Raw genomic sequence first — 71285 nt, forward strand, 5'->3', positions numbered from 1 at the left:
CCTGACTTCAGATTGTATGAGTTGTCTCTACAACTTGAAAGCCAGTAAAAGCCCTTGTTCTGTAAATGCATGACTCATGATTTTCCTAGTACCCTTCATTATGTTACATGTAAGCTCAAGTTTAGTTTCCTCTTTGTTCATTCTTTGTAATCATTCTATTCATTACCCCTGGTGTGTTCTATAATACCTTAATGCTTGCAGGCTCCTACTCTCCTTGTTCTTCAGGGAGCCCGAATTCCCACAGGCACTGTTCAGCTGCCCACGGAAATTGCACACCTGCTTCTTAGTGTTCCTTGCCAATGCTATAATGTTTGCTTCCTCTCATCGGTCCTTTCTGGCACAGGATTTCAAACCTCTCTTGAAGTGTCTTAGCTTAGAAATACAGGGAAGTGTTTGTTTTTTTTTTTCCCAGCATGTTTTCCCCATGTGTCCCTACATCACCTGTCCCCCAGAAGACCCTGTAGCATCCTGCAAGGTTGCTAGCAAATCCTATTTGAAACCCCAAACCTTGATTTTTATTTATTACAGGCAGGAAATGGGGTGCTTGCAACCTTTAGGCTTCCTGAAGATAGAAAGGAGCTTATGCTGGTTTTTATACGAAGAATTTGACTTTGGGGAGAAAAAAAAGAAAGCGTGTGTCCCCAGCTCAGGTGCAAAGGAAGGTTAGTCCTCTGGCATCAGTCACCACTGACCTCCAGGTTTTAGACATGGGTTTGTGCAGCACCTGATATCATGAGAGACAAAAACCCATTTTCCCCCATCCCTTTTCATTGACCATTAACTGATGCACACATCTGTAGAATGTAGAATCATTATCTTCTGTGTGTATTTCTACAGCAGCCTGATCAGTTAGAAGTTAGCCTTGGCATTGTTAAGGAAACTAACAAAGACTCTTTTGTTGAAAGTTAACATCTTGATGAGGCCTAATTTATTTCACAGTAGTTGTTATCCTGTTGACCTAAAATGACAGCAGGAGACTTGGAAAGGTGCCCAGTTTATTTAAGAAGCAAGCACAAAATTATCTCTCCCTGCCTACAGAAAGAGTTTAGCAGCATAAGGCACTCCTTGCTCCTGGTCTCAATGCTCCGCCTGGAAGCTCCTGCCCCTAACAGCTCACCATGGCTTTTCTGAAGGCCAGTCGAGACCATGTGGCTTTTGTCTTTTTTTTAACAGCTTTGCACATCTCCTCACAAGTGTTTTCAATGCCGTGAGAGCTGGGAAGTGCTGTATAGCGCACCAGCATGATAATCTGCATCCACTCCAGGAGTGATGTGTTTTGGGAGCAGGATAAGATATGTGGGGGCAGGTAGGTTAAGTACCAAGTCCTGGGGATCCCTGGTGTTTAAGACTTGTGTGGAGTCACAGTCCCAGCTGCAGCATCATCTCTGAGCCCCTGCCCACAGTTGTCTGCTGAAGCACACTCCTCACTGGTCATGGTGTGCCCAGTACATGGGGTTTGCCAATGGAGAATAGCTCCTGGAAAGCACAAATAAGGCACACAAAGGTAGGACAAGGGTCCAGAGTCACAGTCTGCAGCAAAGAGAAGTCCCCCTGGATATAAGGAGAAAAATCACAGTAAGCGAAGAATGGAACAGAAGCTCAGAGAGGTGGTATGATGTCTAGTCCTGAAGATTTTCAAAACCCACCTGGCCAAGGCACTGAGCAACCTCATCAGATTTTGAAGCCTGTCCCGCTTTGAGCAGGGAGTGAGAATAGAGCCCTGCAAATTCCCTCCTGATTGAAGTTACTCTGTGAAAGAAGAGTTAAAGGTGTGTGCCATATACTTCAACTTCCCAGTTGCTTTGGTCCTGTGAAATTATATGGGCTTGTCAACAGAAGCTCCTGGGAGATTAAGTACTTGCTTTTATGAAAGATCGAACTGTTGTCTCATTATCTTAAAGTGTTCAGTTGTGCCAGTTTTATTTGAATTCATCTGCCCGTTGTAACATATACCATTTGTCAAGCTAGATGCTGTACAATTTGTGCAGAAAAAGCTGATGTCACTCTAGCAGAACAAAAACTTCCCATGCTGCTTAGAAGCAGCTTTTAGACACAAGTGAGAGTTGGGAGAGCAATTTGAGATCCACCACAATAAGATGCCCTTTGGGAGCATAAGATGTCATAATGCTGCAATGCTTGCATTACATCAGCAACTTGTTCCCTAAAACCTGTTTAATTCTCTCATCCTCAGTCCTGCTGTGGTCAGTTTCTGGTTTTGTAGCTGCCTTTGAAACTTTCTTCAATCTTCAAGTGATTTGTGCCATTTTCCAATCTCAGAAACATCTAAAAAATCAAACGAAGATGAGAGAGAAATCCAGTGTCAAGAATGCAAAGAAAAGACTTTGGTGTGTAGGACCCTGCCTTAGGGAACAGTGTTGACAAATGCTGTTCACTGTCTTTGCTTGTGTTACCCCTCTCAGAAGACTGTTCCAACCTTTCTGTGCTATGACAGCTGGAGATGTTTCCCTCACTTCCAGCACCAAGAAAATAATGTCATTTACACTGTCGCCCTGTATTTTCCTTGGGTTGTGGCAGAGCTCACGGTCCAGCTGCTACCACTGAACTGTATCAGATCTTGCAAGAACAAATAAACTTGCATGATTATGGGAAACAAAGGAAGGCATGAGGTGCTACATAATTTATGTAGTAGAAACCTGAACCCGGGAACCTCACACACTACTCTGCTATGACCCTGAGCATGAGGTACCAGATCTGTCTTTAGTGAAGCTGCACGTAGCCAGTAGGAACACAGGTCTCTCTTAACAGCCAGTCACATCAGACCAACACAGTATCTCTTGAATGCAGTGCAGGTTATGACTAATATATTTGCTAGATTTGGCCCTAGCCAGACAAATTAGTATGATACAAATTCATTACTGAAGACTAGAGCAAATAATTGTATGCATAGATTAAAACACATGACCACCAAGATACACAGCTTAAGAGTTATGTTTATAAATGTAGAGTCAAAGTGGGTTCTGTTGCATTAAAGCTGCCTTATGCTTTCAGCTTCTGCCGCTTTGTACTTAATACCTTATACTAAGAGAAGAGCAGGAGAAAACCATATTCTAGCTTTAGAAAGCTGTGACTTATGTCAGATCAGTACATTCTGTGCCACTTCTGATGCATATTCCTGGCTGCTTGGCCTCCTTTTTTGTCCTCTCTTTTGTCCACTAATCAATGCTTGTTCAGCAATAAAAAAGCTTGATTAGTAAAAGGTGAAGTATGGCCAGAGGAATAGACTGAATTTGGAATATATTGACTTCAAATTTAGGAGAAACTAGAAATGGACTTTTAGACTCTTCCTTGTTATGGAGTTGGCTGCAACCATGGGGATTATTTGCAAGCTGTCTGGTTGTACCTTGTGTGAATAGCAGGGGATTTAGAAGGAGGAGCTGGGTCTGTGACAGGAGATAATCTGTGTGAGGTGCCCCTTGGAGGGACAAAACCCCATAACTAGCTCCCTTGTGTATGATCACAGGGAGTACCTTGTGGCAGGGGTCATCCTGGGCACTACTCACCTCTCAGGAAATGGGTATAACAGCCTTCTAGGCAGAGGGTTTGTCAGCTGTCAGTGTATGTCATCACACAGACAAGTGTGCTAGGTGTGAGTAGGTGAGAGGGGATCATAATTACAGACAATTCAGTGACTTAAGAAATTCTTTACTCTTAGGGTGGTGAGGCACTGGAATGGGTTGCCCAGGGAGGTTGTGAATGCTCCATCCCTGGTGTTGTTCAAGTCCAGGTCGGATGAAGCCTTGGGTAATATGGTTTAGTGTGAGGTGTCCCTGCCCATGGCAGAGGGGTTGGAACTAGATGATCTTCAGGTCCTTTCCAACCCTAACTATTCTATGATTCTATGACTTTTTCTGTGGAAAAGGCTCAGTAGCTGATGGAACAGTAAAGGCAGTAAGGTTAAAGACATAGTCCATGCATACCAGCTTTGAAGATGATGAAGTACTGTTTGAAAGGGGCAGAATTAAGGACTAACAGTTTCTGAGTTTTGGAAAACAGGACCAAAAAGTTCTGGAATAGCACAATGCTAACCCTCTGGAGATGGATTCTTTTTTTTTTTTTTTTTTTGCAGCCAGTTTCTTCCATGTTTTTATTTTTTAGTAAAATTGATATTTTATTTGCCATTTTTTCTGAGATCTGATATCCTGCTATGTCTCTCAGCTCTTGTCCTAGTTGCCTAGGAGCTCCCTGGAGCCTGTTGAAGAGAGGGAGCAGGAGAAGGGCTCTCACCCATTCATATATCCTGTACTCACCATGGCATAGGGGCCACAGGACATTAGAATAGAAGCTAGAGGCCACTCATTTCAAACATGGTAGTACTGACTTTGTCTGCTGCTTGCATACTCCCAAGATATATGTTTATTTATGATCAAAACACTAAACAGTTGACATGAGTGTTTGGTTGCACTGAACGGACAAATTCTGACATCCCTAAACCCCAAATCCTCCTCCTTTTATCTCCTCCTGTTAGTCCAGAGGACATCATCTTATGCTGGGCTTTCTTTTTTTGCTTCTGGAAAACAAAGGTGGACTGCAAGTGTGAGTCCTTCCCATCTCCGTAGAGGGCTGGCTCTAACCCTTACGTGGCAGTGTGCTATTAGGATCCAAAGGCCTCTCAAGGTGTTTCTTAAGCCAGAAATCTCTTGTCTGCACTGCTTTCCTCCAGATGTGTCCATCCCGACAAACTCATCATGTCCCCCTTGCTTCCTCTCCCTGAGGGGGTCGGGCTAGCCGCTGGGCAGTTGGCTCGGCTGAAGGCACGTTTTCGGTTCCGAGGCCGGCGGCACACATGCGGGTACTGGATGGATGCCGTTGGGATGTGGAAGAAGGTGAAGAGACCCCGCGTCCGGCACGGCAGAGCGCCAGGGACCCGAGCTGTCCTAGCGGTTTGAAAAGCCGCTCGACGGCAACCGGGGATCCCCCGTCTAAATAAAATAAGCAAAATAAAGGCGTCCGGCGGTTGCCCGTTCCGCTGGAGAAAGGAAGGTGGGAAAGCCGGGACGCAGCCGTCCAGCTGCCGGGAAGGGGGGCCAAGGGGCGGTGAGCGGTGGCCCCGCCCCACCCCGGCGCTTTCTGTCCCCTCCGCCGCACCGTACGGCCGGGCTCTCCGTCTCCATCCGCTGCCAACTTTGTACCGCGGGGCGCGGGCGGTAGTGCCGCGGTTCTGCCCTCACCTCACCCGGGAGGCGAGGGACCACCCCCACAATGGCCGGGATCGGCATCGACCACTCCAAGCTGCCCGGAGTCAAAGAAGGTAGGGGTAACCCGCGGGGAGGGAGCGCAAAGCCGGGCCCCGGGGGGCTGGACGGGACGGGGCGGTTCTGGGGGAAAGAACGGGATAAACTATGTTGAAACAAAGCCTTATTTTACATTTACCGCCTGCTCCCCTTGGAGCCGGGTCAGCGGGGTAGAAACGGGGTGACACGGTTGCGGGGGCCCTTCGGGATTTGCGGGACCCGTCCCGCTTTCCCGTGAGTTGTCCTCAGCGGCTGTGCGTGTCGGAGGGCGGGCGGGGAAGGAGCAGCGTTAGGCTGATGGCGAGCCGCTGCCGTCCTGCGGGCCCGGCTCCCGTCCTCGGGCAGGGAAGGGCCGCGTCTCCTCAGGAGAAGGCGAAGGGCGGCGGGGGGAGGGGGCCAGCCCTTTGTCTGCGCCGAGGCTGCCGCCGGCGCTTCGCCTCCGTTCCCCGCGCCGCGCCCGGGAGTCGGGCCGGGCTAGGAGCGGGGCCCGGAGCTCTCCCACGGGAGATGAGCCGTGCTGTGAAATAGCCGGGAGACCCTGCGGGTGCTGACACGCAGACGTGTAACTGACAGTTACTGCTCTGCTGGGCGCGGGGGTTCCGCGTGGGGCTTTGAAACTGGGAGCAGAACTGCGAATCTCCACGAATTAGGTGATTTGAGGAGGGCTGGGGTTGTGGAGGACACGGTTAAAAATACTTTATCCCGCGGGGGTTTGTGAAGGCAATGCCCCAAGCACTAGGCTTTGGAGTACCAAGCAGCTTCCTCCACCCTGCAAGAACCCCTGTGCGCCCCAAGAGCGCAGGGGAAGGTTGGGCTGCAAGTAGCCCTGCTGCTCACCTTCTGGGTGTCCAGCCACAGTGGCTGACTTTTTAACCTGGGCTCAGATCCACCTTCAGTCGGGCCAAATGGGCCTCAGCTTCCCTATTAGCAGTGTGTCTGTTTCATATGCGTGCTTTTAAGATTAATTAAAAGTGCCCTGGAGCTGCTTTAGGTTTAGAAAGCTTTGTATGAGGTACAGTCTGTTTTTTCTGACACTGGTGTAAATCTGCAGAAGCTCTGTCAAAATCAGGTTAGTTTAGATTTACGCTGTAGTGGTAGTGGAAAATAGTGTGTGCCTGTCGAAATACAACTAAAACGCCTTAATTTGTTTTTCTTGCCGCTGGCCATTTGTTTTCCTCTTTGTAAATTTCGGTTTGTAAAGAATAACAAATGTGAATTTCGTGATTCAGCCAGTTAAAAGGCATATGTCTGTACTGGAAGCTGGAAGTCCCTTTTGACCTCTTGTCATCCTTTAATGCTTCACTTCTTATTGCTACTGAAAGAAAAGCGATATTGGTCTTCTGAAGTTTTAGAAGTTAGTGTTGGTCCTATTAAGTCATTAGCATGTCCCATTAAGTCATTCAGAATTTAAGTAGCCTTGATTTGATTTCTCTTGATTCATTTTTGACATGGACAGAGTTAAGAGGTCACTCATGTGCTGAATGAAAGTATGTTTACAGGGTTGCAATGTAGCTCAACCAGCCCTTGATAAGTTTGCACCCATGGTTAGTATGGATTAAGTTTCAAGAATGTCCTGGAATGACAATCTGTTGTTACTCAATAGCAGTTGAATGAAAGTAACATCCCAGAGCAGCTCCAGCATGCAAGGCTGATGAGGCCTGAGCCACGTTCTGCAAAGCCTCAGGCATGTTTCACACTTTTAGTTCAGTGACATCATTTGTTTTTATTGTGGAAAGTGTTGAAACCAAGGTATGCTTTGGATTAGATCTTTTCATGCCCAGAGTTAATGCCAACCAAGAAAAGAAATGTATCACCTCACACACCTAGGGAAATATTTACTATTCCTGTTAGAGAAATCACTGTTGATCCTTTGGAAAAAAACGTTCCCTTTATTCATTTCGAGTAAAGGTCAGCTTAGTCATTCATTAACAATGAAGAACTTTGTTTTGTTTTGAGTACTTTGTTCTTTACCAGCCCTCCTTTGGATGGGAAGATGGTGTATCTGGGTTCTTTCTCCCTGGCTCTAGGTAGTGAGACAGGCTCATCCTCCTCTTCTGGTGTGGTCTCAAAAACTCTTCTACAAGTGCAGTCATTTCTGTGTAACAATAACAGTGAAAATCTGGTAACTGTAGCTAGGTGTTGCAAGAAGCCTTGCTTCTTTTATTTACTTTCTTTTTTTTTTATCTTTAAAAGCATTTATGTTAGCCAAAGGCCTGATACAGATGGCATTTTGCCTTTGAAAACTGCTTCAGCTGGTGCAGTTTATTTTGTGGGCAGGGGTTTACTGATGTAAAATACACCCTCAAAACACTTTTTCTAGTATAAACTAAACCTTGGGGCTGCAGCCTAGTGTTACAGAGCCATTTTTCGATGAGCAGTAAAGTGGATGTTCTGACCACTGTGGTCAGTAAAGCTCTTGTAAGTTATTTGCTGAAGGTTTTAGTGTTAGTTGCAATCTGTGGGCTGAGTTTCTCTGCCTGTATTTCTATGTGACTCTCAAGTGTCTGTGACATTTTCTCTTCACAAAGCATCATTTGCTCTGTGCTCTTTTGATCCCCCCGCCAGGGGATTGTTCAGCTCTGTGTGTGTAGATCAGTTTTACTAGAGGTCTCATGTGTAAGCTTTTTGTGGGCAAAAGCATCCTGGAAATATTTCAGTTAGTTACTTATAAAGCAAATAAAAGAAACTAGCTTGGATTCTGCTTAACCTCTAACTGTATCTCATCTCTTGGGATTTGATGCATTACTAGCAGCTAAAACTGCAAAGGGCTACACCTCTCCTTGGCTGCCTGTTTTAAATGAACTCTTCAGTGCAGCTGCCCATGCCATGTCAGTGCTGTGTATTGCGTCTTGGACCTGGGAGGCATCTCTTCCTGCTGGATGTACCTGTGGTCCCATCTGTTGTTCCTGTCTTTGCCAAACAGCTGAGGTCTGTTGTGAAGGGGATCCTGTCTGCTAAGACTGATGCTTAGTCCCTCATCCCATGCAGTCTCTAAGAGCCATCCGTTGTTAGCAGTGGCAGGTAAAACCCAGGTAAGGGGCTCCTAGCCAGGGCTCCTGATTTCCCTCCTGGTTTGAATCCTTTGTGAGGAGACAGAAGGGAGGAGTGTGGGGAGGAGAGACCCTGAGCGATACCCCAGCAGTACATGGTTCTTTGAAGTGTGGAAAAACTAGTGGCTTAAGTGATTTTATTTGATTCTATTTTTAATAGTGCTATAAAGTCATTACATCTGTGCCAGTCATTAGTGCCAACCATGCTGCGCTGCTGTCTCTTGAGTTCCAGCCTTGACAGAAGCTGCTTGTGCCACCCATGCTCGGAGAGACAGGGCAGTAATGCTTACGCTACAGTTTCAGCTCTTCATTAAACAGCAGAGTTGACTTTCTGAAGCTCCAGAGCTGTATGTTTAATGATGCTAGTTGTAGTCTGCTGCCAGAGAGACCAATTCTGCAAATGTGGTGGTAAAAGATATACCTTTGACTGCAGTCTTAGGGAAATAGGAAGGGCTTGAATCTTTATTTTCTGTCTTGACAAGGCGCTTTCTGGGGCAGACAGCCTGGCTGGCTCTTTTTTGCCTTAGCATAAATTGAATAAAATTTTGCTGTAAGCATCAGTCTTCCTTTTCCTCCCAACAACAGCACCTTCCCTCTGACCTCTGCAGCTTAACATAAACTTTGCTGAGACTCCTGCAATCGAAACCTGGCTGCTGACTTTCCAAGTGACTGGGAAGGGGAGTGGCAGCTCTGAGGTGCAGTGTCTCAGGCTCCCATGGAACAGACTGATGTTATTGGCTTACATTGGGACTTCTGGTGCCTGTGTATGCTCAGTGACACAACAGTGGACAAGAGAAACTTGATGTCTGCCAGAAGTGGAAGTGGGTTCAGAAAGTGTTGATGGCTGGCATGGTGTCTGCTGAGGAGGGATTCTGCTTTGGGATTTCTCGGGGGCTGATGTTGAGGGATGAGGTGTCAGCTATACTCCTGTGGAGGAAGGGCTGGCCTTTAGCTGGATTAGTATAATCATGGTAACAATTTTGAAAGCAGTTGAGAGTCAGCCCAATCACTGTGAAGCCATCTGCCCTGTGCCCTTTGGCTTCAGCTGAGGTTTTTGCTTGCAGCATGTTTTGCATATCATGATTTTCTGCTTTATGACTTCCTCAGAGAAGGGCTCTGAAAAATTCAGGCAAGCTGAATGGCTCAAGGGCAACAATGAGGTGGAGAGTAATGGGACGTAGACACAGGTCCCTGGTTCACATCCAGCTCTTCTGAGTAACAGGAGGTCTGCTTTTCCAGCATGCATGAATTCAGTAGCTGAGGCTGTGATACTCATTTCACTTCTAGTTAAAGCTGGGTGAAAGTTTTATTATACATTCAGTTGTACTGGGTCTGCAGTGCTTGGCAGAGGAGATGGGCAGGTTTAGCATATTTCATACTCTTGGCTCCAAAATGTAACTGAGCAAGCAGGTCTCCCTCCTTCCTCTTTCAATCCTTAGCACTTGTCCTCTACAAACTGCCATGGAGGTTGTATTGAGGCAGAAAGATCGCCCAGAAAAGCAGACTTTGGCAGAGAGAAGCTTCCAGACTCGTGTTGATGCCTTCTGCAGAGACATTTCCTTAGTTACTGACAAGTTTTTGGACTGGGATGAGGGGGGGCACAGTCTGTTTTGCCCTGATTCCTGGGGATGCAGGGAAGGGGGCTTCCCCCATCTGTGATATGAGGACATTGGCCATCACCCATTGCTGCTGTCCAGGTAATGATTCCAGCTGAGTGGTGTGTTGCGGATGGCATTGTGTTTGCTGTGCCCACTGGCCTCTGATTAATCTTTCTTTTCTGGTGATCATGAATGATGTGGGAGGGTGCGTACGTGCCAGGCAGGAGTTGGAGTTGGCTCTGCGAGGAGCTGAGGATGCCAGTTGTGCATTCACTTCTAATAGGGCTGGGAAGAGAGCAGAATGCAGCATCACACTGCATGTGTAAGAGATGCAAGGCAGAGCTGTTGTGAGCCTTGCATTGAGCAATGGAGACCAGTTAGGCCTGGGTGCTCATAAGATCTATCCTGTAACCCCGGGCACCTTGTGAATTAAGTTGAGCAGAGGTATTGCTTTCCCTGGGGAGAAAGGTGTGGATGAAAGCCTGCTGAGAAGCCTGACACAGCCCTTCTGCCTCTGCCCAAGGATTTTGTGTCAGGCTTCTGAAGCCCAACTGATGATTATTTTAATTGCATGCTAGCCATGGTGCCACCACAGTGCTCTGTCAGCCAAATAAAAATAGTGAGAGTTTTTTGACTCAGGCTTGGGTTGGAGGTAGTTTGGTGTGTGCACTCTTGACAGTGTTGCCTGTGGTGAGTGCTCTTCAGGACAGAAAGTCGAAGTGGGTTTGCAACTGAGTCAGTCATCTTCACTTCTCTTTCCAAAGGAGGTATAAAAAGCTGTGTGCAGTAAAACTTTGAGTTCTTGTGTGCATATGGGTATAGTTTGTTCTTTTCCCAGCCCTTCTGCTGAAACAGGACTCAGTGGCTGGGGGAATTGACTTAAGAGGAAATGTTACATGGGCTCAATATGTGGTGTTCAGTAAGTGATGGCAAGGGGAAAGAGGACACAAATGAGAAAATATTTGAAGGCACTGGGAGACAGGCATATATTAAGGACAATGCTGACCCGAGAAGTAATGGGACAAAAGGGAGGAAGGAAGTTTATGCAAACTGCAGTATTTCCTGGCAGGGAGAGATGTTGGGTTTCTTTCTTTCTTTCTGCAGAAACCTCTGCAAAAGACGTGGTGAGTACAGCTTTGGCCTTTTACAGTCAGACAGGAAAAGAGGCTAGAGTGTGCCCTGTCAGGGAATGTTCCTTGCAGAAGTACTGTCATCACTGACCAGGTATGTAGGCTGGGGGAGTGCTAGCCTGGATTGGGCATCCCCAGCATTGGTGGAAAGTCTCTCCCTCCCTGCACAGTGGAACAGCTTTGCATTGCAGAAGCACCTAATCTTATCTCTCATATGTCTTGTTATGGATATGGCAAACGTTACTTGTGGGATCTTGGTGGGAAGATTTTTTTTCTCCCTCTGTTCTGAAGTTAGCTATATTTATTGGGGTGCTGGCTGGTGGGATGTGAGGGTATTAATGTTCTGAATTCACCAGTGCCTCCTGGAGCCTTTGGCAGGGCTGCGGGAAGTGGTGGAAGAGAGCAGGGAAAGACCTGGGAATTTTCCAAGCCGTCAGGGTGTTGCCTGTTTTTGTGGCATGCAGAGAGCACTGCTTTTTCACAGGACTGTGCTCTCCTGCAGGCGATTCGGTCGGCACGCCAGGTTTCCGAAGGAAGCTGGTGCTGAGAAGAGGCAGGGCTCTCCTGATCTTATTTGTAGTGCTGGAGGGACTGGGTCCTTGGCTAGGGCTGCACAGCCCTGCCTGCATTCCTCACATCCCTGATCCAAGGTGGAAAAGGCAGGTTTGCCTGGAGCTCTGCAATGCTGAGTTACGTGGTACCCCAGGCTGTTGGCATTGCCCAGAGCATCATTTTTTGGCCATGTAACAGGTGAACATGTTAGGTAAACTTTGTTTGTTTGTCGTTTATTTTAAGAAACTGTGAGAATATAATGCCACCTGAAGGTGATTTACCTCCCAAAGCAAAAATCTTACTTCTGACTGACTTGGGCCTCATTTTGTGATCTCAGAAAGGAGATTTTTAAAAGGCTGCCAGCCTGCTGCATCTTCCTTGTGCTTTGAAATGCACATGTGCTGTGGGCACCCACGTCACAAAATGGTTTGCTCCAGGTTGATGCTGGGATCTCTGCCTCCTTACCCATGTGGCCGTAGAGGCCAGAGACTTAGTTTTACTGTCTCATGCCCCTGTTTTAAATTTGTAGTTGCTCTGAGGGCAGAGTGCCAATGCAAGGCTGTGACAGGAAAGGGGACATGTATTGTTACTTCTGGAACTTTACTGATTTGTGACTCTTGTAGATGGATGTGAAGGTTTGTCTGATCTGGGGCCAGCTTTGGTACTTTGTGTTCTCCAGAGCTGACCAATAAACCTGGAGAACTTAAATGGAGGAAATGTGGGGTGGGGAAAAGAAGAGAGTACCCCTGAGGAGCTGGCAGAACAAATTAAAAGGGGTTTTGAAATGAAGCAGAGCATCCTCGGTTGATTAGGTAGAGGAAGGTTGTTCTCACAGAGGAGATTTGCAGTGCTGGCAGAGCTGAACAGGTGGCAGACAGGAGTCCTAGAAGCTGCCTTTCTAGGAAAAAGGAAGCTGATGGAATCTGCAAGAATCAGAGCTCGTTGCAGGATCTGTGCAGACATCCCCAGCTTCAAATGCAGCAGCTGGCTGCATTTCCAGCAAGCTTGGAAGGCTGCTCTGAGGCCCATCCTATTGGAGCTTTGCTTCTCCTGGTATCTCATCTAGAGGAATCAAACCTAATTTGTTCATGTGTACACTGATGTTGTGATCCGTCTTTCCAGCTGCAGCTCTGGTTTAGCTACTAGGCTTGTTTTTTCACCTGAAGGCTGAAAAGAAAGCAGCACCTCTGAGGGAGTCTTTCTTTGGCTTGTTCTCTCGAGAGGATTGTTCCTCCATAAGACTCTGGGTCTCTGTGGTGTAAAACTATACTGTGAGGTTGTGAGAGGAGCTGGAACCTTTTTTTTTTTTTGGAGCTTGGCGCCTTCTGCATGGACATGAGGCTTCCACCATTCAGCCTTTCTTAAACAGTCATCAGACTGAGTCAGTGTGTGAACTTGTATCAGAGGGGCATTGAGAGCTCCCTTTCTGAATCCCTTGTATTTTGCTACATTATCTTTTAGGATTAAGCTGGAGGAGAAGCCTGGGAGAGCTGACACTTTGAATTATCTCTGTTCCCAGCTGCCAGCCTGCCTCTTTGGAGCTGCTGTGTGAGCTTATTCACCACAGCCTCAAACTGAGGCTTTAGAAATGCTAGTGAACCATCCAGGGTGCCATGGCTCCTTAAAGCCACCCTGAACCACAAATTGGACCTGCTAGCTCTCTGCAGAGAAACTACTGAGGTGAACAAGGGATTTAGGTTTGTATTTAGCAGAGAACAGAAGTTTTGGGAAATTCAGCATGGCCTTCTAAGAGTTGTGTAGTGTAAAATTACCTAAAATGCTGAAATAAAAGTTGAAATCAACAGATCAAAGCAGAACATGGTAATCATCATCGAGATGGGTGTGGGAGAAGGGAGCCTGTATAGTGCAAATCCCTTGAGGTGTAAACTCCATGCTTGAGCAGTTCTCTGAGTGGGTGGCTGTTTTGAGTTGTGCAAGAAAGGAAACTGTTTTTCTTTCCCCCTCATTTACACCAGTTTAAATGTGTGGTGTTGGGCCTAAAACTAAAACTGTCGTGACATCCTGTCTGCAAAAGAAACAAAGTCCTCCACAAGAGGACAGTGTCATGTCTATGGGATGCTGCTGAAGGCATGGTTTACAGCTGCAGTAGTGCTCATGGGGACACCTGTGAGACAGGGATTTTAGTTTCTCCTGGTGAAGGTCTCTTCCTCTCTCCAGTGCCTTTTTTTTGTGGTGCTTTACCTTCAGGCAAAGTGAGGGTAAGCCAAACATGTTGGAGATACTGGTGTTTATTTTTCTGTGATCCATGGCTGGGAGGCAGTGGTAAAAGTTGACTGCTAGAAAAACTCCCTGTCTTTATTTTTGGTTGCTCATTTTGCACATTTGGTGTTAGCTGAGTCAGTTGAAGCTGTGTCAGATGCTGGAAAGGATGAACTACACAAGCAACTTTCTTTTTAATTGATTATTAAGATTAACTTCCTCTACACACAAACTCAGTTATGTATCAGATAACTGTGAGTGAAATATGTGCTTGGCTGCCTGTGGTCTGGCAGCCAAGTCAACAACGACTCCTACACCTGGGTTGGAGCTATCCCATGCACAGCTACAGGTCAGGCAGAGAAGAGATTCAGAGCAGCCCTGTGGAGAAGGACTTGAGGGTGTTGGTTGATGAGAAAATGAACATGAGGCAGCTGCCTCACAGCCCAGAAAGCCAACCGTATCCTGGGCTGCATCAAGAGGAGTGTGACCAGCAGGTCGAAGGAGGTGATCCTGCCCCTCTGCTCTGCTCTCGTGACACCTCACCTGGAGTATTGTGTGCAGTTCTGGTGTTCTCAGCGTAAAAAGGACACAGAACTGTTGGAACAAGTCCAGAGGAGGGCCATGAGGATGATCAGGGGACTGGAGCACCTCCTGTGTGAAGATAGGCTGAGAAAGTTGGGGCTGTTCAGCCTGGAGAAGGCTGCGTGGAGACCTCAGAGCAGCCTTCCAGTATCTGAAGGGGGGCTATAGGGTTGGTGGGGAGGGACTCTTCATTAGGGACTGTAGTGACAGGACAAGGGGTAATGGGTTAAAACTTAAACAGGAGAAGTTTAGACTGGATATAAGGAGGAAGTTCTTTACTGTAAGGGTGGTGAGGTGCTGGAATGGGTTGCCCAGGGAGAGTTGTGAATGCTCCATTCAAGGCCAGATTGGACAGAGCCTTGGGTGACATGGTTTAGTGTGAGGAGGCCATGCCCATGGCAGGGGGGTTGGAACTAGATGATCTTAAGATCCTTTGCAACCCTAACTGTTCTATAATTCTATGACTGCTGGTTGTCTAACTAGCCAAGCCATATCTGACCAATATATACTACCTTAAGGTTTTTATACCTGTCTACATGGATGTTGCTGATGGGTACACAGTGCAGTGGCTGAGTTCACCAGTGACTGTTTGGGTCTAGGCAGTCCTGTACAGGCTGATGGACACAGGGTCTACTCAAGAAAGCTACAGAGATGCTAGTATTATGAGCCTGACAGGTATGGCTTATACACATTAGCATATTGTGGCTTCTACACCTACTCTCTGATTTAAAGTGGGAAAATACTGTATATATTCAACTCCTCAATGCACAGGCATTTCTGGAATAGGAGGCAGCAGCTGTATCAGCAGTGCTGGCTATAAGACTGGGGTTTTGGAAAGTTCTTGTGGCTCAAGAGTACTTCACATCTGGGGACTCAGCTGGACCTGGCTGTAAAGGCTGAATTTTCAAAGCATGGGTGCCAATACTCAATGCCATTTTCAAGTATGTATGTTCAAGCTCAATCAAAGTCTTGGGGAAGGGTGATGTCAACTCAGCGTTTTCTTCTGGAAGTCAAAGACATGGTCTTTAACATTCTTGGTCTATTGGTTGTGTCTTAACCTTGAGAGATAAGAAGAGTTGCTCTTACTTAGATTGCAGATGAAGTGATGCAGGATGCACTAATCCAATGATGAAAAAGATGGAAGCCTTCTGTAATATAGGCAGAATGATAAATTTTATCAATTTCTGTGGCTGGGGTATGCTGAAAGATGACCTTTTGCAGTCCCTTGTGGTACTCTTTTTTATGTGATCTTGGGCATCTCCAGCTTCCTGTTTATCCTGTGCAAGCACATCACCTTCTGCACTGAGGTATTCAGCAGATGTGCTCTCAGCTGGAGGACTGCTCTATGGTACTGTTTGCAGGCTTGTTTACTGAAGTAAGTATGTCAAACTAGTAGCTTCAGAAAGAGCATTCTGTGAATGCTGCCAATTTCTATTTCAAGATGGGCTAAAAAATAGACGTATGTTCTAAGTATTTGGTTCCAAAATATATATAGTCTTCCTTTGTAAAGCATTGTTAGGCATGTGAGAGCTTATTGTTGGAGAATGGTGCAGATAGAGCCCAAACCTCTCATGGCCTTGACCTCAAGGCATTAGCTTAGAGCAGAGGATAACTGCCTTCCCAAATCCCAAGCTGTTCTTAGTTTCCAAGCCAAGACTGCCATTAAACCCCCCATGGTTCTTCAACAATTTTTTAAATGATTTTTTTTTTTTATTTTGCAGGTTTACACTGTTGTGAATTAGGCTGAGACCACTCAGTTTAGCCCTCATGGGGCTGCCCAGTTTCTTTATCCTGTCTCATAGCTCCCAGCTATGTGAGATACTCTGGTGCTGTGTCCGAGGCAGAAACTGTTCCCTTCCCCAGGCAGCCCTGCCCTCCTCCTGGGAGTCACCTTCTCCCTGTGCGAGTTTCCTGATGTCCTTGGCACGGATGGTGCCTGGTGAACAAGGTCGTCGGAATGCTGTGTGTGTAACTGCAGCTGCAGCAGCTGAGGCATGTCCTGGCCAGCCCAGCATCCCTGTGTGGTAGCAGGAGTTTAGTAATCTCCTGATGTGATGGGAGAGGCAGGACAGAAATGAGACATTCTGAGATCAGGCGATGTATCTCACAGAGCAGTGTTGCTGGGGGTGAGAAGAAATGTCCAATTTTGCATGTTTCCTCTGGAAGCTGCCCTCAGGGCATCCTCTCACCTCCAGCTGGTGGCTGCTTGATCATGTTGACTTCATTTCAAGGAAACAATTGGCAAATTTTGGAGAGTTTACCTGGCTTGGAGTGGCCTGGCCGGTCCCTGCTGGTAAGTCTCCATGAGGTGCCTCCTTGTTTTCTAACCTGCAGGGATCTTCATAGCTCAACATCTTGAAATTGCTGACTTGTAACGGGCTGCAGTTGCTGCTTGCCACTTAATTTATCAGCTCTGTAGGCCATGAAAAGTGACTTTTAGCTGATGAAGCTTTTTTTTTTCCTATGTCACTTTTATCTTTCTTCTCCCTCCTGTCCTTCAGTTCAGGATTCAAAAACTGCAGATGCTCTAAATTAAGCATGACTCACACTTTCTAGTTTATTTTGTGAATTATCCTGCATGTGATGCTGACGGGAAAATGTTGGGGATGATGGAAGTGGGAAGCAAGAGATGTTTTTTAAGACCCAAAAGGAAATGCACACATGCATGTGTGGTTCCTGGGTCATTTAAGTAGATGATGTCCCAGAGCAAGGCATATGGGCCACATGAACCAAGGGGGCCTTTGGGGCCTTCAGTGGATGTCAAAACAGTCTACTACTTCAGGCAGAAGTAGGGAGTGTATTTTGCTGTAAGCCAGTGGGCTTTGACCTCTTATAGAGACAGTACACATTCATACCACCTATTCCTCGATGTTACGTGCCTCTCTTTCACACACCTAAGCATCGCTAGCAGCATCTAAGGCTCCTGTGTTGTGGTTACCTCACTTTCTTTGAAGCAGTTTGGTGTTAGAAATGCTGAGCCAGGGAGCTGGAGAAAGCTAGTGAAGCAGATGACAGAATATGAAAACAAAAGGTCACTTAGTGATTTTTTTTCCAATTTGTTGTACTTAGAGACATTCTTATCTTGACAATAGAGGCCAGGTTTGCAACTGTGCTTGCAAGAGCCTCAGATGCACTGACGCTTAGAGAGACGTATTTTCAGGGTGAATTCCTCCCAGTGGAGAAGACGTGTACTTGAAGCTTGCAGAGAGGCTCTTTAGGATCCCCCTTTCATGTCACTGCATGAATTTTGCAGCCCACCACTGCTGCAAAGGCTGATACTTCCAGCTGTGCTTCTGCTCTCATCCTCCCCTGCTGGCACCTCTGCTGTCTGTGTCAGTGGCTGGGATTCCTGGGCTGGCATTTCTTTTATTGACAGCTGTGCCAGAAGTGCATATTCCTGGCCTGCTCCCTGCTGTGCCAAGGCAGATTGGCTTAATCAGACTATAGTAAACCTGTTGTTATGTTTCACACTTCACTGGACTTGCCAGTTGTAGCTGCTTGGATTGCACCCCTGCTGCTTGTTTGACTCTCAGCCAGAGCCCAGGAATGGGAAGTCAAGTTAACTCACAGCAGTGAATGGAACATTAATCTTACCTTTCACTTTTTAGGTATACACTTAGGAAATAAGAGATAGATTTCTTTTCCCTTAAAGATGAAACTTCTTGGAGAGGAGGAATTGTGAGTCTCTGAGTTGTCATTGAGCCATCCTATTTCTCAGCACAAACCCAGTGCACATAATGAGTGTGCTGGGGCCACACTGAGACTGGGCAGGGTTTGAAGACCAGCACTGACGAAGCTTTGTTTCAGACCATGCTTGGCTGGTCCACATCTCAAATTATGTCATCATTGCCTCATTGTTGGATACATATGTTCAAGGATGGAGGGTTGGTTTCTTTGGCCTTACTTGCAGCTACGATCATGCTTGACTCATCTGGGTGAATTTTTGAGGGAATGCTCTGTGCTTGCCATTACCCCAAACTTGGTAGGGAGTTGCAGGTGTCCCCATCTCTTGCCACCTGGCTAGCTGACAGTGTTTTGTTGTATTTGTAATGGGATGTTCTCATCTTCCTTTGAACGTTGTTCTCAAGCTGATGAGACTAGGGAATAATGTGCTCTGATGGGCTGGAGGCAGCCAGCCCAGGCAAGTTCCTGACAGTGACAAAAGGTCTTCTTGTGCTGTCTGCCCTGCCAGCAGCTTCAGCAGCACAAAGCAAGGGCTGTGTGCTTGAGCCATCCATTTGTGGGTCTGTAAGAGCAGCTTAATGGGAGTGCATATGCAGTCAGTTGGCTTCTTTAGCAGTGCATGCATGAATCCAAACGTGTGAACAAACCCTGGGCTTGCTGCTGCCCCACCAGTCTGCTCCATGCTGTGTCCTCTGTGAGATGGGGGAGACCATGGAAGCCCAGACACTTGGGAGCATCCAGCATCCATGTTGTTAATAACCATCCTGCTTCCTTCTCTCTATACTGGATCTTGATGGGATAATTATCACTGTTTTAAGACCAAGTTCTGGTATTCATGTCTAGGCTCTTCAACTTGGTAGCTCACCCTGGGTCATTGTCTCCACTTGCTTTTGTCCCTCTGTGCAGAGACAGGGTGAGTGGTGGTTTGGTGCAGCCTCAGGCCTAGGTGCTGCTTGGTTGTGTTAAGAGTGGTGCTGAATCTGAGCTAGGCTATTCTGGGTCCTGAGCTCGGAAGCACATGTGATGGTACCCTGTGCTGTACCTGCTTCCTGGCCCATGCAGTGTGCTCCAGGTGGCACACACCGGTCCTGAAGAGCCAAAAAAAACTCAGACATGGTCCCTGCTTTATGTCTCGGGCATCCAGCAGCTTTTGGCTGTGGCCTGTAGCAAGAGAGGACCAGAAGAATTTTTTTACTTTTGCTTGTTTAACTGTGGAGCCCCATGAGCTGCTTCAAACAGATCTCTGGAGGAGCAGCTAGAACAACACAGAAGTATATGCACTTGGCCTTTTGAGTCCATGCTTTCTTTAGAAAGTTTTTAGTGCCCTGTAAGTCCAAAAGGGTTAAGCAATCATTGCTATATTGTAGGACATAATCACTGGATATGAGACTTTTGAGGAGTTGGTACAAGACTGTCAAGAGCAGCAGTGTTCTACTACGGCCTTCCCACTTTTTTTGCCTGTATGCCAAGCATGTTTCTGTCAACATGTTATTTCACAAACAAATAGAGAAGTGTGTCTGGGTGTGGGTTGAATGGAGTAAAAAACCCCACAGTCCTCCTCTGCGCCTGTGTTTCTCTGGGGAGGATGTAGGAAAGGTCTGCCAGAACATCGGCAGTGAGCAACAGGGCAGGGTTCTTGAATACCATAGGGCACAGAGCAGTGTATGAGCCTGTGCGGAGAGCAGTTGGGAAGGGCAGATGCAATTCCATAAGCATTTCTTACAGTAGCAATTTTTATGCAAAAACAGTGCAGCTCTGAAAAGCTCCCCCTTGTTCCTGTGCTGCCTGCTTTGTCTTACTAGTACAGCTGTTCAGGCAGCTGTGGGGTGGACTTGTTCAGAGACCTATTGCAGTTAAAAATAACACTTCCCCCCCTTTTTTGTTTTTTTTTTAACTGCCAGGAGCAAGTGCTGCTTCTTGAATATGTGGTGGGAAAAGCTCAGCCCTAGATTTAGACAGACTGTGGCTTTGTACTGAGGTGTTTTTCCTTAGCTCTGAACTGATAGCAGGACTCAAACCTTCAAGTTGTTTGTCCCCTTCCAGGAGGCCAGATGATGCCTGTTGTAAGCAAAAGGTGCTTGTTCCACAATTGTACTAAGTAGCTGAAGTAGTATTAGGGACCACAGAAATAAAGTCTCTATAGGCAAGATCCCCTTGCCCTATCCCATAAAAATATGTGTTCATGACCACCCAGCACCCTTGGTATGTCACCTGTGAAAGTAGCATTGCTGCCTGCAACTCAGCTGTGGCTTTGCCAGATCTGTGGCTGAAGACAGCATTTGTTTGTTTATATACATATGCCCATTGGAAGTGTTTCAGTGCTATTTAGTGGTTTTTATCCTCTTTCCTTTTTTAAAAAGAGTTGCAATAAAAAAACCCCAAACAAACAAAACGTAACAAAACCTTAATTGCACCATCCAGAATTGTAATTGCTAAAAGTGACTCAGGTTGTCTTTGTCCTCATCTCCACCTTGCTGCTTCTCATTCTTCTTCTCTGAAGCACTGCTCTTGCTGTTTGGAGCTTTTGTCATCTCTAAAATACCCTTAAATGCAGAAAGACTCAACCAAAAATTCTGTTGAAAATGCTTTATTTTGTATCACATATCTGATCTCTTAGTGTACACAATTAGAAACTCTTCTAGGTATTTTGTGAAGATACCTGGGTGCAGAGGAACATCTCAGTGCTTCTTCAGCAGAGCATTTGCATCAGTTCAAGTAGAGGGAAGGCTTGTTGGACTGTGGCTTGGGAAGATACGGCTGCTGCCTTTTTTCCTTGTATTTTCCACCCTTTGCAGTGATGGAAATGTTTTATTTTCTCTGAACCCTTTTCATAAATGGATTCCTCATAAATTCTCCATGTAGTTTTGGTACATTCTGATGTGTTTGGGGTTATTTTCACATTCTCTTCTAGGCTGCCACTGTGTTCTGTTAAAGAGAAACTGTAGGCCTTCCTGGGGGTTTTTCCAATGGAGCACAGTGGCAGCATGCAGGACCTTGTAGTTCTTTGCTTTGTGCCTTTGTTCCAGATGGGACATACTTCCCTCTCAGGTCCTGTTGAGATGCTTAGCTTGTCACATTGAGGGAAACACAAGTGGCAGACCTCTCCAGTGTAAATTTTTCAGTGCATCTGCTTTAAACTCCCCTTGAAGCAGACAGGAGCCCTGTGTATGGCAGATGTGTGGAGCAGGGCCCCATCCTGCAGTCTGGGGGACACAGGGCATAGCTTTTTTTTTGTTCACTGAGAAGTTAACGTGCACCTACCACCGAAAGGCTGAACTAGGTGCTGTGTGTGTCCTTCTGTCCCAGTGTGTATGACTTGTGTTTTGTTGACCTGCTGCCTATCATAACAAGTTAAAAATAAGTACTGGTGTTTTTCTACAGTGTGGGTAGATCATTCCTTTGAAAGTTCAAATGTGAAAGTGATAGGCATTGGCAAAAATCTGCTGCTTTCAGCCTGATGCCAAAGGGAGGTCGTCACCTTCGCGTTCAACTTGTTTCTGGGTTGTTTTCAGCATCTTTTAAGAAGCTGTGCTTATCCCTGCTATTAATACTGTGGCTGATCCCTTATTTGGGTTCTAGGTACAAATCCAATATCTGTACTTAAAATAAAGATCAATGAAGCTTACAAAAGACAACTGTAAACTGATGCCTGACCTGATAGAAATGCCTTGTGGTGAGAAACTTGGAGGTCAGTCTGCTCCGCTCCAGACAGGTGACGGTGCGCATGTGCGTCTGTGCAGAGAAAATACTGTTCTCAGACTCTTAATATGGCAAAGAAAATAATAGTAAGCACAAACCCTTGTTCTTGGTTTAAGTTGAACATAGTCAGTGTGGGTGTCAGTATAAATCTGTGTGGAACACAGGGGTTTTTAATCCAGTGGCAATTCTGGTCTTCAACCAAAGAAGCAGAAATGGAGGGGAGAGTGGAGAAGGTTTTTTATGCAAACAGGGACGAAGAAGTAAATGCATGCAAAAATAGCCACAAGGAGAGGGAAAACAGGCCAAGTCCAGACCTTGGATGGTAGAAAGTATGTCAGGAATCTCTGGGTATGTATCCTCCACTGACACCCATAGCTTTTTTGATGCTTTCTTTTTTTGTTCCTGATGCTAATTCTTTTGGCTTTGTTCCTTATCTAGTGTGTCGAGACTTTGCTATTTTGGAAGATCATACCTTGGCCCACAGCTTACAGGAGCAGGAGAGTAAGTAACAGTGATCTTTGGAAAAAACTGAAACATTTTCCCCAACAGATACATCTTTGGTTTTGTTAAGAAAAATCCTCTTTTCTTTCATTTTTTGCTAAGAAAAACCTTCCTTGCTTTGATTTCATTTTTGTTCTTTGTAATGGAATACAGATTATTATTACTGTCTTCACTGTCCTGTAACACCACTCTGTTTTGTGTCCCAGCTTATGTTGTACCCTAGAGATACAACCTCCCGTTGTACCTAGAGAGTTGTATTTCATGCTTTAATTTTGTGCTCTCCTTTTAGATTTGAGTTTGTTTATGCTGTTCATGATAAACTGCATGTAGGAGTGCACTTGAAGTTTTGTTGCTGTGCATGTTTTTTAGAAATGACTAGCAATTTTGGAAGCTTCAAGTTTTATAGACTGACCTGAAATGCAACCAGAAGAGGTCTATTTATGTACTTATTTTACAATTGCTAGTGTTTGCCTTTTGAAAGGAGACTTCCTTTTAAGATGCTTTGAGGTAGAGCACTTGTACACTACAAGGGTTTAAAAAGGAGGAAAAAAAGTACATCCAGGAACTTAGAAGTGACTGGTGATTTTTATATATTTTCTTTTTTTAACATGCTTATCCGTTACTTTGGGTATGTTTGCATTGCAGCTTCTGGTGTGGTAGCCTCTCTAATCTGCCTTGCTGGGTGCCAAGACCATTGGTATCTACCATTGCTAGGTGCTAATACCATTCCAGCTACTCTGCCAAGTGTGTAGCTTGCACTGAAGTTCTGCCCTTGCTGCTGGAACCTGAGAACACTGAATTAAAGATGGCTCTCTCAGCTGCTGCTCACATTGCATCTTTTCTTGCAGGCAGTATCCATGTATGGTAAAGGATTCACTATAGTAGTCGGTTGCTCTGTTACTAAATATAAAGGTAATGAGATTCTGGAAACAATTTTGTTGAGAATAAGAAGAGTTTCCTCCTCCAGAGGTTCTTCAGAGCAAATTACCAAAGTATCCATCAGAAGTGGTTTAGGTTCAGCTCATCCTCACTGTCCTCTGGTGGTCCCTTCCAGCCATAATTTAATAATCTAGGATAATTTTCCATGGACAGAAAATGAGATTCAGAGCCTAAAAAGCATTCCCTCTAAACCCGGATGTACTGAAATTATGCAGATCTTGTTTTGGTAACACACATATACAGCCCCCTCAGTGCTAAAATGAGGCAATCTCAAGCTGCTAGCGTAGTTTCAGTTCAGGACTTCCCCACCTTTAGACATCATGTTTTCCTGCCAAGAACTGTCTTCCCTTTTGGCCTGGCATCTTCGTCCCACTTGCTTTGTCTTATTCACCCCATAAAGTTCTGGAGGCTGATTTGGGGGTTCTTGTCTGTGTTTATTTCCAGTTGAGCATCACTTGGCAACAAATGTTCAACGTAATCGTCTCGTGCAACATGACTTGCAGGTGGCCAAGCAACTGCAAAAAGAAGAGGATCTGAAAGCACGTGCTCAAATCCAAAAACACCAAAAAGACTTGTGAGTTTGGGATGGAGCTGCTGAAATGCTAGTCCTGTTTCGTCAGTCAGAGCACTGAAGTCAGCTGCTCTGAGTTGAGTTGATTGGCAATATGTGGGGTACAGGCTCATCAGCCTTTGTTTCCTTTTTCCTTTGGCTATCTGTTGCTGTAAAAGTATTAATATTACTAGGCTCTGGCACGCAGTACTGAGAACAGGGTTGGTAGTAAGTGGTCCTGGGGCCAATCCTGGCTTAGTTTCTGTTGCCTGACCATGGGAAGGAGCCTTCCTGTTCTGTTCCCTGTGGGCAAATGGGGTAACTTGGCCACTTGCATCTACCTTGTCTCTGGCTAAAGTGTGAGAAAGAAGAAATCACACCACAGAAATACAGTGTGACAGTGAATTCTCTGTCTTGTGGAAATTGCACATATTGGTATGTTTGCATTATGCCTCATGAGTGCTTTTGAGGGGCTCATGCTTGCACTTGCAGATATTCCAGTGTGAAGTGACCTGGGAAGACAGGCTTCTGCCCCAGGGTGGAGATGGGGGTTGGGGTCCATCCTTCTCCTACAGTTTCTGACTTGTGCAGCAGCTGTGGGAGGATGTTTAATGAGTGATTCAGTTTGCTCTGTAGGTTTGCTCAGGCTCCACACACCAGATCTGAACCTGTGGCCTGAGACTTTGCTTTGTGTGTGCCGTAGTTCTTAAGCTGTGGAGGTGGTATATAAATGAAACAATGACAGTGCAGGGTGAAACAAGCTGTATTTTCCAAGGCAGAGTGGATGTTGGTGCTTTTCTAATTTTTTGTTTGTTTGTTTTGGCTTTTGGTTTGGTTTTTTTTTTGTGTGGTTCTTTTTGTGTGTGTGTGAGTGTTTGGTGCGTTTTGCTTCCCCCCAACTTAGGCTCTTGCAATGCAAGAGACAAGTAGATTGTGTGACAGGGTTCAGTCAGATCCCAGTGATGAGAGATGGGAAGATGGGGTTCCCTGCAAATCCAGGGTCTGCATGGGAGGATGCATCTCCCAAGCGGGTGTGTGTGCTGCCTTCTGGCTTGTGTCGTGCTCTGTGATGCCACCCACCAGCTACAGTTGGGTGGCTCATCTGGCAGGGACAGCGATGAAATAGAAAAGCTCTGTATTGCAGATGTGTGAGATACAGGACTGGCTTCAAAGGAGCTGTTCATAAAAGATCTGAAGCTGGGGCGTGATGAATCAGCCAGTGTTTTAAATGATCCCAGCATGCTGGGGCAGCACTGGGTAGATACATGTGTGTATCTGAGGTCTGTGTTTTCTTTCAATAATTTTGTCTTCATTACCAATTAGAGATGTGAGCATGTAAGTGACAATATAAAAATTAATTTTGTATGGCAGAAATGATTCCTTTGTGTTACTTGCTTGGGAACTGCAAACAATTTTCTTTTTGTAGGACTCTGAAGTGCTGTTTATGAACTTTGTGGGCCAAGTTACAGGCAGAACTGCTGATGAAAAATGTTGTGTCAGCAGGAGTTCTGCTCCTGAAAGCTTGAGCTCTTCTGCAAGGATAGTAAAAAAAGTTGGAGGCATCCTTTTGTAATTGGATCTTTTTCTTCCTTAATTCTTTGTACGTTCCCACTGTCTTCTTTTGCAAGATCAGCTTGTTCTGGCAACAAAATGATTTCTGCTGTTGTTGCTTTCCGTATCATCTAGGACAGTTTGACATTGCAAGGTGATCATAGGAGTAAATGGGCAGAACTGAGTGGCCTTTAGAAACAGGGAACATAAAAAAAGCTCTTCAAATTTATGGGCTTTCTTTTGTCTTTCAAATCCTAGATTCTCTCAGAAAGACTTTGTGAAGATAAATGACAGAATAGAAATAACTTTTTAAGAATTCAGGGAAGCATCAAACCTTTTTTTCATGCTTCTTTAGAAGCATCTCTCGCATCTAGATGAGCAGTCTGCATGCTGCCAAGCATAGTAGCAAGGTTGCTAAAATGACTGTTGGAAATACCGTGAAAATATGCTCCTTCCTTGTTTCGCTTCCAGTGCTGTGATGGTTCTATTACACTAACATGAGCAGTTCCTTTAAACACTTCCCTTAAATCTTTTAATTTTTGTTTTAACTCCTCATCTGGCAACTGTTAGTTCCTGCAGCCAATGTGAATGGCTTCTAATCACACTGACTTTTTCCCTCTTTTTACTAAACTGATGTAGAGGTTCCCTGACACTTTTAATACTCCTGGCTGCCCAGGAAAAATGGGCATGTACATAGTAGTGGTGTTCAGGGATGATCATGTTTATGTTGCTCTGGCCAATTTCTGGGGACTGATGGGCACTTGAGCTCACACTAAAGAAACTGAAGGACAAAAAGAGCTGTCAAAATTCTTTAATTTATTTTCTTATGCTCAGTGAAGTTGAACCACTCTCTTATGTTGATTAACTGATCAAGTCTCAGTATTTACCACTGAGCAGTAAAACTCAGAATATGATCCCCTGTTGCTGTTCAGTGGTTCTTAGAGATTGATATGTTGTATTCCAAGATGTGTGTCATCAGGAACAAGGAAATGCTTCTGCTTTTGCATTACTTGTAGTATTCTTTGTTGTAAATGATGAAGCAATGACCTTGTTGCCTTGGCTCTGAAAGATAATTAGCTCTTTTTTGTCTCCTGTTTGTCTGCAACAAGATGTATTCTAAGCATTTAGCAAGTCAGCTGGAGCTGATGAACTTGGCACCTTAGCTCAGTTCACAGGTGTTGGGGGAGCTGGAGCTGTGCAATGCCTTGATATGTCTGACCTTTCTAACTGATTTTTTACCTGGATTCATGTCCCCTGAGACTGGCTTCATAAAGGATTTGCTGTCTTGGGCCCACTGACAGCCTGCTCCTCAGGATTTGCATATTCAGCTATTGTTTTGCTGGAGACTGGTTCCCTGCTGGTGGCAGGTTCGCCAGGGTCCCTTTTTGTATGGCGGGTTCAAGAACTAGAGTTGCTGCTGCATGAGCCTGTGTGCCTTTGAACAGGCCTTTCTTTTGAGTCAAGTGAAATGCATAGAGGAACACACAAAAAATGCCAGGTTTTATTACCTAGGTAAGAGAATCTGATGTCTGAAGATATTGACTTATTGATAATTCCAGCCCTACAAACACTGAAATTCCTGAGTGCCTTTCAGGGTGTCTCCAGATGTGGATTAGTTTATGGATATGTGTAATTGTCTGTGAGTGTGGTGGTGTGGGAAATGGAAGGAGATGTTCTAACACTTACTTGGGTTTCATATGTGCTTGGGGAAGGGTATATAAAAAACATGCAGTACCTAGTTTCACGTCTGCTTCCAAGGAGCAGTTGACAGAAATAAAGAAGCTTCTTTTCCTTCCTGCTGCATGTTCCTTGTTGTTACCTATGACAGATTAGTTGTCTCTTAGTGGCACTTGTTCTGTAAACCCTCTTCTTGTTGCAGTGTCCTTCTTCACCACTGTAAGCTACTCTTCTGCTTCTCTTGCTCCACTTTCTGTAAAAGAAGGCTTCATGCTGTCACTGGCTGCTTCAGCCATACTACTTTCTCTGTTTTGCTACTGAAAGGGCTTGTCTGCGCTTACTGTTTTCCTACACATGTGTCCTAGACTCTCTTCCATTCCTTTTCCTCCAGGTTCACTAGGTCATTTATGCAGTGATCCTTGCTCAAGCTTAGAACTACTTGCTTCAGTCCACACAGCACAACTTTGACATAGCTGCACCTGCTTCTCTTGAAATATTTGTTTGACTTCCATAGTGCGCTCTTTGTAGTCCTCCCATCACCTGTCTGATCATCATCAGTGTGTGCTTGAAAAGACAGGATACTAATAATGCAAGCTCTAACTGTTGCTGTTCCTGTTCTCCACCTCCTTCTATGCCTTCCCTTGCAGTAGCCTTAATTGCAGTGATAGCTTAGACTGATTTTTCTGACCTTTTTAGAGTTAGTCTTTGGCTCAGTTTCAACAGTGATGAAAAAGATAGTTCTTAATCTTTCTTCTCAAATCCCTCAGCCCTTTTCTGGGACCCCTGGCCAGCCTGTTCACTGGGCATCAGAGTGCACAGTTGAGTGTGACATAATTCTTGCAGATGCTTTCTGTATGACATCCCTGAAATATGGTCTTCCCAGTCTATCTGCACAGATGAAACTTTCATTTCACATCTCAATTACTCCAGGATCTCTCTGTACCCAGTTAATACAATCTTGTGTTCCCATATCCACCCTGGCACTGCAACAATGGCTCTCTGATGCCTCATTTTGACGCATGTTGCTCTCTTGCCTCTTGGCACTGGTTCTGCTTTTGTGTCTCATCCCACTACAGCAGCATTTCTCATTCATTACTGAACAGCCACCTCCAGCCTTTGCTTGGCCTATGTTCTGCATTTTACTGTCAGCATTTCTGCACTTTCTCCCTCTTGGCTTTCAAGTGAAGACCACTTCTTAGAAATGCCTGTATTAACCTAAACCCTTCCTTTGGCACCACATGCATGAGAACTCTTCAGCAGAATTAGACTGTTTGCAGACTCCTTGCTCTGCCTTGGCCTATCCTGTGGTACCTACTTCCTTTCTTAGGAAACTGGCTATGAATCTGTTTTCTCTTGCTTTATACTCTGTTTGTGAATGTTTTGAGACCTATTTTCTAAATTTGGCCAGCAGTAAGTACAGGGAGTTCTGGTCCCTGGTGAGGATTCATAGGCTGTGTGCTAACACTAGGTAATAATTCTTCTGTATAAATTAGATGGGTTCTTTAGCTCCTTTATCCCTTTTTCCAGGCTGTTGATGCCTGTGATTTTAGCTGCCTATAATCCTTGTCTCCTTGCCTCCTAGAGAGCGACAGGACTGCGAGATTGCTCAGGAAATCCAAGTGAAGCTTGTGTTTGAAGCGGAGCAGCGCCGCAGGCAAGAGGAAAAAGATGAGGTAACCTTTAAAGCTGCAGGGATGGCAGGGCTATTTGTAGCAGCCCTTTCAGTGCAGGTATTTCTTGGTCATTAGCCACAGGAGCTGGCTTGTGTGGTGTCAGGCTGGTCTTCACAGATGTCTGCATGCACAGAGATTTTGGGGAGTCCTGTTACAGGAATAAGATACAGTCAATCCTCGCACTCAAGGGTCACAAGAGTTGTTGATGCCAGTGGCCTTGCTAGAGAAGAGGGCAAGTAATACATAAGAAGACAGGTACTACTTTTTGGGGAATCGTAGGTCATGATTTGTTTGGTACAAAGACTTCGGCAGCACTGTCAGCCCAGCCGTCCATCTCTGGCTTCTCCATCACCCTACCTCATCTTTACATTAGTCTTTCACAGTCTGAACCCCTGTTGCAGTTTCTTAATAGCAGATTGCTTTTGTGATTTCAGAATCACAAAACAACACCACTGCTGTTGCTTGAGAGCAGGCAGGATGGTTTGTCTGTGGATTTGGCTTGATCACCTTATTGTGTCAGCCTGTCAAATTTGGTATGCAAGAAAGCCACGTGGTGGAGGAACACCCATGTGAGCTTGGAGCGTGGCCCCATTTTTATTACAGATAGTTTTCTGAGAAGTCTGAGTAGTCTTAAGATGCTCAAGAGGCATCTGGTGGAATTTTCTGTATAGCACTGAGCTTGGACACAATAGTGTCTTTCCTGGAAAACCCTGAAATAAAAATCTGTCCTTACCTGACAGATGCATCAGTTTGCTTGTGCAAAACCTCATTTTTTTCTTATTCCATTATATCCAACCAGGTACTGAAAGGTTGCCCAAGCAGATGTGGAAGGGTTTCCAGGAGAAGCTTGTGGTAATGGGAGTGGAAGGAACACTCTGGCTTAAGGATTTGTGCTATAAGTGTGACAACTTGTCTTATTTTTATCAGGAAGACAATTGGAGTACAATACTACTCATGTTGGCTATGGGAATTGCATCTTTCCTTCCTGCTTTACACATAAAGCTGCTGGCATGTCAACAGTCTGACAACAGGTCCCTGCAATTTGTCACACATGAGAGTGCAGTAGCTGCCCAGCGTATACAATAGCTTTTTAGTACCAGTAGTTGCTAGTAGTGTTATGCCAATGCTGTGGTTGAGGCAGACCCAGTCTGGTCTGCAGGGTTTTTAAATGAAGTGCTAAGCCTACCTGCTTGTAAGTCCAGTTTGTAAGAAGTGGTTTGTGTGGATTTACAAGTCCTGAGCTGTCTCAGTCCTGGAGATAATGTGCTTAAGCCCATATATTTATAGACTACTGTACTTGCTAGAAGACATTAACCTTGTCAGGGGAAGAAAACTGGGGGAGAGGTTGGCTTTCTTTCCTTTTCTTTATTGGTAAAGAACCTCTACAGGTTCTGCACAAAAGTTGTCACTGAGCAGATCTGATCTGAATCCTGAAATAATAGTTTGTACTTGAACACCAATTCAATGTCTTGTGCTTCTTTGCTCTGGAGAGTGTTGATACTCTTAAGTTTGCATTTCGGTGATGCCATTCCTGCCTGCAGTGTGCACTTTACATGCATGGCTCTGAAAAGGTCCTGAGGATTAGGGAAGCTTAAAGAAATAGAATCCAAAGGACTAGCATGCACTCCTGCTGCTATCTTCCAGCTTCTCTTCCTCGCTTCAGACTAGCCCTATGGACTCAGCAAGTTTCTGGACCCTAAATGTGCAACAGTAGGGAGCTATTTGCTGTTGATGGACCTTGTTGATCTATTAGTCATCTCAAAGGAAAACCAGTTGGGAAAACGGAGTGCTGTTCTCTTTAATGGCACGTCTACCCAAACCATGATAGAAGATAAACATCTGCAGTCTTTGCAGAAGTCCTGCCTTGTGCCTAGGCTATTCCTCCTAATGTCCCTTTCGATTTTCTTTTCCTTCAGCCTCTGTCTGTCAAGCTGATTCATTTCCCTGCCTGGCATCTTACAGTCCCTGTAAATTACAGCCAGTTTGAAGCAAGTTCATGAGTTGCTCTGGGATCTTCTTCCAGTCAGAAATGGCTTCAGCTGTAGACATTCTTTGCCTCTGATTTCCTGGTGTAGTCCAGGGTGAGGTCCAGTGCACTTGTGTGAGCAGGTGTGTGCTTGCTTGACTTTGAAATCCTTGCTGAAGGCCTGAGGTTCCACGCACAATTCCTTCTGCCATGCTTTGGCCATTAGAGCTTTGCAGGCTTGTGTGCAAGTGGAACAGGAACCTGCAAGTCTGCCACAGTGCTGGAAGCTCAGTTGGTGGACCTGGGTGAGCCTGGATACTACTTGCTGAGATGGTCCCTTGTTTCAACTGCTAAGTTGAAACCTCATCCAGCCCAGGGACTGAATTTCAGAGTAGCCCTGTTTAATTTTCCAGACAGGATTTTTATAATTGAGTTAAGAATTTGAATAGAAGTATCTGGAGACATTTTTTAGGGGGAAAGGTGATGTCTGTTTCCTTTTGTCTCTGCAGGACATTGCCCGTCTTCTACAACAGAAAGAACTGCAAGAAGAAAAAAAGCGGAAGAAGCACTACACAGAATCCCAGGGACACACAGGCTATGAAGATAGCTATTATGCAGAAAATGGAGGTATGTTTCTGTTAGATAAGAGAATCAAGATCATGGCAGTATAGGTGAACCTGGTGATCTGGCAACTTTGTTTAGGAGACTTCCCTTATCCTACAGTTCTGCATTCAGCACTGTAACATTGCATCAGTTTTCAAGGTCAAGATCAGACTTTTATACAACCATCAAGAAATATTAAGAAAAAGCCCCAGAAAATAAAATAAAAAAACCCAAACCATAGAAGACAAATTTGTAATTTTCTATGTCCTAGAAGATGGTCTAAAGCACAGGGTTAGGGTGTGTATGTGCAAGCACACACACACGTACATGTTTTAAAATGGCTTGTAGAAAGAGACAGTAGATGATAAACTAGTTACTTATGTGTAACCCCACAAGCATTACAAGTGGGACCCCACTTGTATAACCCCCACAAGCAGGGGAAAAATGCAGACACAATTCCGTGCCTGCATTTGAAGAGTAACAGTTTCATGTGATCATCTGTGATGCTGGCACAACTGCATAAATGAATAAATGCTCGTTCATGGATCAGCCTTTCAAAACTCCGTGCAGGTATGTATCCAAGCTTTAAAATTAGCACAACTGCTTGGAATGACTTACTGAATAACAAGGTCATCTCCACAGAATGTCTTTGCTGTGATTATCATCTGGGACTGATCATTGCGGAAAAAATATGACCCACAGTGCTGTGTTGCTTTCTCTTGGCCAGCTTTTATGATTGAATACAGACCTTCTTTAAACTGGGAGGAGAGAATCAGGGTATGTTTAATTATGGAGCAATCTGGGGATGGCTATGCTGTGCACTGGTGGTGGTTCTTGTGTTCTTTCTTAAAAAAAGTGGTGGGGAAAAGATGGGCTGCTTTTGATTAACAGATTGTGAAGATGAAGATCAATCCTCTTATTTCTTATTTTAACATCAACACCATTGGTGTCTCATTTTTACATCATTGCTGCTGATGATTTTAAATTACTTTTATTTGAACTTACACAAAATATTTTCATTTCAATTGGGAAGAAGTTCAAGGATGGCCAAGAAAACACAAAGCACAAGCACAAATCAGTAACCAAGTGGAAACTTCATGACTGCATGTCCTGCTATGTGTACAGAGCTGGGAAAGATTTTGATCCGGGGGTCTTACGGCAAACCCACACTCCAGCTTTTCAGAATTAAATGGTTCAAGTCCCTGAAAAAAATACAATATAGATAGTAGCGTTGCCATGTGGAGATGGTAGGACAGGATACATTCTTGTAACAGAAATCAGTTGACAAAAGCCTGTCTCTTTGAATTGAGACTGTGATGTGGATTTGGATAGCAGGATATCTTGTGGGTCTGATTTTTTTCTTCCTGCAGTAATCTGTAGTCTTGGAGGTGAGGTGGAAGTTGTTTTGCCTGTCCATTCAATAGTAGTGCTGCTCTTGATCCATGCCTTAAAAACAAGAAAGGACTATAGTGGATTTTGGTGCTTAGATCCTGTTGATCTGGAACCTCTTAAATACCTGAGCAGCATTTGATTTGGCTTCAGCATCCTTGGTTTTTATTGTCCTCATTACTTGTGAACTTCAACAAAAAGAAAGCCTTTTTGTTTGGGTTTTAGTCTGTCTTGAGACTGAATAAAAATCTCTCCATCCAGGAAGTATGTGGATTAGGGCTAGTGCTCCAGAACAATGTCAGCTCTTAAAAACTGTAAAAATAAACATGAAAAAAGGCGGAGTTCCTCCCTTCCAGAGTGTCTATGCCATGAAAAACATTTCTGTATTTGCTCAGTCACTTGCTGTCTGAAAGAGTAACACTAGGACCTAAAGAGTGTTTACACAGCCCCTGTGGAAGGTGCAGTAGAAACTGGTGCCTGCAGTTAATCTCCCTGAGATACCCCAAAAACAAATCTGCCTGGGCTCTCTGGCATAGTTGTGTTACCTGTAGCAATCCTTTCCAGTGTAGCTGTGCTTTGCTCTTTCATGATCTCTCTCTGCTGCTGTATTTATTGAGCTTTCCTTAATAACAAAATTAAATTCTTAGACTCTAGTTAATATTGTTCCAAATCTGACTCTTGCTTTCAGGCTCTCGTCTCTGTTGTTCAGTAAGTCACGTAGATTATTTTACTGGATATTTTGCTGTAAATCATGTGAATGATCTAAAACTGAACAGGAAGAACAACCAGTTAAGAGTAACCACAGCAGTTCATGTTACAGTTCCTAGATTTTTAAAAATGCACCTGCTCTGGATAAAAGTCACACAGATTTGTTTTCAAGGTGGATTTTCTGGAGGCTTTATTTTCACTGGCTTTGGAAGATTTTTCTGAATAGAATTACTTGAAGGGAGCATTCAGATTTGGTGGAGTGGTGGTGTTTGTTTTAGTTTGCAGGGGTTTTTTGTTGTTGTTCTCACCCCGAAATCTAAATGATTGGAGGAAGGCAGAGCTATTTCTTCAAACAGAATGAAGCTTATGTGCCGTGAAATCTATTATAAATATTTTCATATACTATAAAAAAAACACCTTTTCTCATTGAGAAGGAAAGTCTTCTGCTGCTGTTCTTTGGGTTTGGTGGTTTTGTGGGTTGTGGGGTTTTTTTATTTGTTTATTTTTTGGGGGTTTGTTTGGGGTTTTTTTGGTGCTGTGTTTTGGGTTTTTTTTTTGCATAGTTCTGTTTCAAATCAGCCCCTGCTTCAAGGTATTTTTTTCTTCAGAAATACACTTTCATTCCAAAAAGCTGCTGTAGAGAAATAATAATTCACTCAGTGCAATGATTTTTCTTAGCAAATAAGTTGATTGGAAAATAAATCAAACAGGCAGACAGCTGCATCTACATAGCTGTGTCGGGTTTATTACTGAAACTAAAAGCAAAGGAAATTTCCACCTGCTTTCTGGAAAGCACGGACGAAAAATGCCCCACCAAGCTGCTGAGTAAGCGGCTTTTCCAGCTATGTTGCTGAAGTCGGGAGCCTGGGTTTTGGGATGTCTTCTGCTGCCCTTAAATTTCAGTAACCCTCTCTGCAGTCAGAGCCTAAACTTCTATTTAGACAATGAATATGTGCAGGTACTGAAATCTGTGGATCCACAAGAGATACTTGGCAGTCTGTTGTGTCACACACACACACGCATATATCTGCCCATCCGCTTACCTGCATCTTGTACCCTTCTTGCAAGACTTTCTCTAGCAGTTTCAGTATCCTGCAGCAGTGCCATGCCTCCAGATGAGCTTTTCTGCTGGCAATTTTTCAGCCCCAGGGACATCACTGGAAGTCCTTCATCTCCATATTGGCTTGTCCTTGTCTTGGGATGTGCTTGGACACTCTTTCGGGCTGGACCTGTACGTTCGGCTCCAACTCTGTTGCCTCCTGTGCTGCTTTGCTGATGGTCAGGCTGCAATTTCACTTTGTCCCCCATTATATCTTGGAAGAATTATATCACTGTTATTCTTCTTTCTGACCCCATCATGCTTTGCATGTATTTCCAGCTTCTTGCATCAAGCTCCTTCATCTGCATGCTACGAGTCTGGCCTTGCTGAACCACTATTAACCCTTGCACCACTAACCTGGTCGTTGTTTGTCCCCCCATTGCTCAGAGCACCCCAGGGGTGATCCCAGAGAGCAGTTTTCTGAGCCTCGCAGGGTATGCAGTGGTGACAGGCACATGCGCTTGCAGAGAGAGCACCGAGAGGCACCCTTGCCTTTGTCCAGCAGTGTGGCCAGACACAGGCATTCCACCTCGGAGGATCATCAGAGGTCTGCTCAACTGAATGAAGCCCACAGTGGCCATTGGCAGGAGTGGAAATCAGCCAGCCAAGGCAGATCCAGGAGACATCCCAGCCCTGACCTGGAAGGAGAGGCTGAGTGCAGTACCTATGACCACAGCAATAGCTGGGAGCGGCAGGAGAGGAGGGCAGCGAGCAAGAAGGCTTGGAGACCTCTCAGTCTTGACTTGGAGTCAGATCATAGACTTGCAGACCAGGTGTGGCACAGCAGAAAGCCAACAAGGCAAGAGAGAGAAAAGCGCCTTCCTCTTCTTGAGGTGGAACTAGAGGCTGAGCAAGAGCCTTGGCACTGGGGCAGCAACCAGCTGGCACACCCTGGAAAACAGAAATCACGGCATTGGGGCCACTCGTCACACAGGATGGTGCATGATGAGAAGCTTCATGATGCTGAATCTAGAGATGATCATAGGAGGCGTGAGGAAAGAGACTACAAAAGGTCAGGACACAGGAGACATTCCCCCTCCCCACATGCTGTGACCCAGGGGAAGGTTGGATACTGCCAGCGAGACTCAGGTAACCAAGTGATGGGGAAGGTGTGCGTATATGTGGGGATGGACCTCTGTGTGCCCCATCCTGGTGTCTGAAATCTGTATTGTTTCCTTTGGAAAAGCTTATCTCTGATACCCACCTTCATTGTGTACAGGGTGAATCCTGCCCAGGGTTTTCCCTTATTTAGTGAGATTCTTTTTATCCATTAATATTCTTGCTCTGTTTATTTCCTGACATGTTCTGTGGCATCAGAGAGGATGAGTAAGAAGATATTATTGGAAATGGTGCCCATGTTATCCTGTGTTTAATTGAAAACACCCTACAAACCAAAACCCTCATAAAAGCAACCAACAAACAACCAGCTGTTTGAGTTTGGGTTATTTTTTTTGCCGGGGGGGGATTGTGGTTTTCTCCATGATATATTTTCTGCTGTGGTCTCCTTGAACAAAAGAGAAAAGAAAAACTAACAAAACCCCAAATGTTATGGTTGCACTTGTTGCCACGGAATGGACTCAGTCAGAGATCAGTGTGATCAGACAAAAAGCCATTTATTGCAAAGCATTAACTCCTTATATACTATTGCTTACACACACCTACAGCAATTTGGCATATCATGATTGGATACTTGTCTTGAAGACCCTTAGTGACTAACACATAATTGGTTAAGCACAGGTGTGAGAACTTGACCTCGAACGCTTGCCAACAGTCCACAGTTCTCATAACTCAGTGAATTACAGCTTCTTCTTATCTTGCTTGCTTAGGCTTTCTCGGGCCTCCCATGGCCTTGCTGTATCCCTCGGAGTTATTCAGAGCTCATGTACCAAATATCCATTCTCTTGTGAGAACACTGTCTCCACAACTTGTATTTGGTTGATTTGAGCTGCAGGTCTGTAAATGAAGGCAGTTTGCTTAAGTACTAACAAGCCAGCAATTTCCATCATTTCTCACTGAAAGCCCTGTTGGCAACATAATTGATTCATTTTGAACAAAGTTCAATAGTGGCACTAGGTGTCCAGCTGGGCTCTATTTATTAGATGGGACTTGTCAAATTCAATACAAGTGGTACTTGTGTACTTGTGTAGTTCTTGTTGTCCAGTAACACTTGGGGTCTGATAGGCTTTAAAGATCCAGATCTGTATTTCTGCTCTTAAAACCCCACTGGAATTGGGGGTGACCTGTCTCTTAGTAGAAGTAGGCATTTACTTGAACTTTGTCTATGTCATGGGATGGTGTGCTTTAAGCCGTCTAACCTGTCTTCACTTGGATGAGGGGAGGGTGGTAATGCATGTCTGTCTCTGGAGATGCTGGGAGAATTATTCTTCATCTTGATCATGCAAAATTTTATTGGGGTGAGTGGAAGGAGTTAATTAGGCCTTTACATGTTATCAGTAGGTCATGATTTCCTCTGATACAGTGTAGATCCAAGTAACTCAGTATCCCGTCACATGGAGTCAAAATAGCTGAAAGCTCACATCCACTTCATGGGGGCTGTGGTTATGGTGTGCTTTGTGTTTGCCTGAGTGTGGGCAGCAGTGATGTGCAAGTAACATTTATTGTTGTCTTCTGAGCAAAAAAAGCCTGTCACCAATCAGTGTATGAAGAAGGCTCAGCCTCAGGTTGGCCAGCAGACAATTCCTGGAAATTTTTATTTGTCATAGAGTTAATGCTGTACAGGAGCCTGTTGGCTGTGTTGTTTTTTGTTCCAGCATGTAAAACTGTGTTTGCCTTGACCTTGAATAATTTAACTCTGACCAAGCTGGTGCATTTTGCCAGAGTTTCTGTGCTGGCTATGGGCTGCAGCTCTTCATAGCTTTGATTGATCAAAGTGTGCTAGGAGAGGCCAAGTCATATTCTTAAGCATAACATGCCAGAGCTGAAGTTTTCTTATGCTAAGGTGGTTTGTAAGAGGGGTGTTAATTGCTTGAGGTAATTAATCAGTTCAAACAAAACAAAAAGTAGAAAACCCCACAAGCCATCCTTACTACACATAGAAGACGTGGTTTCCTATTCCACAGTTTTATTCTGGGTTGATGCATGAGGTCTCTGGCCCACTGCAATTTGAAGTCTTTGGGATGCTTGGTGGAGTATGATGGTAGTTTGTTGGTAGATGGACAGAATATGTTTTGAAATCGGTTGGTTACTTTATGTTATGCCATTTGGTTTTAAAACATTGGAAGGAAAATTTTCCTGGGTTTGAGGTGAAAGAGACACAGGAGTCTGGAGTACATACTTTGGACACAAAGCAGAAAGCTCATTTAGATGTCTGAAGTGTCTGAATAATACAGTTCAGACTGCAGATGGAAGGAGAAAGGAGAAAAATTTACTCATTGTGAGTGAAGTCATACATTCTATAACAGGGTTACAGTGAGACTCCTTTGGCCTGGTGCAAATAGACTATGGAGAGACTCTGATAATACAACATTTTAGATCATTTGGAGGTAGTTTAACTTTAAAATAAACAAAACTGTGAGCTCAAAGCACTAACTGAACCTCGTATGAACTTCAGAAGTGTTTACTTGGCTGTTTTCTCACTAAATTCTAAAATTCATGGGTCAGCTTAATGAACAAATTGTCTGTAACCTTATGTGAGCCTGTCCCAGGCAACTTTGGCAGTCCATGCCACTTCCATCAGTGTGTTCCCAGATTCTGCTGTGCTCATGACAGCTGCTCTCCGCTGTCAGATTTTACCGGTGTATCTGTATCAGTCTATCTGCAGAGTGTGAAAAATTACAGTTCTTTTGCTAGGATCACTGGTTCAACAAAGACTGCTTCAAATTACATGGCCTCTTCTGCTATCTAGTTGCATTTGTCGTACAGGACATGGTGTATCAGATATTTCTATATGCATAGAGGAACCTCCCTAAGATGCATGTTGCACCTCAGCTAAAGGTACTCTCAAATCAGCTGTCTGGCAGGTATGCTGTCATGATCTCCAGTTCCCTTGAATGGGGCTTTTACAAGTGGCTCAGGAAATGGTAGGAATTTTCTTACTGAAGCATGTGGAAAATGGTTGAGTTGGTTGGTTTCTCTCTCAATCCCGTAGGCAGTAAGCTGAGGGGGACGAAGCAAGCCATGTATGATACACCCCGAAGGGAACAGGAGTTGTCTGATGCAGAGATTGCTCGGAAGCTGCAGGAGGAAGAGCTCCTGGTAAGTAGAGAGGATGCTTTAGTGAACTCGAAGGAACTAAGGTAGCCAGTGATGACAACTTTCATTTGCAAACTTGTGACTTTAAGACCTAAAGTCTTGTTACTGTTCATTCTGGTAATTAAGTTTTGTTTCCCATACACACGTATATGGAATGACAGTTGGCATCTGGCCAGCAGAGCCTTATTTTCTGAAATAAATACCCTAAAATTAAATAATTAAAGCAGGGTGATATTAAACAGACATTTCCAGGTAGGTAATAAGGCCTTTACTCAATGTGGTCAGCCCAGAAGTGAGGCAGACTAGTGCCCATCTTTGAGAGAAGGGGGCCAACAGGAGGGGCAATGTGTTGTGGTGTGGCCTGGCAGATATATGAGGACAAAACTCAGCTGAAAAGCTGAAATGACAGTTTGGTGTTGGGTTGGAGGCCAAGTATTGAGGTAGCTAAATAAATTTAGAGACAATGGTAGCGTATTGGTATGGGTACCTGCTTGCCCTACCTATGTAAGTTAGTGAGTATGAATAAATCAGAAGTGTTACTCTTTTGTCCTTTTGTCTCTTTTTTATCTCCCTTCCACCTGCTTTTTTGTTTTTCCTCAGGCTGATGAGGCAGATCAAAAGGCAGCTCAAGTAGCCCAAGACGAGGTGAGCAAAGTCAAATGTGTGCGGTATTCCTTTACTTGTGAAAACTACAGAACACCACTTACCTTCTCTGACCCTCTACTTGTTAATTTCCCTCCTTGTTGGGGAACCTCAAGACTCCCTTGGGGTTTGCTCTTGGCTAGTTATCCTGTATACGCTCAGGCTGGTCAAGAAGGAAATTGCGCTGCCTGTTGCAACTATGGCAGAGGAAGTAAGTTCATGTCTGTGTAAGAGCATCTCTTGTAACTGCGCCCAAAGGGAGACTGTCAGAGATGCTGTGAGGTTAAACACACACACACATCCCCATTGAAGGAAAAGGAGTAACGGGCAGAAAGGCTTTGCAAACACAGTTCTGACAAATCGGGAATGCAGTGGGCATGCTGCATTTAGCCAATCTTAATTCTGCCCTCTCACATGATTTCTGATCACGGACGGAATCCTGGCTTTGCACCCTTCTCATTCAGCAGCTTTCTATTGGAAAGGGTTTAAATAACTCAAACCCACAAGAGCAGTAAAACTGTCTGACACATTCTCTGTGTTTTCCCTTCTAGGAAATTGCCCGACTCTTGATGGCTGAGGAGAAAAAGGCTTTCAAGAAAGGGAGGGAGAGAGAAAAGTCTTCCTTTGAAAGGAGGAGGCATGATCAAGACTGGAAGGTATGTCAAGCTTCAGGAGGTGCCACAAATGAAGTGCTATAGAGTTATTCCCATTTCCAGAGCGGGACGTGAGAGTGTGTGGTGAGAGCAAAAGGAATGATGCAGTCTTTTGCATCCAGAGTGTCTTGCGGCCTGTTATTCAGCTGCTTCCCAAACCTTTTGGAGCCTCCTGCTTGGCTAGTTGCTCTTTCACTTCAGCCTCAAGCAGGGTAAACCTTGGGCTATGGCCTTGGAGAATGGTGCTAGATGTCACAGCACTTTGTGACAGTCAGTCCTGGTTCAGGGCCTTCTACTGAAATCCTGGCTGTGGCACTAAAACCAGTAGTAGTTTGTTCTGCATGTGCACTGCAGATACTAAGGACAATGCAGCTGCTCCAGTTGTCACTCTGATTCATAATCAGATTGGCCCTATAGTGAAAGTACTGAGTGTATCCAGCCTAGATTTTTGTATTAGTAATATTACAGAGGCTTGGCAGGCCAGTGTGGAAGGTGATAGGAAACAGATTTCACAGTCTGCACTGGTTAGGTGCTAAAGGGGGTGTTGTGTTAATCATGGTGGCCAATTGGAAGTAGCTCTGATGTTTTCAGCCTCCTTACTGTGCTTGAGTGGTTGCAGGAGCACAGCTGCATACATCTGGTCCCTCGTGCTTGGCCCAGCCATGTGCATAGTCATTACACACTGACTGCATTCAACCCTAGCTTTGGGACAGGTCCTACAAGAACTGTTTCATATTTAGAGCAAAAACTGAGTTTGTCTCAGAGTTTCATGTACTGGAAACTGCTCCTGATACTGCTGTTTACACATGTCTGGCTGTAGTTAGTTGTGTGTACAAACTGAGCGCAGGACTACGTGGAGCTCTGGCAGCCTCAGTGTACTGGCTGCTGTCTGTCTTGTAAGGCACTCAGGTACTCAGATGAGCTTCTTTCTCCTCTTCCCATTAGCATGATGCAAGTGAGTCCACACGTTCAAGGTCAAAAGAAGGACCTGAAACTCAGCGACACAAAGGTGAAAGATCCTCAAGGTGAGACTGAACTGGCTGGTGTAAGTGGGGAAATGCAAGCAGAAGCTGAGTCCTAGGGAAGAGTTGTAGAGCGATTTGCCTTGACCCACTTACAAGGAGGCTTGGTAGAGAGCAGAGGTTTTGGCACTGAAATGAGGCGGAAGGCACAAGGCTTCTAAGGTGTTCAGTGACATGAGTCACTCACTGTGCTCGTGGCATTTGTCCATATTGGTCTCCCTGTCTGGCAATGACGGAGATTGATGAGCTTGTGCAGTGACATTTGTTAAATGGCAGAGAAACATTGAGAGGGTTAAAGAGCTTCTGTGGGTGTGAAACTAAATGTCATCTCTGGGCATGGAGAGTTGGTCACGATGCATTTGCACAGCTGCTCCCTTGGGTCCTCACTCCCAGTTAAGCTCTGTACGCTGTTCCCACTGCTGCATGTGGACACCCCACAGCAAGCAAGCATGTTGTGCTTTGGGGTACCTCATCCTAAAGCTGATGGGAATGTGCTGTAGCTGAATCAGTTGGTACCCTGGCCTGGTGCTGTTCATGAGGGACTGAACACTGAAAGTGACCCTGGTGGCTTTGATTTCCACTCCAGATATGAGCCTAGAAATTCTTGCTGAATTTGCAAAAGAAACAACAAATGAGGTTTCCAGGTGAAGGCTGAGATCGCATTAAAATACTCTGGTGTTAAAACAGGTCAGTCATTAAAGACTTTAAAATTGTGTAGTTTTGATTAAGGTTTGTAATGAACTTTGTAATGGAAGTTTTTTGTTTCCTGACAAGTTAAAGTGGTCCAGGGGAAGTAGTGAACCCTGCGCATTTCTCACCACAGAAAACAGTAACAAGCTGTGCCCCCAGGAGCTGATCTGCAGGTGGGAAGTCTGGGCCAGAAACTGTATCAAAGTGACCAGGCAACTGAGATGTTGGTTTTGACACACTGCTAAGCCTTTGAGTATTTTTTCCCAACACTTCTTTTTCACTGTGCTTGGCAGGTCACAGCCTCTCCGTGATGACTTTGAACATGCTCGGTATTACACAAGCCAGCCCAGCCCTATGCGCCAGATCCCCAAACCTGAGCACTCTCCTAAAGGTATGATCAAGCCCATGGTTGCCCCAGCACTTGGGTTACTGTGGGCTGTTTTCCTCAAATGAGCAGCCTGAATGACAGGATGTTTGAAAGATACTAAGAGAGAAAAGGAATGGTTATTATTGCCCCCAGCAGGCAGGTGATGCTAGTCAGTGGCTGAGTTGTACTTGCTGAGAATGCTGCAGGCTGGGAGACTAAAAAGTTGACTTGGTTTGCCTTGAGTTTGCCAAATTGCTCTCTGCATGTCCTCTGTGATCTCTTAATGATGAATGACTATAAATCCAGGCAGCAAATGAAGGAGGAATAGCATGAAGACAATGACGAGATGGATTTTAGGTGATTCATTACTATCAAACAATTCAATAAGACAAAATCTTTCAATATCACCTGTCTGGTGAGCGGATGGGATGATTAGACAGAAGCTTGTCCTGAGAACATGCTCTTTTTGTTCCCATAGCATCTCAGCACTGCATTGTTGGCTTGTTTCCCAAAATCACTTGGCATAAGAGCAGTGTGGTTAGGGTCGACCCCACAGGTTTTTTAAACCTGAATGCTAATTGAGTTATTTAATAGAGTCTCTGGGGAAGGAAAGGTGCAGCCAGAGTTCAAGTCAATCGCCCAGATTTCTTCCAGCTCCACTGATTGTGACTTATATGTGGACACTTCCCAAACTTTAAATTTTGGGAACTTTTTTGTTCTGTGTCCACCAAACAAGCATGAAAGTTGGTGGCACTTGGTCTGTAAGCTGAGTGCTCATTCAGTTTCCCTTAGTGAGACTATGCGATGTGGCTGCAGCACTGTTCACAACCTGGAAGAAAATGCAAATGTCTGCCTGTCTTGTGAACTTACCCTTTTTCCTTTTGTTTGGGTAAATGTAACATGTTTCCCATTTTGTCATTTGACTTTACCAGTACCCTGGAAGTCACACAGATACCCAAGAAGGCAGGCCAGGTAAAAGATGCCTGTAGGTAGTATTTTCTTCACCAGGATCTATCCTTACAGATCTATTTTTTTTTCTTTCTTCCTGTTTTGTTCCAGGTTCCCGTAGGAAGCAGTAAACTGTACTAGCCTTTGCTTTGGTACTGACTCTTCTGTAGCAAACATTACTGGAATTGCCAGGCAACTTTCTCGATCCTTACCCAATGGAAGGTCCACCCTCCACTCCCAGGATGTCCTCTTGAAGTGTCATCATAATAAGGAACTTTGTTTGTTTCAATTTTTTACTCCTATGTGATAACTTCAGCAATGCAGTATAATCTAGCCACCACTGAGCTGTGCGCATCAACTAGCTGACTTAACAGCTCCCTATTACATTATTTTGAGGCTTTCCTTTTATTTTTATTTTTAAGCTTTGTCTGGAGCTTTGACAAATAGAGATGCAGTTACAACAGGGAGGAAAATCTAAGAAATTAGTTTGATTATGGTAATGCATCAGAATGTCAGAACTGCACGTTCTTTCCTTATTAGGATGACTTAGCAAAGAGAGTTATAAGAGGAAGTATCTTTCTTCCTGTGCTGGATAAAATAACTGAGCCAACCTGACAGTCATGCTTGGAGGAAGAAGAGAGCATCTTCATAACATGCATCAGCAAAAGCCAGAACCTGGAACTGGTGAGGAAGAAATTGCCTATGGAATAAAATTTAACTGCTGTATTTCTTTCTAGGGTTTGCAGCAACCTGGGTAGAATAACTAGGCATTTTAGCTCCAGGGTATAGGGTAGAACAATTGAAAGACAATTTCAGTGGAAGTTAGACCTTGTGTGCATAACTCTTAAGATATACCAGGGAGCTGATGAAGCTGCAACTTGTGGATTGGGAAGAATCATATACATTTAAATGTCTGAAAGGACCTCTGTGGTCACCTGCTTTGAGCTTTCGTGTGATAGCCAAGGAATTTCACTGAAGCCAGGTAGGAACTAGTGTAACTCCTAGCTCAGTTGCTGATGCACTTGTGTACAGTAACTTGTGTTTGAACCTGCGTATGTCTTGGAAACATGGGGCTGAAGGAGGGCCATATGAGCATTGACACTGAATTAAAAATCCACAATTACAGGCAACTTTGAGCTAGACGTGGAGTGCTGAACAGTCCACACAATATCTATGCTGACTGCCTCACCTCTGCATTGCTCTGTAGACTCCTATCAGGATAAAACTATCGCTGTCTAGGGCACAGCAGGATCTGCAAGCTGTCTGTGTATAATGCCCAGGACTTTGTGCATTGGTAGCATCCTGCTAGCTGCATATCCTTGCTTCCAGACTGCGAGCTTGCTCACCTGCATCATTTGGAAGGTCTTGCTTGCTTGCAGCTTCTTCTCAGGAAATATTCCAGCTAGCGGCTAGATTTACTGTGCTTTCCTTGTTCCCTCTTCTCCTCCCATCTGTCCATTCAGAAGTGTTAATGTTGTTTTAAAGGACCCAGAGAAGGATCAACATAGTCCCTAGTTTTTCCTTTTCAATTGATAAGCTGGGCCACTGTGGCAACCTCATCTGCAAAGAGTTTATTTTGTAAAAATTTATTTTTGTATTTCATGCAGCAGTAAAAATTCCTACTGCTGAAAATGCCTTTTTTTTCCCCTGTTTTTTTTTCCCCTCCATTGCCATCAGAGTATTTACTGTAGTAAAATGGATGCCTGGTGGGGTTTTGTGAGCTAACACCCCAGTAAAGGTCTGTCTGCTTGTATCATCTGGTGCACTTGTGAAAAGTGGATGGGGAAAAGTCCTGCCAAATCAGAAAGTGGATGTGCTTTATACTTAATGTGCATGGGGTGATCCTCTGCAAAAGGAAAGGGAAATTGTCAACTAGGAATTCAGCTTTTCCTGGGGCTCTGTAGGTGGCTGACAGGCTTTCTTGCAATGCAGTTGTCATGTAATTTCTGTTTTACCCTAATTAGAACAGTCTTGAAGGCTCTGAGCCTGCTGACATTTGAAGAAGCTGTTAATTCAGGAGGGATGTTTGGGAGTATCCAAGTTGTTGACTTCAGTGGGAGTGAGAGGGAATGATACAAGAGAAAACTCTGGTTAATTTTATTTATCTGAAGAACACCTCTGTGTCTACTCTGTGGAGCTGTAAGATCTCCTTATTGTCCTCCTCAGGCTGTGGCACCAACAGATGAGAGGCGGAGTGAAGGATCCCAGGAGCATTTGTTGCTTCCTTGGATGCCTTCAGGGAGTGTTGAATGCTTTATGGGGTACTTTACTCCATAGCCTCCTGTAGTCCTTTTTATTTTTACTCCCTATCTGTATTCATCTGCTGTCCCTTATAAGTGTTTCTCCTGTTTTATTTTTCTATAGCCCTTGTGAAAATAGGGGCCTAAGGTTTTGTTAGAAGGGGCTAGCACCTATCCAGAGAGAAATGCTAGGCATGGTAGATGAGGAAAGCATGTAGTAAATGGAACAGTTGCTCATCTAATATACCTTGTAGGCCTTATGTAGTCATGCAGGTTAGAGATTTCCTGACATAAATGTTACAACTGCAGTTGCATGCTTAATAACCACATTTGGAAGGGATAGTAATTCCATGGTCCCACTGAAGTCAACAGGAGTTGAGTTCAGTTCATGGATGGACAAGGAGCCAACACATCTTGGGGCTCAGCAGCCATAGTTCTGCAGCTTACGTAGGCAAGATGCTAAATCAGCACCTTGCACATGTGTCCCTGGAAAGAGGCACAATGAAGCTGATCTTTTAAAAAGAAACAATTGGAACAATACTTCCTTTCTATGACAGAAAAATGTTAAACTTTTTTTTTTTCCTTGTCTTCTGCCAAGTTTTAGTAGCTCTGCCTATGGGTTTGCTCTGGATTTAATAGCATGTCAAACCTTTTCTTGGACCCCTACCGAGGTCATTCATATCTTGCATCCCTTTCTGACTCTGCATTAACAATGCAATAGGCACCGTGTGGAAAATTCATCACCACAAAATCCTGGCACTTCCTAATCTTCATAGTAGGCACATCTCACCAGCAAGAGCTCTCGCCACCTCTTCGCCTCCGTCCAAAAGCACAGTGGTCTGCAGAAGAGAGGTCGGGTGAACCAGAGTGATCGTGCCTTATATGCAGGGATACTCAATGTCTTCAGCGGGCTGATCTGAGTCACCTTGCTATGAAACACTGTCTTAATGTGGACTGTACAGCTTTCTGCAGGGAGAAGCAGTTGTTATCATATGATAGATCCAACAGGTTAATCTCACCTTTTTTAAAGGACTTCATGTTTTTGAGCTTAGTGGGGTGGGAAAATATCAGCTGTTAGGGGACAGATGAAGTCTAATCATTGAATTGCTTTTGGGGAGGAAGAATAGAAGTTACAAATGCTGCAGTCTGCTTCACTCTGTAAAAGGGATCTTATATGTACAGTATTTTTATATCTCTGCATTCCCACTGGTCAGGATTTGAATCAGGACTAATAACACTCTCTTATGTAGGGAAAAAAGTGGATTTTTGTTTTTACAGAGCTAGACCTTTGTGCATTTTTATTTTGTGCCAAAATACAGTCACTGTTACATTTTAGTGTTTTTTTTTCAGTTTATTGTTATTGATCAATGTGTATATTATGTATTTTTATTATCAAGATTTTTATTTTAATTCATACTAACCTGTATGCAAACTAACTGTGGATTGCTTATTTATATATAAAGGGGAGCACTTGGAGACAGTGTGAGGATTCCCCTACTTAGTTTATACTCTTGTAACCTAGCACAGCCAGTCCATGAAACTCATTGCTTCTTACACAGAATGATACCCTGCACATGTATCACCCTGAGCAGAGGGCTCCTGGTGTTCCTAATGGTAGCATTGATGCTGCAAGGATATGTTAGATGTGATAGGAAACAAAACACAGTTCATAGCATGGACTGGTGGATAACTGGCCTCTCTGCTGTCCTGCTCCTGGCAGTGATGCCAGGGAGGGTCCTGCAGCAGGAATTCCCATCTGAGTGGGACTTTGAGGTTTTACTCTGCCCTATATCCATCCCCAGCCAATGGAAAGTTGGTTTTGCCCCACTCTCTCAAAACACTTAGCGCTTAGTTTTGTAGTTGTTCTGGGAGGTGGCTGTGGGATACAGCATGAGGCACACAGGTGTCCCTCTCATGAAGTATACCACAGGCAGTTTGTCTTTTCTGGCTGGGAAGGACAGGCATAAACCTACAGAGATCTCAGTTTACTGTGCTCTTGAAAACATGCCGTAGCACATCTCTGGCTGTGCAGCAGAGCCATGGAGGCTTTTGACTGTGCTGCATGCAAGTGCCACCTGGACTGTTATACCCAGTACAGGGTGCAGGACACAGGTTTTGTGTTGAGAAGCTGCACTGCTCTCAACTTCTGGACTGGAGGTAGAATGAGCCACCTCCTCCCTGTGAGCTGCACTAGACATGGCTCAGCTGTGCCTTTTGGGCTCTTCCAGGAGAGGCTCAGAGTGGACAGTAGCACACACAAATAAGTATTTTCTACTTCACAGTAAGCAAGTTCCACTGTATCAGTGTTCACTCTAAGTAGACTCCATGGTCTGTCTCCAGCTGCATCTGTGCACTGCAATATAGTTAATTGCCTCAGAGAAATAACTGCAATTGTCTCTTTTAGCTTTTCAGGGTAAACTTTCAGCCTGTTGAATCTAAATATTAGCTCTGCAATGAGATGGATTAATCAGAAGGCTCAAATTCCTCAGAGCTGCAAATGTACCCTGTGTTGCAACAGCTAATCCTTAAATATAAATTGTGCACTGACAATAATCTGTCTATGCAAGCCTATATTTTTTTTTCTTATTTTTGACTGTTTATCATTTTACCAGGTTTGGCATAGAACTTCTAAATGACATTTAACCAAAGTATCATGTCTGTGTGTGTATAGCATGTTTTGCTTCATACTCCTGAATTCTCATTGAATGTAAAGGGAACACTGCCTTGCCCCATTTCATTCAATAAACCTCTGTACTTTGTTACCTACTGCATCCTTCTGTCCCTTCATGTGCTTTTCTGGAAACACTGAAGGAAGTGGGTTACACAAGAGCAAGAGAAAACAACACTTCGTTCCACCCTTGGCTGTTGGAGCTCAGCTGCTTCTACCAGTAATTATGTTCTTCCAATGTAATAGATGTAGCAAAACAATAAATTTATATTAAATGTGATTAGTTTATGGCCAGGCAGATAAAAAAAAAAACAAAAAAACAAAAATTGTGTAATATCTTGGAAAGGATCTGGACCGTTCCATTTCCTGAGACTGTGATACTGAAAAATAAAGCAGTGTAATTATTTGCAAGGACAGGGTACTTCTTTTCTTTTCTGTCAACATAGCTTTTAAGTTTGAAAAAGCCTCCTTTGAAGCTTCATATAGTGGTGGGATGGAAGGCAAGAAGGGAACATAGCAAATGCCCTGTGACTGACTGATGTCTTCAAAGGCATCAGCTGAGGGCACAGACACATGCAGCTCAGACATGAGTAGACACAAAACCATTTCTGTGTCATGAATTGAGTTTGTGACTGAGCATGCTAAAATAAAGGGGAGGTTAGAAAGTATGAACTCTGGACTTCGAGTACAAGCTGTAAACCCTTCTTTAATGTGTATTTGTTCATTTCTCTCTGCTTGACAAGTATAAACATTGCACTGGGGAGCAGAGAGCCCTTTCACACCCCAACAGAGGTATACCAGTCTGCCCTTCTGTGGGGCAAGGGCTTTCCTTCACCAGGGGCTTAGTTCTGTGCAGGAGTGAGAGTTGTGACACCAACAAAGTTCAATTTTAGGCTCTATAAGGGGTCATAGCACTACCCCTGTGTTTTCAAATGCAGATACCATTACATTTCCTACCACTTGCATCTCAGAGTCCCTTAGGTATTAGCAGTGAGTGGAGGCAGGAACCAGCAAACAGAAACAAACACTAGGACATGGCTAGCAGTGGAAGAACCTGAGTGTACAAACAGGGCACGCAGAAGTGCCAGGAGCTCTGCCAGCTTTCAACTTTCTACAGCCTCTTCTCTGAAGTGACTGCCTTGGTCTGTTTTCTGTGAAAGGCTTCTTTCATGCCATCCTTAGCACTTGTTGAAGCATTAGGCTGGGAGGGGGAGAGAGGGAGGGCAGCTGGAGCCCTGAGAAGCATCTTTCACCTGCTGCAGGGATATGTGCATAGAGGACTGTATGTGGGAACTGCAAAAGGAATACTGAAGAACGCTGGGAACTTTTTTTATACTGGAGAAATTCTCATCTCTGGTTTTCCAAGTCACATGCAGCTCTCAAACTGCATGTAGGTGGCAGTCCTTTGTGCCGTTAGTGATGGATCAAGGTTCCATAGCTATCTTCCACCTGTGAGAGAAGGTAAGTCAGTGGACACTGCTTCAAGTCAGTATTACTGGGTACCCAGCAGCCTGAGTGCCCCTTAGCTGCTTCATATGCACTGCTATGTAGTAGCTGCAGGTGGCACCTGCTATCTCCTGCTTCTATGCATGCCCAGATGCTCATCTTCCACAAAGGCTTCAGTGTGTGCTGCTCATGGCCTCGAGGGCTGAGCCCCTCTTACAGGCTGTCTATGGAAAGAGCTGTAGGGCTGAAGGTTCTCAGGGTAAATGTCTTTCCATATCTAGGTGGACAGGCAGGGCTAACCTGAGCTGTGGTGTGCTGGCTCATGCTTCATATTAGGAGTGGATGCTGGTGGATGACTTACATGGAACTGATGCTCCCCTTGTTCACAAGGCAAACCATGGCTGCAAAGCAATCCAAAGGCTAAACAAGGCATCATATCTAAGATACAAATGACTTGGTGTAGTATACATGATATGTATGTACCATTCCCAATTTATTTTCTGAGTACATGGTGGGTTACAGCATCCCTGGAGGTAGATAACATCTCTGCCATATAAAACCCCGGTTTTATACCCACGCAATCTCAATATTGAGCAAAACCAGCCCCCACCGACAGCTTCTTTGCACCATTCTGCTAGCAAAGACCTGACGGCTCTTGGCATGTATCAGTTATTTCAGGTCGGAGTTACACATGTTCATCACCATGATTAGTTCTTTTAGAGGTGGTGATCCTTCAGCAGCACCCTCAGTCCATCAGTTTTATCATACTTCACTCTGGCTAGAATGCCTGATACAGTTAATTGCAAACCAGAGATTTAGTAAATAATACCTAGGATCAGACTGCAGTTCAAGCTTAAAACAAGTACAAAACTTGAGTCCAGCAGCTGGGTATCTGTTGAATGTGCTTCTCTGACCCCAGGAGGCCAAGAAGAGTATCTGAGTGTCTGTGCCAAGACTTGCTCCTGTTTCATGTTGTTGATGGTGAGCCACAGCTCTGACCACTGACATCTCAATTTTTATGAAGTCTCTTTTCCCCTGGTGAAGCTTTTGATTAGTAATAGTTCCCCTGTCCTGTCCTGCCCTGTTCCCCCCAAACAGACATCCTAACGCCATCTCAGTGACTCACTTCATGGCCCTTCAAGGCCAGGCTTCAAACAGACACCACTAACCCCAAGCTGGTGCTGAGGCTCCTGGACTACCACATGGTTTGTATGGTGTCTCATTTTTATTAAAACATGGTTGATACACAGCACCTAATTAGACCTAAAGAAATATGTGCTTGTCTCACTAATAGGATTTATACTCAGGTGAGTACCTCAGAAGCACATTGATGTCATGGGCAAAGCATGGAGCTGGGATGGGCATTTACCCAAAGTGGGCTCCACACTGCTGGCTTCAAGCAGTGTCCAGAAGGCAGCAACACTGCCATGCATGTGCCTATCACCAGAGGGTACTTGGGGAGCATGAGCTTTATTCCATCGATGCTGGAAAAGAGCTGATTTGTAGTTTAAGCAGTAACTGGTGTAACAGTTGGAGTTTTACTGGGGAAGTTGGTGTCTGGGGAGAGGATGAGATGTCCAGCTACACGAAGTTTATTCCCACTATTGGTACTCTCTGCCAGCTGCCGTATCACACACTGTCCTGAGAAGTAGTGCTCAGCCTTCTAAAGGACACACAAACCCCACTCAAGCACTCGCTTTGTGTGTTTTAATTTACTTGTTAATTACTCACAGCTGACTAACCACTGAAGGCCAGCCTGAGGGTGCATGTTTCCTACCATAAAGTGTGCAAGTAGCTCTGCAGAAAGAGATTGCTTGCCATCTGCTCTCCAAAGGCAAAGGGCAGCATCAGGAGAAAGGGTTCCTCGGAGAGTTTTCTCGTCTGCTAGCAAACCCAGACAGCTTGTCCTACTGGAAAGGCCCTCAGCTGTAGGAGTCCTGTGTACAGAGAGGGCTGGCCCTGTAGCCACAGGGAGCTTGGGAGAGTCTTTTCAGAGCATCCCACAGAAGAGGATGCATCATTGCAGCAGCTGAGGCATAGAGGAGCACACAGCTGCTACAAGTATGGCCATGACTGCGGATGTGACAGCAGCTGTGTCCTGTTGACATCCCCATGGGATGAGAGGGACCAAGAGCAGCAGTACAGGCAGCTTGGCATGCGCAGGTCCCTGTTTGCCAGGGAGAAGTGTAATACCCCAACAGCAGCAGAAGACCAGGTCTTCCTGGTGCTTGCTCCTGTGGGAATCTAAATCAGCTCTCCTGATGCCAAGCAGTTTAACTGCTTTGCAAAGGTGCAAGGTAATGATAGCTTGCTTTACCCCTAAGGATACTGAAACAGCCAACCAAAGCTGATGCCTCTGAGCCTTGCTGTTCTCAGACTTCTCACATGAGTGGACCTAACTCAGTTTTGGTGCTAGCTGAGGTGTGCAATCCCATCCCTTATGGTGAGAAATCTTTTCCCCTAAATATCTGTAACAATGGATGGGTGAAATACTTGTCAGTTTGCCTACCCCTTCTACACAGCTCTCCCTTGAGAAATGAAGAGCAAATTAAAAATAAAGTTTTGAAAATAAGTTTGTATTAATAAATATAAACTATAATAATCTCGGGAAATAATGAACGTGGAAAATTACTTTATTTTCCTTTTAAGTGAACTTTTTGCCCCAGTGACAGCGTGAGCGTTGCCTCCTGAGCCCAGGGACGCTGCAGAGCATCCCATTTAATACCATGGCGCTCTCTAGTGGCCAGAGCACAGAAAAGGAAAGCACTGTGCAGTTCTTTGGTGGCAGAGCGACAGTGGCATCTCCGGATAGACCAGCAACAAGGGGCTTGGGTTTCGGGGTGCTGACACCGCCCACAGACAGTAGTGAAGTTGTAGGCTTCCCTCTCGCAGATGTGCCTTCTCATGCACCGGATCAGGCCACAGGAGCAACAGGTAAGGGCAGTTTACAGTCCTACCTTCTAGGTGTCCCTGTAAAGAAACCAAATACGTCTGCAACAGATATATTGATGAGAAGAAGGACTTGGGGATGTTGAAGCTCAACATGACCCCGCTTCAGGGTGTGCTTAGAGCCCAGAAAGCCACCAGTGTGCTGGGCTGCATCAAAAGGAGCATGAACAGCAGATAGAAGGAGGTGATTATCTTCATTTACTCCATTCTCATGAGACCAGCCCATGCAGAACTGCATTCAGCTCTGGAACCCCAACATAAGAAGGATGTGGAGCTATTGGAGCAAGTTCAGAGAAGCCACAAAGATGCTCAGAGGGCTAGAGCACCTCTCCTATGGAGACAGCCTGAGAGAGATGGAATTGTTCAGCCTGGAGAAGAAAAGGCTTAAAGGATAACTTATAGCTGCTTCTAGTGCCTAAATGGGCCAGCAAGAAAGCTGGAGAGGGGCTTTTTAAAAAGGAATGTACTGATAAGACAAAGGAGTATGGCTTTAAAGTGGAAGATGGGAGATTTAGATGAGACATTAAGAAGAAATTCTTTACAGTGAGGGTGGTGAGGCACTGGCACAGGTTGCTCAGAGAAGCTGTGATTGCCCCATTCCTGGCAATGCTCAAGGCCAGGCTGGAAGGGCTTGGAGCAGCCTGGTCTAGCGCAAGGTGTCCCTGCCTGTGGCAGGAGGGTTGAAACTAGATGGTCTTTAATGTTGCCTCCCACCCAAACCATTCTATGGTTCTATGGTGCTTCAGCCCTGCAAAGCCCTCAGGGTGAAGAAGTACAAATGGGCTGTATTAGATGAAGCCATTTCAAGCTCTTCAGAGGTCAAAACAACTTCTGGATTGAGCATCACTTTATACAACTAGATGGGGTCACTTACTCACAGCTGTATCATATTAGTCACAGGCAGATCTCACAGTTTGTCTCCCTCCTTTCAGCACACTGCAGCTGGGAACTGACAGCAGTAGATTGTCCAAGGGCTTTTGGAGGCCTCTATTTTTTTATCTCATTTGGCAGCAGGGTTGGTAATAACCACTGGCCACTAAAGTATTGATCACTTGCAGGATAATGGTTGGGAAATTTTCTCATTGATACTATTGCACATCTTGTATTCATTTTGTTATAGAAATTGTGTGCCAAAATCATAGTTTTACATAATGTGAATTATGTGACAAAGCCAAACATCCAAAAACTTAGGAAATAGCAGAATTGAAATGGCAGAGGTAATCTTAACTTAGCCCCTTTGCCAGGACTTAGTGCAAGCCAGGTAAGATCAGGGTCAATATTTTTCCCTGGACTATCACCTCAGCCCCAGGGCTAGCTCACTGTGTGATGAGCTGTGATTAGTGCTGCTTACAGCAGTCACCTCAGACTTTAGGTAGCAGCCACAGGAATGTTCTTTGCTAGCGGTACAGCACACCAGCTACAAGGGCATTAAGAAAAAATCCTGACAACAAAACAAACAACCCAAGACATGTTTCATGTTTTAAAGCATTGAATAAAGCCAGAACTCCCCAAAGAAAAGGGAATTCTGCTTCATGACAAATAATATAACCAACCACCCACCCACCCACAGCTCTAGCCAGGAGCCAGTCTTTACCCCCTTCACTCTTAATTCCCTGAAGCAAGTGGCTCCTCCCTTTTATAGACAGCCTTTCCCACCTTGTTCTCCTAAGAGGGCCTTTCATGCTTGGAAAGATGCCTTTTCCTCATCCTTTTGAGGGACTTAAATTTTTCTCCACTTTTTTGTGAGTATTTTGGTTTTATTTGTTTCTCTTTAAAGGATTAGAAATTGATTCTTACATGCTAAATTTATTTCCCTAGCTTACTCCTCTCTATGTTTGATTTAGCTACTGGTGTGAAATGCTTTGATCTCTGGTTCGAAGAGAGTAAATGGTGTTCTCTGGCTTATGGTGCTTTGTTGTGTTTTGGAAAATCTCTTCTTACTATGATGGGATCACACTCCCAGGGAAACTTGTGGCTGCTGCTTTACAAAGCTTGCTGTGACTTCTTGACATGTAACACTTATAAATATATATATATATATATTTGTGTGTATGTACTTTATACTAGATACTCACATGTTAAGGAACCTGTCTGAAAACTCGGCCTTGCAGCCTTTCTGCTAAAGGGGACTAGTGCAGGTGGCTTCTGCGGTGCTGGGGGGTCTGTTGGTGGCATAGGCTGGTGCAGAGCACTGCTTCAGGCCCTGCAGCTAAGCTTCTGGAGTAAACTGCCGGTTACTGTTTTAAACCTCATATTAAATGACCATAACCTGTGGCAGAGAGATGTTCTGTAGCAAAACTACCAGTTAGTGCTATGAAAGAGGGAGAAAAAGCTGTTAAGGAAACCTTTGTCCTGTTAAACCATTCCTCTTTTTGCTGTGCACATATACAGAGAAAACATTATTGCTGGGTAGAATAGGAACATCTATTGCAGGAGTTCCCCACATCCCCCTGTACTGTACAAACCTGAAACAGCAAATCTGAACAGCAGATTGCTTGAGGTATACGTGTGAGGGAGAGGCAGTCTAGCTCTGCTAGGAATAGCATCTTATTAATACCAGCTTTTTCTGCTGTTCCTGTCTGTTTTAATTTTATTTATTTATTTATTGTGAATTCAGAAGCATGGTTATGTCTATCTGCCTGAGCCCCATGGACTTAAGCACATCACTGCTTCTGTATCTGGTCCTTCCTCTTTCCCTGTATTTATCCCTTACAGCTTAATTGGGTTCTATGTTACTGAAGGCTGCTTGCTACTCAAAGGGCATTAGAGAGTTGCATTGAAATATTTATGTCCAGTGCATTACTTCATTAAGGAAATTATCTAAAATGAATGGAGTTTGAATTATGCCCCAAATGTCCCATGAGACTGGATGCTGACTGATTACTTAATGGTTCTCCTGACACAGGATGCATTGGAGGTCTATGTTGCTTTTAATTTTTCAAGGGCCGAACTGTGTCTTACAGCAACCCCAGCTTGTTGGTTAATGGAATTTCCTTGTAACAAAGAGTATCATTCCTTTTTTTCACTGACATATGTGGTGTTTTCATGATATATGAATTGAGGTGTCAAAGTATGTTTTGTGCTTGAGAACGTAATTGAGGGCACTAAATGGATTGCTCCCATTTCAGTGCTAGGAAGGAAACAAGCTCAGAAAATGCACCTGCAGCTCAGGAGAGTCCTTGTGATGTGTTTGACTTTAGCCACATACACATAAGCTGTTTTGCATGCATACTGACCTGTGGTAAGAGAATGATTCTGTGGTTAAGACTGAAAGAACTTAATTTGGTGCTAACCATTCAATAGAATACTTAGACAGTGGGGAGCTTTTACCAAACTTCCTAGCTTTCAGGGCTTTTAGCAAGCTTAATTTGGTCTTCAATAACAGAGAATGAATTCTTCCAGCTGTGACCAGCTAATGCAAATATTAAATGCAAAGGACACAAAGGAGCGTTGCAATACGTCCTTTTTACATTGCCGTCCTCACTTCCAAGAATGTGGTGCCTATTCCATTCTCTTCTGGAGTCTTCCTTCTACTTGTTCATTCCCCAGAAATTCACTACATGCTTCCACAATGGAGAAGCTCCAGCCTGTGTAGACTGGGCAGGGCTCTGAGCAAACCTGGGGACAGCAGAGCCTGCAGTAATGATCTAGGATCTGACATACCTGCATTGTTTCTAATGCTTTTGCAGTGACATTCTTGGTTCTCATGGCCTGCATGACCAAACTGAACAAAGGTTATTTTTCAAGATCTGTGCGGTGGCTGATTCAGTGCCTGGGAGGGAATTAGTCACCTGCTCGGCCTTCTGCAGAGCAAGAGTTCTTTGAACCTTCATTTGTACAAGGAAAAATACCCAGGACTTAACAGAAATGCCTTTTTATAACAGAAATGTCAGCTGTTTCCCTTTTGGCCTGTCTCTTAATCTCACTGTTTTATGCACTAGGGAAATCTAGTCCTTGCAAAATTAATTTTACTAACTGATGCTTACTGGATTGTCTTTAAAATCAAATGAGCTTTAGCTGTGCGAACTGGAAAACAAAGAGCATGCAGGCACTTAAAAGTGATTCAATACAATAGAATCACTTTGCTACTAAAAAGTAGCTCTAGCAGAGCCCAAATTTCCTGAATCACTGGGGATTCCTCCACTGTGAGGAACAATTACAGCAGAAAATGCCAGACTGGGAGTCAGGAGACCTGAGTCCCTCTGCAGCTCAATGAAGGCTCCCAGTGCAGTGTTAACAGGGTTGAGGATACAAGCAAAAGAGCTCTGCAGTGGGAGGTGACTGCTGCCCAGCAAGGAATATGAAATGCCTTGCCAGCATCAGACATCTCCTGGGAAATGTGGTAATTTGGAAGCGTGATTTAGAAGACCAGTATATTGACAAACCTTGAGCTGTTCACCAGGAGCTGCAATGTGTTTGAGTGTGCCTGGCTCAGGCTGACATCTGCTTATGTGGCTCTGAGGAGACTTAGATGCCCTCTAGGCAGCATCCACTGCACTGGTGTATCAGTTTTCTGAGTCCAAAATGAAGGTGATTAGCAACTTGGAAACTTGGGGTTTATTCCATCTGCTGCCTGAGATACAAAGCCATGGCTCCGCTATGCCAGGTGAGTGTGCTGGCTACTCTAGTCTGGCAAGACTGTGCTCTCCAGGCCATGGTGCTCAAGCTCTGCTGCTCTGTGATGAACCGAGCTCTCCCAGGGCAAATTGAACAGCATAAGGGGGAGCCTTAGGCATCCCTCAGAAAGAGGAAAGTGCTGGATCTATCTTACTTTTGCAGTGGTTTAGGCATTTGACAGTGTCATTGGATTAAATCCTGAAATACCCTTGTTATAGGGAGCCAAGCTTAGCTCTTGTACAGTGCACAGTCCCAGGGCAGCCTCATACTGAGTACATGGATGGAGCTGGCATTTCTGAGGCTTTGGAGGCTCTTCTAGGCACTGTGTCTCTCTGGGTGATAGCAAGCAGTGAGCCTGGGAGCCAAATGGCTAAGGGGTATGCAGCAGCCAGACAGCAAACAACTTTGTGGAAAATAATTGCAGGGAAACATAGGGGAGTCGGGATTATTATGGAGTGGGGCATAGGGGAAAAGGACACAAATGCAAAGGAGAGCAAATTAGCATTTTTATTGTGTTTCTTTTAGAATGAACTGGGGCTTTTGCTTTGCCTTCCTGGGGAAAAGGGAATATCTACTCCCTCTCTTGAAATGCAATGAAAACCCAAAGCAAATCATCCGAGTCCTGACAGCTTGAAGTTTTTAACACAGTAAATAAGGCAACGTATTTTTTCAAAGTCAAAAAAGGACCTGGGGTTTGTGACAAAAGTTATTAATAAAAAGCATTCTCTTGGGCAGTAAATTCAGAGGCTGCCTCATCAGACAGTAATTACCAGCCCAGCACCACCATTCCTGAGACAATTGAAATTTAGCCTCCTGACAAAAAATTGATTTTGAAGATTAATTGTCCCCTGTAGCACAGTTTTAGACCAGTCTGAAATACAGAGGGGACAGTTGTCCTTTGGGTTTAATAGAGCTGCCTCTTTGATATTCACAGAGCTAGAGCAGCTATATGCTTTTTTGTCCTGCCTTAAAATCCGATATGAGGAAGGCAGCTTCAGAGGGGTGCTGCTGTCAGGAAGGGAACAAGTATGATGTCTATCCTAGCTGCAGTCCCAGTTCCTGTGCTGAGGGTAACAGCAAACAAAGTTTGGATATGAGAAGTGGGATTTCCTCATGCAGCTCCGACTGCAGCAGTGTCAGTGGGTGCTCAACTAATTAGCCACTAGAGAAGCCACACTAGTGTTGGTGAACAAAATAGAATTTGCATTTCTGCTGCTCAGCAAGCAATTCGTATTTGATTCTCCAGAGTGGCCAAGCAGCTGATCACCCAGGGTGCTGAATTTGAGTGGAGTATTGAACCTCCACAGGCAGCAGTGGGATGCTGGGAGAAGGAAAAGAGAAGCTGGGTGTCAGGAGGAAATTTGACATGATTCAAAGGTTCAGGAGTGCAAGGGCTGCTTCAGGAGTTCAAGTAAGTACCTGAACCTTAATGTGAATTATTAGTCTCTTGGTAGGTTTAATGCAGGTTTTCTGTAAAAATCGCTGACTGTATTCCACCACATCTCTTTTTATTGTGGCAGACTTACAGAAGCATGGCTGAGAGCTGCATTAGCCATGTGCTTGGTGTCTCCTGGTGCCCAGCCTGTCCTCTGCTGTGGCTGGGGCAAGCTCTCTTCATGCCTTCAGCCTGGCCTCTCTTTTCAGGTGTCAATAATCTCTGTCTGAGGACTATTCCTGCTTGGAAATGGAAAATCTGGAGTTACTTGCTCCAAGCAGGAGGGGCTGATCATGTGTCTAATTAAGATGATACTTGTGAAAAGCAGACCTGGAGTCATGGGGTCTTGTCTTCATACTTGTTGTCCTCTAGGCACACTCTCTGCTCTTGTGCAGACCATGATGGGAAATTCTTGGCAGTGAGAGCAGTGAGGTCTGGGACTGGTCCCTGCTGTAGCGTTTAATGGTTGAATCCCAGGAAACCTGTAAGCCTGGTTTGCAATAGCTGTAACTGTCCTTCGCCTCTTACACAAGCACACAACACTTGTCTCATAACTTACCTTCTTAGCTTCTGGCATTAGAGAAATCCCCTATGAACCAACTTATTTAATTCAAGATTCAGTAAGTTGATTCCCATAGGATACTCCCATAAGGTACCTGACAGCATTATCAGCTGGGCTTGGTGTCTACTGGCATCTCTGGGGTTCCTGGGCTTGCTGCCAAGCTCCCCAGCTGCAGTCTCTCATTATCAGAGGGGAAGGTGTGAGAAAGAGCATCTGATGGGAGCTTTGGACTAGCATTAACTTTGAAGTGTTTTTTTTTTCATCTCTGGGAGAAAGACTTCTCCCCATGGTACTGACAATCACAAATGATTTTCAGCTTTTCCAGGCTCTTTTGCATTCTGCTTTGTATTGCTGATAACCTTACTGTAAGGATTCAGCACAAAAAAGCAACGACAACCCACAGACACAACGCTGGTTTACCTTACATAGGGAGAAGGAGAGAAAGGGCAAAATAAAGGGAATAAGTTGCTCAACCTGTTTCTTTACTTTAAGGTTACTTGCCTGAACACAGGCTCCCGTGCCTGGGTCTCCTTTAGCAGATTGAGGTGTTGAGGGGCTTTGTCACACACTGCTCTACAGGGGCAGTATGTGTGTGGGGGGACGGGTATATACAAACCAGTCTCCAGTGGCTACAGGATCACAAAGTCATTAGGGAGGGAAGGGGCCTCTGGAGACCATCCCCCCTGCCCCCCTGCCATGTAAAGCAGGTTACACAGGCCACGTCCAGGCAGGTTTTGAATGTCTCCAGAAAGGGAGGCTCCACAACCCCCTTGGGCAGCCTGTTCCAGTGCTGTCACCCCCAATGTAAAGAAGTTCTTCCCCCTGTTGAGAATCACCCAATTTCTTTTCTGTTTTTATTTGCTGTCTTGCTTTGCCAGGCTTATAATCAAAAGAGAGAAAGAAGAGTAAAATGAAATCTCATTCTGTAAAGACAGAGAGAAAACTTTTTTCTGAGCTGTGAATAGTGCAACTTTGCTTGAACTGAGATATCCCACTGTTCTCTCCAGCCTTTCCCAGCAAAATCTGCAGTCTCTGTAGATGTGCAATTAGATAATTTGGCCACATGATGTCTCTGTGGGTTGCGGAGAGCGGTGGATAGGTAGAGGTCAAACTGGAGCAGGAGCAGGATGAAAGCAGCAGTGACGATAGGCTGGCTCCTCAGAGATGAGAATTGATAAAGCAGCATGCCAATTCCCCTTCTCTGTATGATCCTTTTAATGAGCTTCAGAGTCTTCAAGCGAATTGAAGATCTGAGTAACCAGCTTGCAAAGGGAGCTGCAGAGGATCTGTGCCCACCAGCGCTACAGGTATAAAACATATCATAGACATGTGAGACAAGGGGTCCTGGCCAGTCCACAGGCCTGGCTGCTTCTCCCTTAGGCACAATACAGTTTCAGAGACAGGCCAAGATGCTGCAGTGTCTCCATGCAGGGGAAGATGAGGCTTAGCAAATATCAGACCAAAATCCCCACTGTTGCCTCCTGGAGTCTCTTGCCCATGGAATTGTCACATGCTGCCAAAAACATGAAACCCAGCTCTGGGTGGGAGGGTTTCAGCTCTGGGTGGGAGGGTGGGTCGTAAGGACATCTGGGGTATTCCCATGGTTTTGCAGGTGTGCCAGGCTGTCCTTTGAGACTGATCATCCTGGGACACCCAGACATAGCCTGAGGATTCAGATGGGACAAAGATGCTACTTCCAATCTGACACATCACAGCCCTGAAGGCAATATTTGCCACAAGTTTTTTGTTTATGCATGATGAAAATCTAGAATGGCCTTTAATGGAGCCAGACTGTAATATCTCTGTGCCTTAGGTTGTGGACAGGTGGATGGGGCTAAGATTGCTTTGAGCACCGTACTGATAAACTGGATGTGACTACAGCTACAGCTGTACATGGAAGTGTCTCAGGAAAAGGAGTTTCCCGTATTCATTTCCATTGGCGGTGCTGGGTAGTAGCTGGAGGATACAGCTCCCCTGTGTTAAATGTTGTGCATGCACACAGTTGGCTTTTCTTTCCAGTCCTTCTAGTCCTAAAGAATTTGAAATCTTGCTTCTGCAAACCCTGCCTAGGTACAGGCTTTTTATCATGGTGATTCAGCAGGACTGCTGCTGTTCCCTAGGAATGTATAGACCATATATAAATTAAAAGAAGTTGAATGACCTTTTTTCCAACCCAATAAAAAGTTCTACTATGGTTTGTCTCAAGCAGTTTTGGCTCACTGCATGGGGTTTCAGTCTAAACCTTTTATAAAGTTTCTTCCTGCAGTATACCCATCACTTTTGTTAGAGACACTTCAGAGGGAGGAGAGCTTTGTGTTGGGAAGATGGTGACTGGGGAGGTGTGTATCTCCAGCAAAACAGCTTCCCTGAGCAGCTTCCTAGCCTCAGGGCACTTGAGCAAAATTGCACACAAGGCTCACGCTACAATTTGCTGTTACTTGTGTGGGAAGATAAACTTGAAACGTCTCAGTCAGTCTGCTAAGCTGCAATTTCTGAGCTACAAATGGCTGACTCTTAGAGGGGAGTAACAGATTTGAACCAAAGCTCTGCCTCTGGAGGCAGAGACCAGTGAAAAAACTAGCTGCCTTTGAGTGACTTAAGAGAGGTGACAAGAAGCTCTCACAGGAGGTGGCTTAGGGTCTGTACTGTAGCTCAAAGCAGCTTGGGGTTCAGAAGTGATAGGCTTAAAGTGAGGGGAAAGGGCTTGATGAGAAAATGGTCTGGGAAATACACAGAAATAGCAAGGGTTTTTCTGTTGACATACTCTGTTCCTGTACAGTTTACAAGAGAAAAAGTGGGATTTTTTTTTTTATTAAACGGCTTTCTGTGTATCAGTTGGTGTCTGGCCATGAAATGATGTTCTGGTTGAAACTCCTTGTTCAGTCAGTAATTTATGCAATTGCTAGGAGACTGCTCAGATGGCCAAATGACTTCTATTAGCATAACTTTAATTCTGTATTTTTAAGAGAAATTAAGAGAAATAATTCATGCTTTGTGTTTCTTCAGGACCTTTTATTAGACTTCAAGTCCAACTTCTGGGGAGAGATCAAGGCTTTTTCTTTTCACCAGTGATTGCTTCAAGGATTATCTTTGAGGCTTGGATTTTCTCAGGAGTCAGACTGGAATTACGGAATAGGTCTTGGCAGGTATCAGTTTGTAACACCTCTTTTCTTTTCCCAGGGAAGTGTTTGTTGAGACTTAGTTATACAGAGATGTATGGCCAGGTTGGCTTCCCCAGGTGGGTGCTGGTACTTGCAAACTTCATCAATATTTCCAGCAAATTTTAGAGGTCTTGACTGCACTTATCTACTGAAGAATAAAGGAGTTTGGCTCATGTTTGATTCAACAGCTACTTTAAGAGTTGCTGTGGTCTCAGCAAGTCTGATAGTTGTGATTTCTTGCAATAACTGAACCAGCTAGTACTCTGCTGTGTCTCTAGTTTTCCCCAATTGGGAACTGAGGCAGTTGCCTATGGTAGGTAGTGGCAGTGAGATCTAGATAGGAAGTAAAAGTGCTCTGAGAATTTAGGATACAAAGTACTGTGGAGGAAATGAGAAAGAGCTCCCATTAAGCATAAAAGGTGGGATAAATTCCCAGTCTACAAACTGTTTTATTAACGGTGACTATCAGTAATACACAACACTCAGCTAAATGTCGTATAAGTTACTGGGCAACAGATGGGGATCCAGTTCTTTCTTTGTGTTAAACAAAACCGTATCAGCACACAATTGCCACTATGGGAAAATTCCTGAAAACACGTTCCTCATGTAATCTCAAAGGAGATAGTTTTAATTGATACCTTGGTACCACATGGAAAAATAATCCGCTTGGAGCACATTGGCTGAATTGCTTTGTGATGAAAAAGGGGGAAAAAGTCTATCTCCAATAACAGCAACATATTTTGCCAGCCTGCACTGGTGGAGTGTTGCCAGGGAAAGTCTCTCATCATCAGAGAACATGTTAGTGTTAATGTGATTTTTGTAGGTCTCCTAAGGGAATGGCTTATGTCCTTCCAGGAGAAAGGCACTGCTGAATAAATCATCAAGCATTCCTTACCAATGGGACCCTGCTAAGTATATTGCACAAGTGAAGATTATTTTCCTGAAAGGAGAGGTTCTTCTCCTGGAAGCAGCACACCAGGCATGCTGGCAGCAGCTGCTCAGAGGTCTGTGAGCAGCTGTCGTTTTTCTCAGGGACCACTACCCAGATAGCTCTACAAGTTAGCAGTGTGGCTGATGGGACAGCAGAAACATTGTGCAAGCAAGTCACTGTCCTCTTTGGTGGGATAATGAAGTCCAGTAGCAAACATATCTAGAAAGTAAGCTGTACTGTGTTGGTTTGCTCCCCATACAGCCTTGCAACTGGCTGTTGGGCTTTCTGCTTTCTCTGCCCCTGCCATCCAAAGGCTTTCCGCTTTCTTGGCACTGCAGAACAGTATCCAGACAAACTGCAGAAGCATCTCCTAACCTGCAGGCTGCTGTGCTCCTAACCTGAAACAGCAGCCAGGCTGTGCCCCTGAAAGGACTGCCATAAATTGCCTTTCTCTGCAGTAGCCAGGTAGCAGCTATGGAAATGCCATTTAAGTGCACGCAGTCTCCAGCCACAGGGCTGCAATAGGTTGGAATTTATAACTAACCAAATACTTTCAACTGTGTGCTGCTATGTATCTGGACTTTCAATGTAGATGCCAGCAGCCCAGCGCCTGTTTAAATACATTGTCCCTCTTACAGGAGTTAGAGCTGGGAGGTTCACACTGACTTCAGGGGTAAACAGGTAAATGGTTGTCTTTGGTCCAGGTTTTTGGATGCTGGTCATAGAGCTCACCTTGCAGGAAAACTTAACGCAGGCTGCAGCCACTGACTGCTGGGGCAAGATAACCAAGCTGCCAGCAGCCATGGAGACCCATCCTTACACAGCATTGCTCTGTCACTGGTCACCCTTCATTTCTGCTGGGAAGCTGGCTGAAAATGGAATGGGTGATGACTGTTCTGGTGCCTCAGAGCACAGGCTATCAGTCACATTCTGTTGGGGACTGAGTCTGGCAGAGCATTAGGCAGGAGAGGGAGGGTTAGCAGAGGCTGGCAGGATGCTGGGCTGCCTTGTGGCACTGCAAAACTGGCACTCACAACACCCAGCATGGCCAGTGTGTGAGGACACTGGGGACACCAGCATAGGTAACATCCACCCACCAGGCTCCAGGGAACCCACATGAAAGCTCTCTGAATATAGCCCTAAACCTTTCACTGATACATAGCCTCCCACCAGGGCTGGCATTCAGCTATGATTTTAGGAGCGATTTGAAAGGGGCTTGGGAGAGTTTTGGGGCTTAGATGATACTAGGGTTCACTCAATAATCTGTGTCCTCTCATCCCCATTCATTTGAGGATAAAGGAAACAGACCCTTTTATAAGCAAAATCCCAGCACTTCTCCACTCAGACTCCTGCCTACTGACAGTCCTTTCACATCTCATTTTGCAAAGGCACATTGTTACTTCTTGGCAATATTTCTCACCAGAAGATAATGAAGATGGGAACAACCTAGCATCTGGCACTGTGTCCTAAGGATGTAGAGGCAGACCCAAATGCAACCCCTTGTTGGTCAACCTAGAATGCCTCTAAGTGTTCTGTGGCACAAGGAGTGATATCCAAGCCTCAGCAGCACCTACTATGACAGGATCCTTCACTGATGCTGTGCTGGTTTTTCCACCTTGTTCAGTGCCTAATGTGAAGGTGAGAAGAACTTTGGTCTCCCAAGCACTAAGTCCTTGGCTCTGCTGAGGACACAGTGCAGCCAAGGTGTCATGCACATGTATTCTCACTTGCTTCAGCCCACTTTATTAGATCTTCAGTAGGTGAAGGTGAAAGCACACTCCTTATCCTTTTTTGGTTGAATGACTTAGTCTGAGGTCAGGCAGGCTGTCTTACTTTGTTGATAGCCAATTTATTGTTTGCTAGTAGCCAAATTTATTTTGAGGTATGTTTTGCAGGAGCATAAGGTTTACCAGTGTGTTGTCCTGGAAAGCTCTTCTAATGTGCAACCTACATCAATTATACTGCCTAATGAAGTCTTCCCTAGGTGGCTTATTTTTTTCTCCCCCTTCTGTCCAGCTCTGTAAAAAATGAAGTACCTTGGCAAAAGTCAAAGAAACACACTGAAACATTCCTGGCTCTCTGCCCTCAAATATTCCCTAGTTATCCTGTGAGTGTTGAGGAGGGCTAGTGTAAGTATGTAGGATAGCTTTGGCTGTGTCTGGCTCAAAGATCCATGGAGAAATGCTCCAGTCTTCTACAGAAAGGATAAGAAGGAGAAGCAGAAGTGCAGAGCCAAGGCCTTTTATACAGTGGATGCTTTGCTAGACCTTTGCATGCACACAGACATCCCTCTCTCAGGGCAAGCCAACCATGTAGTCACCCTCTTGGCCATGTTTAACTACTGCCACCCCCCTGCTTTGGCAGCAGTGACATTTGTGATGGCTACAAACCCCATGGGAGACTGGCGAATACTCAGCCTGTGTCAAGCTGTGCGTGCTGCTGGCCCTGGCTAGGCTGTGCCAGCATGGGCTTGTCCTTGTCCACACAGCCCTTGAGGATTCAGCAGCTCTGGCTGTGAGACACTGGGTTGTGAAACTGTGGATGGACCTGTTTGAAATGGGTGGGAGCATTAGAAAAGTTTGACTTCTCCATCCAGGTGAAGACCACTGGGACTTGGCAAGCCAGCTCTGGGCACTCTTCAAACACTGTTCCTTCCCTTAGCCCATGCTGTCATCTCTTGGTGCTTATCCGGTAACTCTGGACAACTTTGCCTACTCGTGTATGACAGTGGTCCTGATAGAACTGGAAAATTGGGCCCATTTACTTTCATCTGAAGAACAACAGCTGATAAAACAGATTTTAACTAATAGATAGTTGCTTGCTTGTTGCAGTTAATGCTGCATGATAAAACATGTGTGATATTAAACAGGTGTTCATTAAAGGTCAGATATAACATGCTGTATCTTTTCATCTCTACACTCTCCCACCTTCTCCCAAAGCAACATTCATGCTATATAGCTCTTTAAATTTCTCAAAGCTCTCTGCAAACATTAACTAATTAATCCTCACAGCCCATTATACATATGCTTTAATTAATTAGGACTCATTTACTTTACTCACACTGTCTCATTAAATATAAATTGAATGTATGTTTGGGAACTTTAACTAGGAAACATTACTGGGGATTCATACAAAACATGAATGCAAAATATGTTAATAGTAGCTGGAGGCAGTAAAATTCAAATACCAAGATATTTAGTGAAAAATATGTTTTGGTGTCAGTGAGCAGAGTCAGATAATTAGCTGTTCCCACAAAATGCATATGTTGTCATGGCCTTGAATTCATCATTCACTCTGTGTTGTTACCATAGTAATCCTAATAATTTGCTTCCCATAATGTCTGTCTATACACTTTGTTCTATTAGTTTAATTTTTCAGATCTGTAGAAACTCGGTACTCCCTAGGCTGGCAGTTTGCTGTGTATTAGTCAGATCTGGTGTCCACTGATATGTAAATGTTAATGCTTAGATTTGATATGGACAGTAGGTAGCCTTCTGCATTATAATCAGCACCATTAGGGTTGGAAGGTACTCCCAGGTCCTTCTCAGCTGAACTACTCTCTAGTAGGTCAGCCCCAAACCTATACTGGTAATCTACCATGCAAAGTAGCAATGAGATGAATAACTGCTATTATTGTCCCAGTAGCTCTATCTGCAAACTGTCATCGGCAGGAGGGGTAAAACTGAGTATGTTTCAGTTTCCCATTAAAGACCATCACTCTTGGTGAGGACAGGGCATTTACTGCTGTATGTTGACCAGACTGTCTGGATTAATGGCGCTGTTGCAGCCCCTGCAGTTACTTTGCAACTAACTGCCATGGGTGTCAGTTAGAGTTAGAGCCAAAGGATTTGGGCTGTTTTGCCTGGGTATAATTCTCTTGTCTCAGTCTCTTCTTGTTGCATCTTCAAGCACTAAGTGGTGAAACAAATGCTGCCTGCCACCCAAGAGGCAATCACAGATCAGTGATGACTGAAGTGTTTCCCTAGGAATAAATTTGTAAATCAGAAGATGAAGACCTGAGAGAGGTTTTACAGGGTTGTGAGTGTCATTTATGTTTCAGAAATGTGACTAGAAATGAAGCATTATTTGGACACCTTATATTTGGATTAAACCCCCCAGATTCCATTTCATTTATAGAAAATTATTATTGTTTGAAATCTTGTGAATTATATCGCCTTTTTCATCTTTCCATACCTCACAGAAATAGTGGGCCAGAATTCTGAATTGTTGCCAAGGGGCAGCTCCAAACATAACTGATTCTTTCTTCCATATGAATTTGAACTTTGCATATGAAAGTTTTGTTCCCAACTCAGATGTGGTTTATTTCCTTTTTTTTAATATATATATTATTTTTACTGTCCTGCTGTTCTGTGAACAGTTTACTCTTTTCATGTGAGAGGTGATGAGCAATTTTCCAGTGGTGAATGATGGGGGGTAGAAAGGTGGTAGTTCCTGTTCATCCCACAGGAATAGGTTGTTGCATGGACAATAGCAGCAAGTGCACTTGTTTACAACACAGCTTATGCACACCACCGCAAATCTAAATGTATGTTCATTTGGTTGCTGTGCTTTTAAATGATTAAGAACTTTCCATGCACAAACAAGTTCTTAGTAATGCCTGATATTTTAACTAGAAATGTTTCCTTACAAACTATGTGTTAGCTTGCTACCCTGAAGAGGTAGCAGGGCTTGGATAGCCATTCTGGGTCTCCTCCTTCCCTTGACTTATCTTTATCAAAAAAGTTCTTGCAAGCTGAGTATGAATTCCTCATGCAACCGCTGATGCCTTCAGGAAGGCTTTCCTTGGATGCTTGACTGAGTCTTTCCAATCACTTTTCTTGATCAAAAGAGAGGGCAAAGGTCTTCATTTTTCAGGGTAAGTGGGAGTTAAATGGAACAAAAATGTGTTCTGCTGCTCAAGGCAACAGATTTGTTTGAGGGCACACATAAAGAGCAAGCATGTATTGTAAAGCATAATAACACTTCAGAGTGAGTTTTACTCACAAGTGTAATGAGGAGTACATGGCATGACACCAGGGTAACTACTGAAACAAGAAGTATGACTAAATTTAGGGAAGAACATTGTAAACACTGTTTTCAATTTAATTTCTTGAAACAGTATTACTTTTTTGTCTTATATTTTTGTCAGGATACTGAGAGCATTCAGTAACATTATTTCCTAACCTTGTTTTTCCTCCCAGCCATCTTTTGTCTTATAAAAAAGAACAAAAAATATCTTAAGAATGTAAGAATAAACATGTTGGATCTAGCCCAATGTTTCACTTGCAGCAGCATACAGGCAAGCAAAGTGATAGCTTTCCAAACATTCTTGCTTCCAGCAGTTTGTGGTGCAGGGCTTTCATAAAACAAAGGCAGTGTCTGTCTTTGTACATCCTTCTTCAGTGAAATTTTCCAGTTTTTATCCTGTCTTAACTTCTGTCATCTACAACATCCAGAACAAGGATTCCCTTGGCTGCAGTACACATCTATGAAGAACCACCTCTTTTAGACTGTTTTGAACCAGTTTTTATAGTTTTGTGTGGTAGTCCTTAATTCTGGTTTGGAGAAAGTGCATGTGAAGTCTGTACCAGTTCCCTTTCTCCGTGCCACTCTGAATTTTATGGATATTTCAATACTTCCCTTAGCTGTCTCTTTTCAGGGTTGAAGAAACCTAATCTGTTTAGACTGGAACCGTTACAACTATCTCTAACAGCTGCCTCAGGATGAAGATATGAGTATGTGGAGCTGCCATTCAAATAAACTCACTAGCTTGTCCTTAACTTGTGGGACCAAGTTTACTGAAATCAGTGCCATTCTCAGAAAATGGAACTGTGGGTAACAGGTATTTGAACCATTCAAAGTCTAAGGACATGTCAATATGGGGGCTTTTCAGGATATATATATATATATATATATATTAGTGCTGTTTTTGTGATAGATGAGTTTTGGGGGAAAAAAGAGTCAAAAGCATTTTCCTGTTTTATTTAAGATCTTTCTGGTACATTGCAAGTGTGCAATATCACAGCTATGAGAAGCAAATGAAAAGGTCACTTCTTAGAGCACTGAAAAGAATGTAGGAGGATTGATTATGCTGTTCTGTTCAGGATGATAATACGGGTTTGGAACAAAAGCAGAACACGTTAAGATGTTAAGCAAGTCTTGCTTGTGGTTTTTAATTTTCACTTTGATAGCTAAGGATAATTCATTTTGCTCCAGCTGGGAATGTGTCTAGTGAAAAAGATAAAATGTTGAATTAAAAACCTCTTGAGACATTTGCAAACATAATAAGCGTTGCCTGAGAAGGTGCACTTTGTTGTCCAGCTGTAAGTCAGCTGCTGCCTGTCTTTTCCTTCTGTAATATTTCAGACTCCTTCATTGTCTGTATATACTGTATCAGACAGATTATTCAACTCTCTTGAATAAAGCTACTCTAGCGCTGTCTTGAGGACTCTCATCTCTTTCTTCAAGATGTCATTTTGGGAAGCTACAACAGCACAGAGTCCTCAGGAGAATCTGCAAATAGATTTCTTGGGGTCTTGGATCTTAACTTATTTCCTAAGTGGCAGCATTTACTCTGATCTTCAGTAGAAAATAATGAGGGGGAAACAGAGTAGTGATGAGTGCACTTGTAGTTCTCCTTGATTCTGCTCTCAGAGGTGCTGCAGGATCCTAACTGCATCATAAAGACAACATGTGCATGTGTCTATAAATCACCTGTGTAAAGACCTATTTACCAGTTTTACCAATAGCCTTTGGAAAGAAGAGTTGGCGAGCAAAGCATGGTGCAAAATTCTCAGGATTTGTTTGCAGAAAGGCAGATTCTATTTTGTGATCTACTTCTCTAATAGCTGAAGCTCTTTTCTGGGCTTTTCCAAGCAGTGAGAAGCAGTGAGAGATGAATTCAGATAGCTTCACCAGTCACCCAAAACATGGGTGGGAGGAGAAAAAGTCCCAGCCCAAACCTCTGCTCAGCCCTGAAAATAGTGTGATTGATGACTGTGGACTGTGCTTGCATCTGAGTTTTCAATATTCTCCAGAATAGTAAATTTTGTTGGTATTAGTTTAAAAGAGTAGTGGCAGACAAATTTTTATATAAAATAGAGTTTTAAATAGTGTTCCAGCCTTATTCCTATTTTTTGTTGTTGTTGTTATAGTTCAATTTGCCTCATTTAGTGCTTTTAGTTCTTGCCAGAATTCTCAGATCAATATGTGCGAAGAAGGATTTTATGTGGAAACAGCTAGGAAGATATACAAAATTGTTTTGTGTGTATGTAAAAGTTTGAAGACCATTCTTCTTGACCAGCTGCAGAATCGAGACACAAAGTCAATGTCTGCAGAGTCTGATGATTAGATTTCAGAATTAATTCAGTACGGTCCCCAAAACAAGCCTCATCTCTCAGCTTCCTTTAGGAAAATCTGACCCTCAATTTGAATTTGGCAACTGCCTTGGAATAAAGAATTACATTATTGAAACCCCTTTCTTGTTGCAAACTGTAGTATAAATGTAAAATGTTTGAATAATCTATTTGAAGCTGCTACTCATGGGAATTTTCTGAAGCCAATTTTGCAGCCTTCAGAAATAACCGACCTGAATTTCCCTGAGAAGGAAATTACTTTCTGCTTACCTAAATCCTCCCCAGCATCCACACCAGAGTTTCCTCTGGTTACAGGAGTCTGTTATACTTCAAACCCTTCACCAATTTGCAGTGCCACTCTGGGTTGTTAAGCACACAGGACTGTGTCTTTCCCCAAAGTTATTATCACTGGTATCTTGATGAATTCAGAGATAAATGCCTCCACAAAGCCTGTCTGCTGCTCTTCACTTAGCCTTGCTAGAGAGAACCTCTTCAATTTTGGGTTTGGTTCGGGTTTTGTTTTAGGTTTGTGGTTTTGTTTTTTTTTTCCATTTCAGTTAAAAAAAACAACAATATTGTCCTTTCAATTGATTTGGGTTTTTTCCTCTCTGCAAAAACCTAATGGGAGAATGTGATTAGGAAGAGATGACTTGACTGATTTTCTTTTCTGTGGGAGATGGACAGGAGGTGAATGGATAAGATTCCAATTAAAATGCCTTTTTTCTTTACCCTGTCTTTGGCAAAGTATGTTCCAGGAAGATGAGAAACTGTTCCCTTTTGGTGAGGCAAGTACTAATAATAGAAGTCATAGGAGTTGCAGAAAATTGGGTTAGAAAGCCATAAGCCTGTGCCTTTCTTTCTGTTTAAAGGCAGGATTGACTGGCCTTGCTGTGCCACTGATGAAGGCTTTTCTAAACTGTTCTTGGGAGATTTGTGTTTTGGGTTTTTTCTTTTTCAGGCTGTA

At 44.3% G+C, this 71285-nt stretch overlaps 1 protein-coding gene across 1 annotated transcript; it reads left to right on the forward strand.

Annotated features, from left to right (window-relative positions):
- Positions 1-5067: 5067 nt before the first annotated feature.
- On the forward strand, positions 5068-47963 carry CCDC50 (coiled-coil domain containing 50). Its single transcript, XM_005146549.3, has 11 exons — positions 5068-5269; positions 22206-22268; positions 23652-23781; positions 28568-28658; positions 31134-31251; positions 38532-38638; positions 39236-39280; positions 39829-39933; positions 40876-40955; positions 41936-42033; positions 43069-47963. The coding sequence occupies exons 1-11, from the start codon at positions 5221-5223 to the stop codon at positions 43086-43088; spliced, it is 906 nt and encodes a 301-aa protein (XP_005146606.3). The 5' UTR covers positions 5068-5220; the 3' UTR covers positions 43089-47963.
- Positions 47964-71285: the final 23322 nt, after the last annotated feature.

Source organism: Melopsittacus undulatus, chromosome 6, assembly GCF_012275295.1.
Source record: "Melopsittacus undulatus isolate bMelUnd1 chromosome 6, bMelUnd1.mat.Z, whole genome shotgun sequence".
Lineage (NCBI taxonomy): Eukaryota > Metazoa > Chordata > Aves > Psittaciformes > Psittaculidae > Melopsittacus > Melopsittacus undulatus.

Coding starts and splice junctions, on each gene's coding strand:
- CCDC50 (XM_005146549.3), top strand. CDS start 5,221: ATGGCCGGGATCGGCATCGACCACTCCAAGCTGCCCGGAGTCAAAGAA. Junction 31,252..38,531: donor CTATTATGCAGAAAATGGAG/GTATGTTTCTGT, acceptor TCAATCCCGTAG/GCAGTAAGCTGAGGGGGACG. Junction 39,934..40,875: donor GGCATGATCAAGACTGGAAG/GTATGTCAAGCT, acceptor TCTTCCCATTAG/CATGATGCAAGTGAGTCCAC.